The sequence below is a fragment of the Patagioenas fasciata genome, chromosome 28 (assembly GCF_037038585.1).
Source record: "Patagioenas fasciata isolate bPatFas1 chromosome 28, bPatFas1.hap1, whole genome shotgun sequence".
NCBI classification, from domain to species: Eukaryota; Metazoa; Chordata; class Aves; order Columbiformes; family Columbidae; genus Patagioenas; species Patagioenas fasciata.
In genome coordinates, this window is record NC_092547.1 from 5,909,419 (window position 1) to 5,974,715 (window position 65,297).

A 65,297-nucleotide genomic window follows, 5' to 3' on the forward strand; every position below is an offset into this window, starting at 1 on the left:
TTCCTCACAAGCATCCTGCAGGGTTGATCCCGCACCCACCTGCTCGCTCCTCCACCAGCAGCTCCCCGGGGGTCGCGATCTCCGTGTCCAGGGCCTGTTTAACGCTCATGAGCTCCCGCTACTCACGGGCCACGTTCTGCTTCAGCTTTTGCAGGGAAAGCCCCAGCTCGGGGAGCTTGCGCTCAGCATCCTCGACAACCCCGTGCTCCTCAGCCTCAGCGATACCTCTTCCATTTACATCTCTGCAGGTGGGAGCTTTTCATTCCTGCTGCTGTTCACATGTGCTTTGACTGCTTCCCAGCTCTAGAACCTGCCCGTCTGCAGGGGCCCCGGGCTGGGGGTAGATGGAGAAGGGCTGTAGGATGGCAGAGCATCTGGTGGAGCGAGGACGAGGTGTGCGCCCCGATCTCCTCTGGTACCGGGGACCAGGACGCACCTGGGGTTTGGATGGAAGTTTCTTCTGCAGCCAGAAGGAGCTGCCAGGGGCTGGCACAGCCGGGTGTCTCTGCTTCAAGGAGCGATGACTCCACCTTCGCTAAGTGCTTTGCCCAGCTTGGCACTGCGGGATGAAAAGCCTTATTTGCATTCAAATGCCTTTTGCCTTTAAAAAGTGTGTCCCTCCTTTGTTGTTGGCGCCTCAGCTTCTTCAGCAGCACCAGGTTGTTCTCTGCAGTCGTGTGCTTGTTGATCTCCTTGATCTCTTTGTTGGTGTTGGGAGGGGGAGATGAAGGCGCCGTGGCACCACAGCCCTGTCCTCCTGCATTCATCGCAGGGCGCTCATGGGGACCCTGAAGAGTTGGTTCCCAGGGGCGTTTGCCACCGATCTTTGGAGGAAACAACAAAACAGCTGCCAAACAACACACGTCTGTCCTTGCTAACTCAGTGCGTGGGTTATACGTAGTGTTATTGTATACAGATCTCAGCGCCTGTGATAGAAACACAGCCTCCCAGACTGGGTAAGGCGGAGGTGTCGAGGAGAACTGCAGAGCGCATTAGGGGCACGGTGCGTCCTCCGGCAGCTCTGGCTCTCCCGTGGGGCTTGGGGACAGCCGGGGACAATGGCCTGGGCAAGGGGGACAATGGCCTGGGCAAGGGGGACAATGGCCTGGGCAGGGGACACCCAGGGTGGGGATGAGCAGCAGCGCTCGGTCCTGCTCCTGGGAAGGGCTGAAGAGCAGCGCTGGCCGTGGAGCGATGCCCGGCTCCAGTGAAACCATTAAACGGGCAGATGAAAGGCAGGAGTTCAAAGGCAGGAGTCCGTGCAGCTAATGAAGCCTCAGCCTTTCATGGCCCTTTCATGGGGGAGGATTTCTTCACATCGGGAATATCCAACCCTGAAAATCATTTCCATTAAGTCCCAGCCCGTATATAGATTTGTGGGTCTCTAAGCTCTTAGCCACATAGAAGGGGAAAATTAATTTGGCATATGTCTGATTTCTAATTGCAGCTGCCGTGTGGATTAGCGTTTGACTCAGAAGAGCGAAGCGTTAGGAAGAAGACTTTGGGATCCCCAGCGTTCACAATGAACGAAAGTAAGAGGAACGGATTCCGAGGAGATGGGGCCCGAAGCGGCGATGGGCTCGGCGCAGGCGGCGTTGCCGCGGTGCAGCGTGGCGCTCCCTGCCCGGCAGCGTGCGCGCTGGCGTTGGCCTTGGCCCCAAATCCCCCCGTCTGGAACCAGGAGGAACATTTGCCGCTTTGTGTCAGATGCGGGTTCTCCTTCTGTTGAACATTTCTTTTCTGAAGGCACAGAGAACCACAAAAGAGCCTCAGAGCCGAGCGTGGGGGACGATTCCTCTGCCCCGCGGCCGCCCGTTCTGCTCCGGCGCCGCGGGGCTGGCGGAGGCGGCGACGCCCCGGACGGCGGGGGCAGAGGGGTCGGCAGCGCCTGTCGCGTTTGGACCTGCAGCCTGCGCCAGCCCTCAGCTCCTGTGTTTCTGGTGCCAGATGGACGGTTTCAGCTCTCTGCTTATTCTCCCCACGAAGCTGCGTCCCTCGTGGGCACGGCAGCACCCGCTGGCACTGCGCCCCTCGTGGGCACAGCAGCACCCACTGGTGCTTTGTGGCTGTTTTTCGGGAGTGAATGAGCGAGGGAGCAGCAGCTCCTAAGAGCCTGAGAGTGAGGAGCTGAGGGAACCGGCCCCTCCTTCCCCCCAGGGGCTCCATCTGCCGCCCAGCCTGGGTCTGAGGACGTTACTGATCCCAAAGAGGTTGACTTTGGGGTTTAATGGGTCTTTTCCATTTCTGGTCATGGCAGCGATGGCATTTTATTAGTCTGTGCGCGTCGTGCGTGTTCAGGGCAGTGTGAGCTGAGATTCTTGCTTTCTTGGGAAAAACCAGATTTATTTCCTGAAATGACTCGGCACGTAAAACCTTGACAGGTTACAGGGTCTGGGCGTGAAAAGGCTGAGGTGCAGTGGCGCAGGGGTTAAGACAGAGGACGTTGTCTCTAGTGCCTGCTGGGAAGAGTGGGTGTTGTGCTGTCCTGTGCAAGATGCTGGTGCCAAAATGACTTGGCTCGCACTAAAATGAGGGGAACATCCATGTTCATGTTGGGTATGAGGTGTCGGGGGTGCAGAGGGAGGAAAGGTCTCAGCTCGTCTGTGTCCGACTCCTGTTTACCTTCAGCTCTGCTCTGCTGTCCCAACCACTCCTGGAAACTGGAATTAAAAGCAGGATGCGACAGAATTAACTCCACGTGCCTTTTATTAGGTGAACCCTGGGAAGTGAGGGTTTCCGAGAGAACAAACAGGAGCATGAGATGCTTTGTATAAATAAGGACAGACAGCTCTGACTTCCACATCTTGCGCGAGTAACAGGGTGAGGACTGCACGCGACGCACGCGGAAACTCAGCGCGGTGCCGGTGTCCGGCTCTAATAGCACCGCTTGCTTGCAGAGGTGGTGGAGACGTATTTAACGCTGGAGCTGCCTCCACCGACCACGCAGGACTTGGTGGCGCCTTGTCCGCCGGTTCCTGTGCCGCAGATTCCGTCTCCAACGCCGCTGCCGCCCCCGAAGCTCAGACAGCTCCCGCCTCCATAACCGGCTCCGGCGGCCGTTCTGGTCACAGCTGCGGGAGGAGAACGCGCTGTGCAGAGCCGGCGCGGGCAGCGGGCCCTGAGCCCGGGGATGCGCGCACCAGGCACCAACGCCTCTTTACAGGTTACTTACAGATATTGACTGCGCTGGCAGCTTCTCCGGAGAGCCTGTTAGGGAGAAAATGGCACAGTAAGGATTCGAGGAGAACCCGTGCGCAGGAGCTGCTTGAAAAGGCAGGAGAGTTTCCTTGGAATGTTTTTAGTGGGAAGCTTGCGCAAAAGGTGAATTTCCCAGTTGTCTTCATGGGCGGCCGCTTGCCTGCAAGCAGGCTTTGGAACGCGGGAACCCTGGGGTCTCTTCTAAACCCACCAAGGGTCTGCGACAGCGCTGGGAACGGGGAGGGGAGGTGCCCCACCTGCTCTCCTCGCCCTCCAGCAGCTTCCTGTAGGTCGCGATCTCGATGTCCAGGGCCAGCTTGACGTTCATGAGCTCCTGGTACTCGCGCAGCTGCCGGGCCAGCTCGGCCTTGGCCTTCTGCAGCGCGGCCTCCAGCTCGGCCAGCTTGGCCCTGGCGTCCTTGACGGCCGCGTCCCCGCGCTGCTCGGCCTCGGCGATGGCCGCCTCCAAACCGGAGCACTGCGGGGAAACAGCGGTTGCATTCCCCACCTAGAGCACAGACCACTTCTGTGTGCCCTGAGGTCGTGATGCCCGGTCTACACGAGAAGAATTTGGGTTAATGTCTCTAGGCGTGATCTTAAGGACCATTGAATGGATCCAAGTCCTGGGCCAGGTCACAGCCTGCGTTTAATGGAGCTCCACACCTCTTAACATCTCCTTAGGTTTGCTGATATTGCGTGAAGTTACTCTTAGTGACCTTACTGCACTGAGATAAGTGCTGTCCTATCCATTCTTGATCCAGCAGAACTCCCTGAGATGCCCTTGTTCTCATTCCCTGGCGCTGGCTGCGCACCCAGAGCTCAGACCATGCTCAAGGTTTGTCTTGGGCGTTTCGCTGCCCTTTACCTGTTTCTTGACGCTGTCGATCTCGCAGCGCAGGCGCTGGACGTGGCGGTTGAGCTCGGAGATCTCCTGCTTGGTGCTGCGGAGGTCGTCCCCGTGCCTGCCCGCCGCAGCCTGCAGCTCCTCGTACTGTCGGGGAGGGGGAAATGCACGGGGTTTGGAGCCGGGCGGAACGGGGGATGTGGGTGTTTGCACTCGGAAACGTGCATTTATTCTCTACCCAAAACTGGTGCTTCCAAACTTTATAGGATGACTAAATCTGAATATATCCTGGGTTATAAAAGTGACGGTGGGACCTGCTTTCCCTTGGGGTTCAGGGGCGGGAATGGGGGTTCCCGTTGCAGAGCCTGCCCGGGTGCTCACCCTGGACTGGTACCAGCACTCGGCCTCAGCGCGGCTGCGCTTGGCGATGTCCTCGTACTGCGCCTTCACCTCGGCGATGACCCCGTCCAGGTCCAGGCTGCGGTTGTTGTCCATGGTCAGCACCACCGAGGTGTCCGAGATCTGCGCCTGCAGCTGCGACAGCTCCTGCAAAACAGCGCGTGGGCCGGTGGGTCCTGAGACGCGGATGTCGCTCAGAGGGAGGAAATGTCCGCGTTACGGGGTAAATCTGGGTGGATAAAGTGATTTTTCCAAGACAGATTCGGGCAGGGTTAAAACAGCAGGAGAAAAGGGGAAAGCATGGAATTACTGAGTGCAACAGAGCGGGAAATAATCAGCCCTGAGCATCCGAGGTGGGAAAGGAAGGCGCTGGAAACTGGGAGGAGGGTGCAAATGCTGGTGCTTACGGCTTCATAGAGGGCTCTGAGGAAATCGATCTCCTCCACGAGCGAGTCCAGCCCGGCCTGCAGCTCCGTCCTGTTCGTGTGCGCAGCGTCCACCTCCTGCAGGAAACACAGCACGGAAGCCAGCGGTTTACGCAGAGCAGCGCTGGCGAAGGCGCTCCTGGTGCTCCCGCCGCCGGGCACCCACCTTCTTCAGGACCACAAACTCGTTCTCGGCAGCCGTGTGCTTGTTGGTCTCCTCTTCGTACCTGCGGGGTGGAAACGCACGGTCGGTCTGGGCTTGGACAAAGTTATTTGTATTTTCAGGACCAGCTCTGATGTTTTTCTGCGTACAGTTGGGTACCTTGGTCTCAGCATTAGTTTCTCCCTGCGACTTTCAGCCATGGGGAGGTGAGGCTGAATGTGTCTCCATTAAGCTTAACCTGGGCCTTACTCAGGAGATGCTATCAGCAGGAAGGGCTTATTGCAGCAGGGCGCAGACGGACAGGCTTACTTGCTCTTGAGCTCCTCGGCCAGGCTCTGCGCCTGGCTCAGCTCCGCTCCCAGGCGGTGCCGCTCCGCCAGCAGGCTCTCCAGCTGCCTGCGCAGGTTGCCGATGTAGGTCTCAAAAAGGGGCTCGATGTTGTTCCCGACCGTTTTGCTCCCCTGTTCTTGCAGAAGGGCCCACTTGGTCTCCAGGACCTTGTTTTGTTGCTCAAGGAATCGGACCTGGATAGGGAAGGATGGTTCAGAAACAGGGATTTTAGGATGGTTTTCCTTAGAGAGGCAAAGTACAGTCCTGCGAGAGGATTCTTTACACGGGTGCTGCGCATCTGGTGTTCACATTCCTGCTCTCTTTGCAAACTCTGCTTCCTCTCCTCTCAGCACCAGCGTGAGGGGTGAATGGGCTCAAAGCTGGAACCCCTCAGGTTTTATTCCCAAGCTGCTGATGCTGTAAATTACGGGACAAGAGCAGCAAAATTGCTGAGAAAGATGTAACTTGCCCTTCGTTGTGCCAGCCCACCAAGGAATCAACACAGCATAGCCAAGAAACGTCTCACCTTGTCGATGAAAGAGGCGAATTTGTTGTTGAGGGTTTGAATCTGGTCCTTCTCCTCCTTTCGGATGCTCTGGATGGTGGGGTCGATCTCCAGGTTGAGGGGTTTCAGCAGGCTCTGGTTGACGGAGACGGCTTGGATGCCCCCGGCAGGGACAGCAGGGAACGCAGGGCCGCCCATGGCACCACCAAACCCGAAGGCGCCAGCAGCTGCAGCACCAAAGCCACCGGACGCCCCGGCGCCTCCAGCTGCAGGGCCGTAGAGGCCACCACCTCTTGCAGCCACCGCGATCCTCCTGCACCCCCCGAGGCTGTAGAGGCTCCTGCTTCCGAACCCTCCGGCAAACCTCCCGTACCCAGCCGTGCTGCAGGCTGCGCCGTGGGACACGGACCCCACGCAGAAGCCGGCGCTGCCGGCGTTCGGGGTGAAGGCAGAAGCGGCGCTGAAGCCGGTTCTGCTCTGGTTCCTCGCGGCACACAGGCGAGACATGGCAGCCGAGGGGAGCGGGGAGAGCGGCAGGAAGAGCAAAGCAGGAGGTGAAGTTGTGCTCTGCGGGCTGGGACCGGCCCCTTTATACCTCCCCGAGCCGGGGATGGGTCCGCGCTGCTCATCTCGGTGATGAGCTGGGCTCGGCGCTCCCGGCAGCGCGGCGGACGCTGAGTTCACCGTGAGCGCCGATGAAGCACTCGCAAAGTGCAGGAGTTGCATTTTTTTTTGCGACAGTCACGATCTGGCTGTCGAAATAACCTGAGAAAACCCTCAATGCTCCTGCCCACCCCTTGCCCGCTCCCTGCTTTCTCCTCTGCAGGCAGATGGTTCCCACGTTGGGCAAGCGCTCGCTCATCTCTGCTTCACGGATTAATCAATGCCCTTGCGCAAAGGCGCGTTGTTCCGCGGCGCGGGTCTTGTTCCTGCTGCTGTGGTTTGGAGCGAACCCAGCGGGGCAGCGGCGCCGCAGGCCACAGCTTGCCAGAGATTCTGGACTCTTGTTCTCATGCCCAAGCAGGAGTCGTTTAAACCGGGACTGATGGAGAAGGGAGAAAGGAGATGGAGAAGGGAGAAAGGAGATGGAGGGAAAGGCACAGGGGTGATGGGGCTGTAGTGGAACCTTTAAATCATCGGCTGTTCACAAAGCAGCTGGGGAACAGAACAGACATGGAGGGTATTTTTATGAATGGCATTTTCAGATCTTTGTCTGTGTTTCGTTCTGATTCAGGCTGACAAGGGGTGGTGAAATAGCAGAGTGACCAGGGAGGTACCGTTGGCCGTGACGACACTGAACCTGAGTTGGCGATTTCTCACAGCTTCACCTTCGCAGGTTTCGAGCTGTTTCCTGACTCACGGGTGAACCCCGTTCCCAGGCTCCCTCCCCACGCCTCTTGTTTTCCCCCCAAATCTCTTACTCACCAGAAACCCACGGCCTGGGATCTGGCCTTGGGCCGTGGGTCACAGACGGTCCCTGTGCTCCTCATCCGCACAGCACCCGGGCGAGTCCCGCGGTGCGTTCTTGGTGAAGCTTACAGCGAGCAGCACTTCTCAAGAGAGGAGCTGCTGTGGCTAAGCTGTGCAAGTAAGCTCAGGCTTACGGCTGAGTCTGTCCTAAAGAACTCTGTAAAAACGTCGCGGGTAGCAGTTAGCAATCCGTTCCCTCCGTGCATTGCAAATCCCAGCCCCTGAGTGCAAGTACCTTCTGTTTCATTGTGCCTGAGGTTTTAATCCGGGCGGTGCTGGAGTTACCGAGGACCGTCCTGTGCCCCTGCAGCACCAGCCCCCGGCCATGGCCACGGCTGTGGAACGTGGCCGTTGGGACGGGATGCAGGAGGTGACATCCGCGGTGACAGGACAGCTGTGCATTGCTCACATACGGACACATGGACCTTTGCCAGGGTGGCTTGTTGTATTTTGCTTAAAAAGCGATGCCCTGGGAGAGCAAACGCTGTGGGCTCGGCCTTTCCCGCGCCAGACGAAGGGCTTTGTAATCTCAGTTTTGTGGCCCGGGTGTTGAGGCAAGGGATGGCGTCCGTCCCGCGCTGCCCGGGGCCCTCTGTTCTCTGCCCGTCCCTGGAGCTCGGGAGGTACACGGGGCGAGGGTTGGGGCTTCGCTCCTGATCGCAGCTGCTGGTGGGGTCCATCGCTCCGGAGCTCCCAGTCTGCCTTTCCTTCTCAATTAATTTCTCCCCATTAGTCAGAACCGCATCTGAAATTGCTGCGCCTCCTGCTTCTTCTCCACCTTCCCTAAACAAGGTCTTGTCTCCGGTGTATTCTGGGCTTGTGAACAAACAATAGATCTTGAAATCTTCCCTTTTCCAACAGGTGTCCTATCCTTGGGTGTTATTTATGGCTGCTGGATGGGTGACATCGCATTCAACGGAGCGTGTGAACGCACATGGACCTGATCCTCCGCTGATAGCGAAGGAGGCGGAACATCGGCATCAGGAGCCAAGATAAACCCTGAACCGCGTGGCGGGCGCTCGGAGCGGAGCGGAGCACTCAGCCCGCCCAGGCTGCCGTTGCTGCCCGGCGCGGTGCTCAGGTGAGCCGCGCGCTCCAAGGGCTTTGGAGGTGGCTGATGCACCTGAACAAGTCGGGCGGTTGCTCCGACTCCCCCGGTAATTAGTTCCCTATTGTCAGGAGCCTGTGCAGGTACGTGGCACCTTGGCACTGCCCTCTGTGCCCCGGGAGCCCAGGCTGCTGGCTGCTGCGGAGCGAATGCATCCGAGGCCGTTTCCCCGTGCCGGCTCTTGCCTTGGCGTGCCCCGTGTTTGGCTTCGGGTGTTTTACAGTGCGGAGAACATGGGAATGATGTTCCGAGCTCCCTCGGAGCTGCGGGGTCCCCGTGTGTTCTGGCTGCGCCGGAACAGTCAGGAAATGGGAACGAGGAGCAAAGATCTGCACCTTTAACTGGGCAGGGTCCTGGCAAAAGTGCTCGTTATCTGCATTTGCATTTGTTGTTCCCCATCTTTAATTAAAAGGTCCACGCAATAGAATAAATTACATATGCATTTTTATTAGACAAACACCAGAAAGTGAAGAGAGACAAACAGTCATGGGACACGTTTTATATACAAAATCCGGCCAAAAAAATGCTGAGCTGTGACAAGCAGGTTGCAAATTTAAACCAGCGGGACTCGTGTTCGGCAGCAGAGCCCCTGCGGCACGTGCCGGCCGACACGGCGGAGAGAGCGTTCCAGGAGTGGGGTGAGGGCGGCCCCGCGCCGCTGCCCGCGCTCGGCTTGAGCAGAGGACCAGCGCTAAGGTGGTTTCTGGCGAGTGGCAGGGAGACTTTTAGCTTCTGTAACTTCTTCTGGTGGAGGAGGTGGAGACGAACTTGACGCTGGAGCTGCTGCCGCCTGCCAGGCCGGCGCTGCCCACCCCGGGGCCGCCGAAGCTGTTCCCCATGGCGCACGTGCCCCCGCCCATGCTCAGGTTGCTGCCGCCTCCGTAGCCCGTCCCCACCGTTGTCCTGGTCACGGCTGCGAGGAGGAGAAGGGAAAGCTCTCAGTTTTGTGGGCACTGGCTCCTTGGTGCACAGGTGCACTGATGTTTAAGTCAGGTAACTGCCTAGAGCTTAGTGACTTACAGATATTCACGGGGACGCCGTCTCCAGCCAGCCTGGTAGGGGACAGAAAGGGAAGAGGGTGAGAAATCACAGAATGATAGAATCATCGTCTGGGGATACCGGGGGAAAATCTAGGGGAGATTCCTTCTTGTTCTTTGGGGAGAAGAAGATAAACCTGGTGTGATTGAGGGATGCGTTGTGCCATGTGCCGTCCTTTAGCTGGGACAGCCTTCCCTCCCCTGTCCCTGGTGAGCATTTCCAAACCGCTCAGTGTTTCCAGTGCTTAACCTGGGACTCGAGGGGCCGTGTTGCCACCCACCTGCACTCCTCGCCCTCCAGCAGCTTCCTGTAGGTCGCGATCTCGATGTCCAGGGCCAGCTTGACGTTCATGAGCTCCTGGTACTCGCGCAGCTGCCGGGCCAGGTCGGCCTTGGCCTGCTGCAGCGCGTCCTCCAGCTCGGCCAGCTTGGCCTTGGCGTCCTTGAGCGCCAGCTCCCCGCGCTCCTCGGCGTCCGCGATGGCCGCTTTCATGTTGGCGCACTGCGGAGGAGAAACCGCTGCCTGGATCCCCCACACGAGACCCAGGTTTGTTCTTGGCCTGCCCTGAGACTACACGGTTTCATTCCAGCACCACCAGCGTAACCAGCGATGGTTCTGTTCTTGAGATGGAAAGGGCGAAACGGAGCAGAGCTCGCATAACTTGCCTCCGATCTTTTTCCTTCCTCTCCCTTGCGAGTCTGGGGTAAAACAGTTAAAAGTGGGCGTTTCGCTGCCCTTTACCTGTTTCTTGACGCTGTCGATTTCAGAGCGCAGGCGCTGGACGTGGCGGTTGAGCTCGGAGATCTCCTGCTTGGTGTTGCGGAGGTCGTCCCCGTGCCTGCCCGCCGTAGCCTGCAGCTCCTCGTACTGTCGGGGAGAGGAACCGTCAGCCGAGGGAAAAACCCCTCGTTTTTGGGGTAACGCGGGTGCCCGGGAGCGCGGAGCCCTCCCAGCCCAGCAGCTGCAGCGCTGCTGCGCGCGGTGCAGCGGTCGAGAAGGTTTTCTTGGAACAGTCGGTCTTGATCTGTTCAAGACAAGACATGAAGATAACAGCCCGGGAACCCCCCCGTTCCTGCACCTTGGTCTGGTACCAGGACTCGGCCTCGGCGCGGCTGCGGTTGGCGATGTCCTCGTACTGCGCCTTCACCTCGGCGATGATCCCGTCCAGGTCCAGGTTGCGGTTGTTGTCCATGGTCAGCACCACCGAGGTGTCAGAGATCTGGGTCTGCATCTGCGAGAGCTCCTGCAAAGGGCCCAGGGCCGGGTGAGCTCACCCGCCCGGGAGATGCCGTTTCATCCCCTCCATGAACGTGCAGCCCTGGGAGAGGCTGCAGATCGTTATCGCCGCAGCTCAGACGCTTGGTAGAGCTCGAAAGGGTTTAGCATCTCCCGGGGGGAGAAATTACAGGCTTTCCGAGAAACGGAGGGAGGGGAGCCCTAACCGGGGGGGCTGTGCTCACCGCTTCGTAGAGGGCTCTCAGGAAGTTGATTTCTTCAACCAGCGCGTCCGCCTTGGCTTGTAACTCCACCTTGTTCATGTAGGCAGCATCTACGTCCTGGGGGGTGAGACGTTTAGGGAACGTGTTTTAAACTCTTGTTAGCAAGTCGGGAGCGTGCAGATCTCTGCAATGACAGCCAGGGAAGGCAGCACGGAACAAAAAGCGTTTGGCCTACAAAGGGGTGGAATTGTGCGTGAAGAGGAGGTCAGAGCTCTGCAGATTGCGCTCGGGCGTTAGGCCGGGTTCGCTCTCACCTTCTTGAGTGTCACGAACTCGTTCTCCGCCACCGTGCGCCTGTTGATCTCGTCCTCGTACCTGCGGGAGGGAGCCAGCAGCAGCATTTGTTTAGGCAGGCAGCGGGCGGGGGTGATCTGAGTGTGCTGGAATGAACTTCCTTAAGAGCATTTTGCATACAATGTTCTTTTCTCCTACAGAGCATCTGAATAAGAGACCCTGAGCGTGTTCCTGGGCTAAACTAGTCAAAACAAGTACATCAAAAAGCTTTAGAGAGCCTGTTCTCTTTTTGCTATTTCGAGCCATCAGTCGTGCTCGCGTGCCCGTCTCGGGCGGATGGAGCGCGCTGTCCCGCGACTCGCAGACCTACCGTGTCATTTCTTCGTTCTCGGTAGGTAATTTAGTTAATAAGCCTTTGATCATATTCCAAATTATTCCCTGAATGTTTGTGCATTTGGAACTGTTACTTCGGTACCGTTTGTCTTGCGAAAATGTCACAGCCTTCGCTGTGGGGAATTCTGGTGTTCCGGACTCGCCCAGTTGGGGTTAAGGGTGCTGAGCGGGGAAAGCTGCGCCCGGCCAGGTAAGGGCAGTCAGTCACTTACTTCTTCTTGAAGTCCTCCACCAGGTACTGGGTGTTGAGCAGCTCTCCCTCCAGCCGGCCCTTGTCGCCCAGCAGGCTGTTGAGCTGCACCCGCAGGTTGTTGATGTAGGTCTCAAAGAGCGGCTCCAGGTTGTTCCTCACCGTTTTGAGCCCCTGCTCCTGCAGCAGGCTCCACTTGGTCTCCAGCACTTTGTTTTGCTGCTCGAGGAATCGGACCTGCAAGCAGAAACATCCTGAAGGTGTTTGGATAGGACGGGGGTTCTCGCTTTCCCTGCGAGCGGGGCACCGCGCTCCCAGCCGAGGGGGGAACTGCTCTGCCCTGCTGGTTGTGTAGCCAAATCCTCACCTGGTGCAAGAACCAAATTGGTACCTGGCTGCGGGGCCCCTGCTCAGCACTGCAGACACTCTGCAATGACCGTGGACCTTCTTGCGTGATCGCTTTGCTACATGAGGACGAGGTACCTGCGTTTTGTGAGGGGCGCCTGCACGATCAGGTGAGGAGCACAACAGCGTGTGCACTTTGCTCTCGTTTTTTCAGTAAATACAGTAAACGCCATTTCTCCCTTCCCTCAGCACAGCTCCCCCGCCCCACAAAACCCCGAACGGTGCAGCCTTTTCCTTGGAATCAGAGGAGCTGCTCGGCCAGAACAGAAACCGAGCACCTAATGAACGAGGCAGCGGAGCGGGCAGGCAGAGCCGGGCTTTGCCGTTCTGAACCAGCAGCCCGAACGCCGCGATAGCTTCACACGCCCTGGGGGAAACCTCCGGGAACCAGCAGCCGGCATCTCCCTCCTGCAGTGCGTGGGGCTCCTTTCTGCACTGCTCACACCTCACTTTAACCCTCTGAAACTTCCCAGGGCCCGGCGGAGGGAGCCGGCGTCCCCAGAGGGACGGGGTGCTGGCCGGAGCTCGCGTTCTGCGCTGCCTGCGAAGCGCCAGGCGGCCAAGGAGGAGAACCCGAGTACCGGATGATTAATTCATAGCAACCGCTACGCAGCAGGTACCGTTCCCTGGGATTTCCGGGGACCCAGCATCTTCAGTCTCATTCCTCGCGTCTTTTCCTCCTTGAGCAGCTGATGTGCTCAGAAACGGCTGAAAAAAGAGTCCCCGTCAAAAAGAGTCAGGATAAGAGGGAAGCTCAAGTCTCACCTTGTCAATGAAGGAGGCGAATTTGTTGTTGAGGGTTTTGATTTGTTCCTTCTCCTCCTTTCGGATCCTTTGGATGTTGGGGTCGATCTCCAGGTTGAGGGGTTTCAGCAGGCTCTGGTTGATGGACACTTCTTGGATGCCCCCGGCTGGGAACCCAGGGCCACCAAACGCGCCGTAGCCAAAGCCACCGCCGTACACGCTGCCGGCGCCAAAACCTCCATAGAAGCTGCCGCCCCGTCCGGCCACCGAGATCCTCTTGCATCCCCCCAAGTTGTAGAGGCTTTTGCTTCCAAAGCCACCGCCGACCCTGGCGAAGCCGCTGCCGGCGTTGCAGCTGCCGACGCGGGTGACGGAGCGGGAGCTGAAGCTGGTGCGGCAGGTGTTGGGGACGACGGCCGAGGCAGCGCTGAAGCCGCTTCTCCCCCTCTGGATGCGGACGGTGGACTGGCGAGACATGGCTGGCGCTTGGGGCCGGGTGGATGCTGCGAACAGAGGAGCGGCGGCGCTGGCCTGGAGCGAGGAGGAGGAGGAGGGAGCAGGAGGGATGAACCTGTGCTCTGCACGGGCTCCGAGAGCCCTTTTATGCATTTGTGAGACTGGGATGGGTTTGATGAGGTTGGATCATCTTTCTGATTAATTAAGCTTGGCATGTCCAACAGCATTCTGGAGGGTGAACTCACTCCGCACACACGCCCTGCTGAAATAATGCAGCCGGGTTCTGAGCAACAGGGCTATTGTTGGGGAATAACTGTCGCCTGTGCCGCCTCTGGAGCCAGGCAGACTCCGGCAGGGCGCTGGAAAGTGCCCGTGAGTCACTGGCACGGGAGGAAAACACCGCTCACAGCGCCCGGCACTGGAAACTTCATCCCTGGGGATTGGTTTTGCCCCTTTTCTGTTCGCGTTACGAGTTACGGTGCTGTAGGAAGGGGCCGTGTTTTGCAGCCAGCCCTGCACTTTATCCTGGTTGTTGTGATAGATACCGCGTGCTTCCCTCCATCCCGCACCACGGACCTGCACAAACAGCTCAGCTTCCATCCCCAGATAAGCTCAGCTCCCTGAGCTGCTTTCTTCTGAACATCCTGCTTCTGCAGACTTCTCCCATCCCTGAATGTATACATATATATATATATATGAATGAAAATGGAATGTTTTGACAGGTCTGTGTTCACCTGTGCATTTTGGCAGCTGCCGTTGAGCTCTATCACCAATACTTGTGCTGCTAACTCAGCAGTGAGGATTCGGATGTCGGTGTTTTAACAGGATGGGAACAAACAAATAAATAGGAAGAAGGATGTGGGAGCAGGAGCTGCTCCACATGCGGTGGCTCTATGGCAATGGGCACTCCGGGGTGGCTCTATGGCGATGGGCGCTCTGGGGCTGCTCCGTGTGTGGTGGCTCTATGGCAGTGGGCACTCCGGGGTGGCTCTATGGCAATGGGCGCTCCGGGGTGGCTCTATGGCGATGGGCGCTCTGGGGCTGCTCCGTGTGTGGTGGCTCTATGGCAGTGGGCACTCCGGGGTGGCTCTATGGCAATGGGCGCTCCGGGGCTGCTCCCTCGCCCCGTTCACAAGCACCCCGTAGTTTCCCAGCGATGGAATCGGCTCAGTCAGTGCTGCAGATCCAGGTCCCCGCTCACGCACACGGTGCGGCTGCGGTACCAGCGCAGCCCTTTGCCGTGCGCTCAGCACGGAGGGTGGTTTAACAAGTCAAATAGAAAAACATGGAAAACAATTGATTTTTCAGGACAGCGAGTGTTTCTGGCCCTCGTGTGCTCCGGGGTGTTCGGGAGAGGATGATTCACACCTGATTTATTTACCCAGGAGAGTGAACTTGCAGACGCAACCCCCCAAACCGCTTCCCCGGGTTGTGCGTGTGTCTGAGCGGCTGCTGCGGAGCGGGAACAGCGCGATGGTGAGCAGTGACGTGATATTGAGCAATGACATGATATTGAGCAGTAACGCAATACTGAGGAATGTCGTGATATTGAGCAATAATGCGATACTGAGGAATGTTGTGATACTGAGCAATGACATGGTACTGGGGAACGTTGTGATACTGAGCAATGACGTGGTGCTGAGGAGCGTATCTGCGCTTCCATCTCCCCTGTCTCGCAAGGTGGTCGGGTAAGGAAACTCCCAGAAATTGTCTGTCCCCTGTTTCCCCAGCACCTCGCTCCAGTGTTGCGATTGAGTTTCTAAACACAAAGGGCAGGAGCGGGGGTAAATAACAGTCGTTGGTTCATTTTGGTGGCGTTTTAAGGGCTGGATCCTGCAGGTTTTGCGCCCGTGGGAGCCGGCAGGGGGGTTGCAGCCAGCAGCTCTGCGCCCAGGCAAGGGTCCGTGTTTTCCCCTCCGATCGGCAGGCGTCACGACCCGATTCCCCCGCCCAACGCGCTGGGTTGATGGTACAGACACAGGTCTCAGGGACAAAAGCATGGGAAGGGTGCTGCAAGGTGGGAGCTTTTGAAGCTGCGGCGGCTCCGCGGGCGCGCTCCTCTCAGAATCCGTGTCCCCAGCGCTTTCCCGTGTGTTCGGGGGGATCCCCGTGTCCCCAGCGCTTTCCCGTGTGTTCGGGGGATCCCCATGTCCCCAGCAGTGTCCCGTGTTCCCATGTGTTCAGGGATCCCCATGTCCCCAGCACTGTCCCGTGTTCCCATGTGTTTGGGGGATCCCCATGTCCCCAGCACTGTCCCGTGTTCCTGTGTGTTTGGGGGGATCCCCGTGTCCCCAGCACTGTCCCATGTGTTCAAGGATCCCCATGTCCCCAGCACTGTCCCGTGTTCCCATGTGTTCAGGGATCCCCATGTCCCCAGCACTGTCCCGTGTTCCTGTGTGTTTGGGGGGATCCCCATGTCCCCAGCACTGTCCCGTGTTCCTGTGTGTTTGGGGGGATCCCCATGTCCCCAGCACTGTCCCGTGTTCCTGTGTGTTTGGGGGATCCCCATGTCCCCAGCACTGTCCCGTGTTCCTGTGTGTTTGGGGGATCCCCGTGTCCCCAGCACTGTCCCGTGTTCCCATGTGTTCAGGGATCCCCATGTCCCCAGCACTGTCCCGTGTTCCTGTGTGTTTGGGGGATCCCCATGTCCCCAGCACTGTCCCGTGTTCCTGTGTGTTCAGGGATCCCCTCCCAGTGGATCCCAGCGGATCCCCGGCCGCGCTGGGCGGGCGAAGCCCCTGCAGAGGCTCCCGGCTCCGGCGTGGGCAGAGCTGACTCAGGGTGCAGAAACCCACCCGCGCTTACGAACAGCGTGATGCGTCAGTGCTTTCCCTTTCCCCCTCGGGCTCCTTTTTTACATACGAAACTCGTCTTTTTTGGCCAAAGAATACACCAACTGCGTTGGAGCCCATGGTTAATAACAGTAATAACGCAGCTCCTCCAACCGAGGGAAAAGAAATTAATTTCTTTCCATTTCACATGTGCGCCAGGGTGGAGGTGATGCGGTTGTCACTCATCTGGAAGGAATTCAGAGGTAATTACGGAAGGCAGGACTGTGAGCAGCAGGAGCTGCAGCTACAGGTCCGGGGTATGGTGTGAAGGGGGGCCCGGCTCTGTTGGTGCAACACGGGGTTTCCAGGGAGCTCCCGGGAGCGCCTCCCCTGCACCTGCAGCTCCCGACACGCCGCGGTTCGCTGCTCCGCTGCAGATACCTCGCTCCGATACGGACGCTTCCTCCTTCGCCGCTCGCTCCGTGGTTTCTCCTCCGGATCAAACAAAAGGAGCCGCGGTCGGGCAGGTCCCCCGGGCAGAGCCCGTCCGCGAGGTCCGGCGGGTTCCCAAAGCCCTTCCCTTCCCTCTCGTCTCTTGGTCCCAGGCCGAGCAGAGGGATGCGCGTCCCCACCCGGCGGCAGGAGGTCCCTTTGCACCCTGCTGTAGCCTAGGAGTGCAGTCTTGGCCGGGTTTGGTTCTGACATCACGCTGGTGTCAAGGTGATAACTCAGAGAGCAGGAACCTGAGTTCTGGCTCTGGCGGGGCAGCTCCAGCTCCTTAGTGAGGAATCGGAGGCGTTTTCCGTGCACGCAGCCGGCGAGCGGGGTCGGAGCGGGAGGCCTTGTCGGTGCTGGTGCCCTGGGTCAGACAGGGCTGGGGTTTCACACGTGCCTCCTGTGTTTTGTTTCCAAAAAATACATTTACTTGTGAAATAAGAGCGTGACTTACTAACTCAGGTCGGTTCACCTGTGCTACCTAATCTCAGCTTAATTATCAGCAAAGTCAAGGCTGTAATTTAGGTTAATTGCTTAAATTAAAGCCTTTGGGTTAAACTTGGGCTGCTAACCTAAATTCAAACCCTACTCATTTTGACCGTAATTTACTATTTCATCCCAAGTTAATGAAGTCCCGCTGGTCACCCTGAGCCTTTTCCACGGGGACCCGCGCGACTCGGAGCGTCCCGGTGCCACGGGGGCCTCGGGGACGGTTCCCGGGGTGAACTGGGGGTCCCGGAGCCCCCGGAGCCGTTCCCAGCAGCGTCCGCGGGCCGGGCGGCTCTGCCTGCGGGACGCTTTGAAGTGGAGGCCTGACCTGCTTTCTGCAGATGATTGAGCTCTGCGCAGCGCGGGGGCACCGCTGCAGCCAGGTGCCTTCACCTTCATCTTCACCTTCACCAGTGCCGTTGATGCCAGGTGCTTGTGCGGAGCAGGGAGGCCTCGTTTCCCCTGGTGCATCTTGAAAGAGCCTCTGGCTTTAGGTGGGTATGAGCTGATGTGCCCTTTACCCTGTTTTCTATGTAGCACTGTACCCGTTGTAATACTTTGTCTTTAATTCCCGAATAGGGCTGCTGGGGCTCACGTGGAGAGCAAAGATCTCCCGCAAAGTCATCGCAGCAGCGTCGCCTCCTTTCTCGTGGCCCCAGGCTCCGTCTTCCTCCCGATACAGAAAATCCAGCCCTGGAAGGTCCCGGTGTTTCGGGTCACCGTGGCTGCTCGTGGCGCGTCCCCCAGCTCCATCGCTCCATCCTGCTCCTGCTGCCGCTCTCCTGGCAAAGAGCCGGAGCGGGAGGTTTGAGTTCTCCCCGTTGACACCAGCGGGACGTGCACAGCACCGTGCTTGGAGCCGGTAAGATAAACGGGGTTATTCGCCTGTCCTGGGGAGCGTGTCCGGCCACGCCGCGGCGATTTCAGGAGCCCCGGTGCTGATTCACGGCGCGGCCGCAGCGCCGTCCCCAGCGCCGTCCCCAGCGCCATCCCCAGCCGCTCCGGGAGCCCAGCGCGATGTCGCCGCTCGGCTTAAATAGCAAAGCTCGGAGCGGACAGGTGGCAGCTGGGAATATTGCTCCGCTGCCGGTTTTGCTGCGTTACCCCCCTGCAGCCATTTTGTGCCTCATTTCATTTGCAGGCCACGGAAACCATTTGCAAATTAAAACAAAATCATTTTCTTTGATGAAAATTCTGCTTTTGGGTCAAAAAGCTGCAAAGTTTCGTTTGGGAAATGTGGAGGGAAGATGTTTCGCATTTCGGAGACGTGGTCATTCCCATACGAAACGCCGAAGTTAAATGTTCGGTTTAGAAGAGTAATTCACCTAACGTTTGAGTTCCCAGCTGAAATCGCCGGTCGAGTTTGACTCGAGGAGGTGAGGTTCGGAGCTCTCTGCGGATCCCAAGGGAAGAGGCGTCAGGGTGGGCTCTTCAGACACCTCTGCGGAAACACGAGAGACCCAGAGCTGCTCGAGACCCTTTGGTTTTCCCTTGCAGGATCCCGAGGTCGCGGAGGGACCCGGCAGCGACGCCCGGGTACGGCGGGCGCCTCTGTTTGAGCCGATGGCGCAGCAGCCGGTTCTGTCCGCTCTGTAAAAGCCAAAACCCAATCCCTTTGTTGATAATTAAAATTACACATAGAGCTTAGCAACAGCCGCCCAGCTGGGATGCCTTTGCAAGCTTCACCCTGTTTCCTTAAAACAGTCCAAGAAACATGGTCAGATGCTTGAAAACTGACACAAACTGTTGAACGGATGCAGCCCAGCTCCTGGGGTGCCAGCGGCTGTCCCCACCGTCCAAATCCATCGCGTCTGCCCTTCCCCGGGTGCTGGAGGGGCAGTCCCGGCTGTGCCCCCCACCCAGCCCCACAGTGGGTCCTGGGGCTCCCACTCCTCGCAAGGTGGGTCCTGGGGCTCCCACTCCTCGCAGGGCAGGTCCTGGGGCTCCTACTCCTCACAGGGCGGGTCCTGGGGCTCCCACTCCTCGCAGGTGGGTCCTGGGGCTCCCACTCCTCGCAGGGTGGGTCCTGGGGCTCCCACTCCTCGCAGGGTGGGTCCTGGGGCTCCCACTCCTCACAGGGTGGGTCCTGGGGCTCCCACTCCTCGCAGGTGGGTCCTGGGGCTCCCACTCCTCGCAGGGTGGGTCCTGGGGCTCCCACTCCTCGCAGGGTGACACGGGGCTGTTCTCTTGCTCTGGGCCCCCACCTGCTGGAGACACCCGCTGGGCTCCCGGGTGCACGGGGCAGCTGGCTCGGGCTCCCACCTCCCGCCCTGCTTCCCCGTCCCCGCTGCCAGGATTCCCAGCAGGACCGGGGACCAGGAGCCGGGGAACGGCTTCATGTTCATTCAGAACGAAGCTGAGGCCCCGAACGGCCCTTCAGAGCCGCCGCTCTGTGTGGGGTTTGTGTGCGGTGGGGAAAACCCCACGTGCAAACGCTGCACATGCAGATTTTGGGCGCTTCGCCCCATGTCCACCCCTCTTTGCTGGTTCTGCCCCCGTTTCTGGGGGGTTCGGCTGCTCCGTTCCCCTCCCGCTCCGACGTGGTGTCCTCGCTGTGGCTGATCCCGGTTCCTCCTGTTCGTGTGAACTGAGCCGTGCCCCCCTCTGCGAGTCAGGAATCGCAGCTGAACCCCTTGGCTGGGCCCTGGGGCAGCTCTGCCCCCCGTGCCCCGGTTCTCCGTGCATCCCGCCCTCCTTTCCCCCCTCCGCACCCCATCCCAGAGCCCGAGTGCTAAATCCCAGTTGTCTTTCCACCCATCCACACCCAGCGCAGCGGAGAGGAAAAGCCGAAGAAGCAGCAGATTTTTAAAAATGAGAAATGCTCTTTATTGGACCGTACAGTGCGGTGGGCCGGGAGGCGAGGAGGCTGTAGCCACGAGGACGGGGATTTAGAGATCAAGGTGGCGATTGATGCGCACAGAAAGCGGTAACCGTTCCCGCGGGTGCCCGAGCAAACAGAAGGGGCTGGGAGAAATCTTGACTTGCAGGCAGGAGATGCGAAGGTTGTAACACAGGTTGCAGGCAGAGGCTTTTAGAGCATCGTGGAGCTTTTTTCCTTACTGGGGACCTGGGCCTGTGGTTTCACGAGGCCATCACCCTGGTTTTAGGACGAATGACACAGGACCGTGGCCAAGCGCCGCTGTTTCCCTCAGCAAAGCGCATCCACGTGGCTTTAAAGGACAAGGACTGTGCTGGAAAAGGGCCAGCGCGGGGTCCAGGCGGCTTCCAAACCCTGCCGGCGACCTGCTGCAACCTCTGCTTTGGCCAGAGGTGCTCCGGACAATCACGACGGGGTCCTGCTCGTCCTCCCCTGCCCCGGAGGCGGAGGGAGACGGCCGGAGGAGGAGAGAGGGTCTAGCGCAGCTATTTACACCGTTGATTCGTAGGGCAGCACTTGCTTTCGGAAGGAGGGAGGCCGCGTCGTCGTCGTCCGCGCGGGCGGCCCCGTGCTCGCCGTCCTTATCTGACGGTCTTTTTGCTGGTGGTGGTCTTGGAAACGATCCTGACGCTGCCGCCCGCGCTGGAGCCCACGCCTCGGCTGCTCCCGGAGCTGAAGCTGCTGCCGCCGCCATAGCCGAGCGCCCCGCCGAAGCCTCCGCTCCCGCCGCCGAAGCCGCCGCCGCTGCTGCTGATGCTGTAGCCGCCGCTGCTGTAGCCACCGCTGCTGTAGCCGCCGCCGCTGTAGCCGCCACCACCGCCCATGCCCAGGGAGCCGCCGCCGCTGCCGTAGCCCATCCCGCTGGAGGTGCTGACCACGGCTGCAGGGACACGACACCCGCGTCAGGTCCCAGAGCTGCCCCAGGTGAGGGGACCTCCTGGCAGCGGGTTGGGCTAAATGGCCTCAAAAAGGTCCTTTCCAACCCGAATTGCTCCATGGCCTGCGCCATCACCCCTGCGGTGAGGGGGAGCGAGCAGGGGTGGAATCGGGGAGATACTTACAGACGCTCACGGCTCCGACTCCCTCTCCAGCGAGCCTGTAGGGAAAGGGGAACGTAAGAGTAACGCCAAAGTACAGCCGAGATCTAACCTTAGCCACTGGAGCACCTGGTTGGGCCTCTGTGGCCATCAGTAGGGACTGGCCTCAGCTGGGCTCTGTCTGTATCACAGATAAAAACGCTCGCTTTTATCTGCATCAGGTGCCAGGAACTGGAGAAACTGATCTTTGCCTATAAAACTCCCTTTCTCTACCCTCGTTTTCCATCGCTCGGTGCTGCAGCCGCGGGGCTGAGCTGCTGTTCGCGCCCCAGGAGACGCCCCCGGCTCCGCGGAGCAGCGCCCAGGGCCCGTGTCCTCGTCCCCACCTGCTCTCCTCGCCCTCCAGCAGCTTCCTGTAGGTCGCGATCTCGATGTCCAGGGCCAGCTTGACGTTCATGAGCTCCTGGTACTCGCGCAGCTGCCGGGCCAGGTCGGCCTTGGCCTTCTGCAGCGCGTCCTCCAGCTCGGCCAGCTTGGCCTTGGCGTCCTTGAGCGCCAGCTCCCCGCGCTCCTCGGCCTCCGCGATGGCCGCTTGCAGGTTTGCACACTAAAAGCAAGGAAAATGGGTTGTCGTTTCACTTTGGCCACCCAAAACTCTTCCCTGAGTATCGCTCTGGGATTGCAGGTACTGGCTGGTGGCTCCTGGGATTGCACCGAGAGGTCACGATGGGCCATTAAGAAGGTGTCGTAGGGTGGGTGACATAATCCTGTCCCCCACGAAAAGGAGAGACCTCTGCATGTCTCCGCTTTGCTCCACACCTTTTCGGGGCAGCTTAGTAGCTCGCAACTTGCTTCCCCAGCAAGAAAGCGGCTCTCACAGCGCATCCCTGCCCGGAAGGACCTTCTCTGGTGGGCAGAGACGAGGTGGCCGCGTCCTCCTGTGCCAGGACCTGGCTCTTTCTGGCCACCGTCACCTCCCGCCGCCCGGCAGCTGCTCTGCGGGAGCGTCCCCCTCCTACCTGTTTCTTCACGCTCTCGATCTCGTTGCGCAGCCTCTGGACCATGCGGTTGATCTCCGAGATCTCGATCTTGGTGTTCCGCAGGTCGTCGCCGTGCCGGCCCGCAGAGACCTGCAGCTCCTCGTACTGGAGTGCGGGAGGGAGGAGAGCGCGGTGAGGCCAGCGCAGGGGACTTGGGCACAAAGCGCAGCTTAAGGGGTGGGGGACAAAGTTCCTCTGGGCAACCTGCCCATGGAATGGCAGCGTTTGCCCTCAGTTATCGGTACATGCTAAGACTGGATTGCACAGAGCACCTCTGGGTTGTCACCCGCTCTTAGGGACCTGGAAGGAGAGGAAGCTCTCTGTGTCTAAGGCCAGATCTGCCGGTGGCTCTTTGTGAGCCCAGGCTTAAGACGTTAAAGCGCCCTTCTCTTGGTTCCACTGCAAGGACTCTGAGGCTGGCCCAGCGCAGGGGTCCCCAGGCTCGCAGTGGGGGTCTGAACGGGATTGCAACACGTGCAGAAAGGTGAATTCATCCGTTGGCGATGCTGGAACCTTCCCGGCAGCTGCTGGGGCCCGGCTCTGCGCCTCGTCACCCACCTTGGTCTGGTACCAGGCCTCGGCCTCGGCGCGGCTGCGGTTGGCGATGTCCTCGTACTGCGCCTTCACCTCCGCGATGATGCTGTTGAGGTCCAGGCTGCGGTTGTTGTCCATGGACAGCACCACCGAGGTGTCGGACACCTGCTGTTGCATCTGGGATAGTTCCTGCAGGAGGTGCAATGGATGCAGTTAGTGCTCAGGGATCTGGAGCAGAACCTGCGCACACGGGGGCGGCTGGGGAGCCCCCTCTGCCCAACGCTCTTCTTGCATTTTCCCTGCTCTATTTCCCCTTTTCTATCTGATGCCTGTGTTACAGTTTCCAGACGGTGATGACCCTGCTCTCCATGACCGCTCACAGCACGGAGCGCGGTGGCCGGAGCCCTGGGGAGCGCGGTGGCCGGAGCCCCGGGGAGCGCGGTGGCCGGAGCCCTGGGGAGCGCGGCCGGCCCCGTCTCCGCTTACCGCCTCGTAGAGAGCGCGCAGGAAGTTGATCTCGTCCACCAGCCCGTCTGCCTTGGCCTGCAGCTCCACCTTGTTCATGTAAGCGCCGTCCACATCCTAAGGAGCAGAGAACCAAAGACTTCTGGTGAAGCCGCGAGCTGGAGGGACAGGGGACGCCAGCGGGACCGTCTCTCTGCGTCCAGGTGGGTCACTCCGTAGGCTTGTTTTTATATTGTTGTGATCAAGGCTTTATTATTTCAATATTGGACATTTCCTGTGAGCGGGACCAGGGGTGTGACCTGGGAGTTAAACTGAGTCACACGAGGCCAAAGGGTTTGTAGCTGCAGGCGCTTTCTTCAGAAACCAGGGCAGCTCCGTGGAGGCTTTTGCTGTTGGTGCCTCGGAGACCCCACTGCCCACCCCATAACTCACCTTCTTGAGCACCACGAACTCGTTCTCTGCGCCAGTGCGCCGGTTGATCTCATCTTCATACCTGTTTGGATAACAGAGCGAGAGGGTTTGGGTGGAGAGCAGAGATGGAGCCGCTCGCTCCCACATCAGTGCTTGTGGCTCACGGGTGTATCCGTACTCCCACCCGCTCACCGGCCGAGCAGACGCAGAGCGCACAGCTCCTCGGTCTGAACCCGCAGGACTCCCAGCTAAGAGGAAAGGTTTGGATCCTCGCCCTTAGAGTGGAGCTCGTAGGTGAGCGTGTGCGGATCAGGGCCCGCGCCAGTGGGAGCAGGAGCGGGAATGCCCGGTCGCCTTCGCCCAGCACCAAGTGATGCAAAGGGCTTTCAACAAAGCTGCGTCTGCTAACGTATCATAACGTAACAATTTGATGTTTGATATTCTCATGATTCTAATGGCTCTGAATAACCCGCTGCAGCATTTAATCTAAAGAAAATCTGTGATTCTTTAGCCGTGGTTGCGCAAGAGCAGATCACGATGCCTCAAGACTTCTGTGGAAGTTTTTGTGGCTCTGAGCAATATCCTCTCATCAGATAATCAGGGCAGGGCTCAGCTAGAAAGGAGACGGGACGTGCAGGCTCTTGAGGCAAAGCCCTGGCTTTTCCAGGCAGGTTCGTGCCAGTCCCCCAGCTCACGTTGCCAGCATCATCCCCGCAGCCACAGCCGCGAGCGGACACGGGAGGAAACGCGAGCTCTGGACTGGGAACCAGCTCTGGACTTGGAGTAAGAGCCGTTCTCTATCCCAGCCCGTAGCTCCAAAACCCAGCGGCATCATTTGTCAGTTTTGGCCTGATCAGTAGTTCTCAGAGCCTATAATCCGTATCTAGACCCGAAGTGCACCCAAGCACAACGCGCCAGAAGCCGTGTCCGTCCCCCCCGTCTGCTCCAAGCCCTGTCTCCCCGTCCCTGCCAAAACAATCTGTCTCTTCACACACTAAACGGTGACGTTTGAGTACAGGTCGGCGCCGCAGGGCGTTTTCTCAAGTGGGACTTGGCCAGATCTGGTTGAATCAGGGCGAGATTGTTCTCGCCAGGCTGCGGCAGCTGCAGGCGAAACGCCACACCTGGAAAACCACCTGGATGTCCCTTAGAGGTGGCAGACGCTGCGTGACGTGCTGGGAACAACGCGGCCGCCCCCGCTGCCGGGGACCCGTCCCCTCCCCAGGGAGTTTCCCCTGCCCAGAGCCGGAGCCGAGCGTGGCCGCCCGGGCTCTCGAAAGGCTGCGGTTGCCTTTGCAAAGACAGAAATGGGGGTTTTGGAGCTGGCGCTTTATCATGTGTCTCATTCCCTTTTGTGCGTCTGTTAGGCTCCCGAGTGACACCTTTTTCTGTCCCCAGGTGTGTTATTTGGGAGGCTCAAGGGACCAGACTGTGACCTCGGGGACACCGTGAGTTCTGTGCCGAACACTGATCCTGCCCCCAAGGTAATTCTGAGACCAGGCTTTACTCTCACACCCTGGTGCTGCAAACTGGCAGAGGAGCCCGGTGCAAACGCGGGGCGTGCGCCAGCGAGCGTGAGCCGCCTGCCCCGATTTCCACGGGTTTTGATCATTTCTACTACGGAGCGCGGTTTCTTACTTGTTCTTAAAGTCTTCCACCATGTCCTGCATGTTCCTGAGCTCGGTGTCCAGCCGGCTCCGCTCGCCCATGAGGCTGTCGAGCTGCCGGCGCATGTTGTTGATGTAGGACTCGAAAAGGGGCTCCAGGGACTTCTTGGTGACGGTGTGACCCTGCTCCTGCAGGAGGGTCCACTTGGTCTCCAGCACCTTGTTCTGCTGCTCCAAAAAGCGCACCTGGGGAGAAAGGAGAGGCAGACGCGCTCAGGCGCCGCGCGGGAAAGGTGCAACCGGTCACCACGGAAAGCAAAGGGCGGGAGACGCTGGGACAGTTTGGGGGAATCATTAAGATCTGCCTAATTTAGGGCACCAGGTTCTAGAAAGTATCGAAAGCATCTAAGATGTTTAGAGGGATTATTTTCAAGAGCTGTTACGCAGGCCGGACATCTGTGTTTGCAGCTCTGGGTGTTTCTCCCACAGCCGATGCTCAGCCCACCTTACTGGTTTAAACTGGTGTTGTCCCATTGAGTTGTGTAGAGCTTTGCCGTTTTACGGCCAGTAAATCCGCCCAGCCCCGGGGTGTTTCTCACAGGGAGGAGGGGGATTTACTGCCTCGGGAAAACGAAGCCCTGAAGCCTCCTCCGTGCGAAGGGGCAGCGCCAGCCAGTTGTGCGTTTCGGCCAAGCCCTCGCTGTGTGCCCGGATCGGTTCGGGCAAGCCCCGAAATCCAAAGGAAGTTTCTTCCTCTTGTTTCTCCCCGAGGCAACCGATGCCACGCAGGGCGTGATGCTAAGGATCAAACTCTCACCTTGTCGATGAAAGAGGCGAATTTGTTGTTGAGGGTCTTGATCTGCTCCCGCTCCTGCGTTCGCACCTTCTGGATTTCGGGGTCGATGTCCAGCTTGAGAGGCGCCAGCAGGCTCTGGTTGACGGTCACTTCTTGGATGCCCCCAGGCGGGCAGACGGGGAACCCGGGGCCACCTCGGCCACCAAATCCGGGACCTCCCAGCCCAAATCCACTGCCCAGCCCGTAGCCGCCACCACCACCAGCTCCTCCTAAGCCAAAACCAGCGCCTGCTCCACCACCATAGCCAAGAGCAAAGCCGGCTCCTCCACCGAAGCCGTATCCAGCACCGGCTCCGCTCCGCAGACCTCCGCCGACCGAGCCGAAGGAAATTCTTTTGCTTCCACCTAGGTTATAGAGACTTCTGCTGCCGAAGCCAGCGCCGGCTCCGAAACCTGCTCCTCCTCCAGCTCTTCCTCCTCCAACTCTGGAGACAGAGACGGAGCTAAAACTGCTCCTGCTGCCACCACCACCTCCGACGATAGCAGACCCCGAGCTGAAGCCCCTCACACCCCCTCCGGTGGATGATCTGAAAGAGACCCGGCTCATGGCGGCTCGTTCGGCAGAGAGCAGGAGAAGGGAGAAAACACAAAAGGCTGCTGCGGAAAAGCTGCGTGGCAGGAAAAGAGCAGAGGGCAAGGGAGCCAGAAACCCCTGTGATGGGAGAGCTTGGGAGCCTCCTCTTTTATCTGCTTGGAAAACTTGGCACGGGGGTTCAGAACTTGACGTGCCTTGCAGCGACTTGCCTTGTCAAACACACCGCGGCTGCGGCGCCGCGCCGAAAAATGCATTGTTTGCAGGCAGGGAAGTAACGGAGCGCGGGAGCTGCCCCGGCAGCCGCTCTGAGTCACCGAACCAGAGGCGAACCGGCCAGGGCGCCGGGACAGGACCCAACACGATCCCCAGGACCCCAGCAGCCGCCGCTTGAGCAACGTCCCCTGCGCCCCAGCTCTGCAAGGGGAGCGTTGGGGTTTCACACGTGGCAAGGGGGCAGCACCAGCAGGGGCTTTCCAGCGGGGCCGAGGGCGCTTTCGCTTCTCAGCGCCGCTCCCGTGATTGATTTCTCTGGAAAAGGGACCTGAGCGATGGTGGGCATGCGGAGACGAGCTGAGCGGCGCTCGTCTGCGGTCTTCCCAAAATCCTGTCTCATTGCAGGGAAACGGAGCAGTTAGGTAACGCGGCTTCCAAAGGCAGCAAGTAAACCCCTTTTCCTAAATAACTCCAGATCACATTGAATAGTTCTGCGAGACTTATAAAAGATTTATTAAAGAGGTGCTTGAAGTGATTGTTGGTTTGAATCTCCTGTCAGCTCAGGGTTCAAAGGCTGCCTGTGAAGTGGGATTTTTAGCCCTTTTTTCTGCCCCCCCGTGTTTCAGCAGCAGTTTCCACGTCATTGCTGTTCCGAGCTATCCCGTGGAGGGGAATGCACCCGGTTTCTTGCAGCTCCCTCCCTCCCCTTCACCCACTGAGATCCTTCCGTCGGGGGTTTATTCTGAAATGGCCTTTTCCCTTTAATCTCGGGCGAACCCTCGCCCAGGAGCTCCCACCGAGGGGGTTTGTGCTTCAGGTGTGGAGGTGGGAGGGCTGGGGACCATGTCCCCCGTGTCCCCCGTGTCCCCCGTGTCCCCCGTGTCCCCCGTGTCCATGGGACCGGACACAGGTTACAAGAGCAAATCCCCTCCCTCCCGCCCCAAGCCTGCAGGTTTCTGCCCCCCTGGCTCAGCTGAGGCTGCAGCGCGGGGTGAGGAACCGAGTCAAACGGTTCCCCAAATCAGCTCCGTGAGCAATAAGCGGCAGAGCTCGATCCAGATCGAGCGGCTCAAGGGGATCTGCGGCGTCCCGGGGCTTGTTCCTGTTGATGCGTTTCCAGCTGCCGCTCGCTGTCTGGGAACCTGAAAGAGCCTGAGCGCAAGGGGGCAGTTTTTTGTTGTTTGGTGTTGCTTTTTTTGTTGTTTTTCCTTTTTCTGGTTGCAATCAGCAGGAGGCAGCGCTCTCAGCCATCGGCCCCCGCGGCAGTGCCATCGCTGCCCGGTGCCAGCGCCTGAGTCACCGGCGCCCGCGGCGCTGCGGCCGAGCCTGGGAGCCCATCCCTGCGCACTCCTGCCAAAGCGCCGTTCTTGTCTCTTCTGGAAGGGCGGTAGCAGGGGGTGCTCAAGGGGGTGCTCTCACCTCAGCAGTGGAGACCGGGAACCTCCCGGCGCTGGAAACGCGGAGTTCAGCAGGAAAACCCACACCACAGCCAGCGAGCCCGCGCCGGGGCGACACGGGGACAGGTACCCCCGGCACAGCCCCGTGGGGTGGTGTGGTATCCTAAATCCATCGGATCTCTGACACGGGGACAGGTACCCCCAACACAGCCCTAGGGGGTGATGTGGTATCCGAAATCAATCAGATCTCTGACACAGGGGCAGGTACCCCCAACACAGCCCCGTGGGGTGGGGTGTATTGGAGATCACTGGGTTCTCTGACGCACAGAGCAGGGGGGAGCTCTGCGTTCCTGAGCTGCAGATGCAAATTGGCGCCGGGGCGCTGGCTCCTGCCCCTACCTTCCAAAGAACTATGCAAAGTCACACCTGGGAGCCGGAGCTGCAAGCGTTTAATTAAAGCGAAGAAAGGATTCGTGTTGGAGGTGCTCATTACCTGCCCAGCTCTTCTAGGAAGGCCTGTTGCTGCAGACAACAGTAATTAAGTGGAGTATTACAAAGGGTTTGGAGGAGTAAAGCGAGTGATGGTTTAGGCACCAAAACAAGGGAAATTCAGCAGCGTCTCTGGTCCCGGGCGGTTTCCTTGTGTCGCTCGGGGCCCCGGAGCTGCCGGGGGTCGCGGGGGGACGCCTGTGTCCCCATGGAGGGGGGGACGGTGATTCGGGGGCAGGATGAGGGTGTCGCTGGGGCTGCAAAGGGAGGGGGAGCGGGGCCGGGCAACATGTTGGTTTATTTTTTATTTATTTTCAGCACAGGCTGGAGGAAAAAAATCCCGGAGGTTTCAGGTTAGTTGAGGTTAGATCGTCGTCAGCTGCGTTAACTCGTTAGCTGCGTTAACTCAGCTCCTCACAGCTGAGCTCTGTAATTCACAGCGGTGAGCACAGACATGGAGGTGGCTCAGAGCCCATTTGAAACCTTCACTGATCTTTGGCCCCTCTGTCTGTGGCCTCCCCCGGACAGGGACCGAGCAGTCGGGCTTTGGCCCTGGTTTTGGTCCTTCTGGCTGCGGTTCCTTCGATTTGGGGCCTCCAGGAGCTCTGCTGCTCCACGTTCTGGTGCACGGGGCTCCGGGAGCTCTGCTGCTCCACATTCTGGGGCACAGGGGCTCCAGGAGCTCTGCTGGTCTGCATTCTGGTGCACGGGGGGACGGGAGCTCTGCTGCTCCACGTTCCAGTGCACGGGGGCTCCGGGAGCTCTGCTGCTCCATGTTCTGGGGCACGGGGGCTCCAGGAGCTCTGCTGGTCTGCATTCTGGTGCACGGGGCTCCGGGAGCTCTGCTGCTCCACGTTCTGGTGCTTGGGGGCTCCGGGAGCTCTGCTGCTCCACGTTCTGGTGCTTGGGGGCTCCGGGAGCTCTGCTGCTCCACGTTCTGGTGCTTGGGGGCTCCGGGAGCTCTGCTGCTCCATGTTCTGGTGCTTGGGGGCTCCGGGAGCTCTGCTGCTCCATGTTCTGGTGCTTGGGGGCTCCGGGAGCTCTGCTGCTCCATGTTCTGGTGCTTGGGGGCTCCGGGAGCTCTGCTCCTGCTGCTGATGGTTGGGAATAGTTTGTGCTACTCGTTCTGTTTTAGAATAAAAAGATGGAGGGACAAATAATTACAATCTGGTTTTATTAGACACGTTCCAAAAAGAGAGAGGAAGGGAAACACAGCGTCGCATCGCTGTCGCTGAAGTACAAAAAGCGGTGGTTTTATCTCTTGATGGTGCTTTCCCAGAAATAGACGCGGGAGGCAGCAACACTTGGGCTGTTGGCTGATTTTGGTGTTTTTCAACCATTGTAGGAACCCTCGGTGGACCCGGACGGCAAACCCGCTCAGCCGCGCACGCCCCACAGCCGCGCACACCCGCCTTGGACCCTCTCCCCAGCCGATATTTAGAATTCACGCTCTAGAACGCGAGTGGGAAGGGCGGGTGTTCCGTGGCGGACGCTGCTCCCCCGTGGTGAGGGGTGGTTGTTTCCAGGAGGGGCCTCACGCTCACAAAGCACTGCCCGGGGTCTCTCAGCGACCCCCCGGGAGAAAAGCAACCACGTTTCTGATCCAGACGAGCTGCGCAGCTCGACGGAGCGAGCTCAGGGCACCACGCGGCGCAGGAGCTGGCGCGAGTTCCGGGCATCCCTGGGCTTCCGTGGGCCAGAACTGAACTAAAACCCGAGCTGTTGCGTCTGTGCTGCGGTGTGATCGGTGCCGACGGTGACAGACACTGCTCAGCCTCTGTGTGATCAGTGACAATGGTGACAAACGCTGCTCAGCCTCTGTGATCGGTGACAATGGTGACAAACGCTGCTCAGCCTCGCCCAGAGCACACAAACGAAAATGAAAATCAAAGATCAATTCCCCGTTCAGAAAATCCCTGAGGCGCGTGTTTTCTCTCTAATCCCGTTTCAGGTGCTGCGGGAGATGCGGCTGCCACGTGTTGCGCTGCTTTTCCGGAGCGGTGATGCGACGCTGGAGACGTGCGGTCGAGGAGCCGGGGGCGAGGTGGGTGCGGGAGGGGCGCGGGGCGGTGGGTCTGGGGAGGGTCTGCTCTCGCTTTTACTCGGGCGGTGCCGCGTTCTTCAGGCTTTGGCTTTTGATGCTCTTTTTGCTGGAGGAGGTTTTGGAGACGATCTTCACGCCCGGGTTGCTGCCTTTTGCGCTTCCGGAGCTGAAATTCCCCCCGCTGGTGCTCAGGCCGCTGCCGCCTCCGTAGCCGAGAGCACTCGCGGTGCCGAGAGCGCTGCCCCCTCCGGACCCCCCGCCCAGGCCCCCGCCGGCCCCGAGTCCCAGTCCAGCTCCGCTTCCAAAGCCGTAGCCTCCACCACCTCCTCCGAGACCAAAGCCGCTTCCACCACCTCCTCCGAGACCAAAACCGCTTCCACCACCTCCTCCGAGACCAAAACCGCTTCCGCCGCCTCCTCCAAGGCTGAAGCTGCTTCCACCACCTCCTCCGCTTAGGCTCAGTCCACCAAATCCTCCTCCTAAGCCAGCTCCGCCAGCCACGCTGGAGCTGGAGCTGATGACAGCTGCAAGAAAAAGGAATCAGAGGGTTGACATCGTGGTCCGTCACCATGGTCAGGATCTTGCACCCAGCTTGTGTCCCCTGTGGAAGCCACCGGTGCTGGTGGAGGGCTCAGAACATCTCATATTGGGCAAAACCTCCCTTTTCCTGAGGTTGCTCGCAGCCCAAAGCAAGACCAGCACCGGGGTACTTACAGTAGCTGATGGGGTTGAGTCCCTCGCCGCTCAGCCTGTCGGGGGGCAGAAAATGCAGAGGTTGGAGCAAAATGAAGGAGGGGGGCAGGGAACCAGCTGCTGGCAGCGACAAGGTGATGATCGCTGTTACTCCTGCGTGGGTCTTGCCCCCACCTGCTCTCCTCGCCCTCCAGCAGCTTCCTGTAGGTCGCGATCTCGATGTCCAGGGCCAGCTTGACGTTCATGAGCTCCTGGTACTCGCGCAGCTGCCGGGCCATGTCAGCCTTGGCCTTCTGCAGCGCGTCCTCCAGCTCGGCCAGCTTGGCCTTGGCGTCCTTGAGCGCCAGCTCCCCGCGCTCCTCGGCGTCCCCGATGGCCGTCTGCAGGGTGGCGCACTGCAAGAAGGGATGGGGAGCCTGAGTGCTGCTTCGCTTTTGGGGTAAGAGAATGGTTCTGCTCGGGGTGTTAATGAAGAGCGTGGTGACTGAGGTCGTTCACCCACAGCTGAAATTTCTGGAGTGGAAAGAATTATTTAGTACATGTTGCAGTGTGGTGCCCTTTGCAGGAGGGAATTCGGTGTTTAGTGAGGTACATGGTGCTCTGTGGCTGCTAAAGCAGCACGACCAGCAAGGCAGGGCTGCAGTGGAAGGAGCCAGGGAAGGGGGCTCCGCCGGCTCCTTGGGCCGTTCCTACCTGGTTCCTGGTGTTCTCGATCTCCGAGCGGATCCTTTGGATCAGCCGATTGAGCTCCGAGATCTCCCCCTTGGTGTTGCGCAGGTCGTCCCCGTGCTTCCCGGCCGTGGCCTGCAGCTCCTCGAACTGCGGGCACAGGGAGCAGTGAGCCCTCCGAGGCGGCCGGGCGGACAAGACGTGACTCGGGTGCATTTCTGGGGACGTTTACTGCTGTTTGTGACACCTCTGGGTCTGTTCACCTTGGTTTGGTACCAGGCCTCGGCCTCGGCGCGGCTGCGGTTGGCGATGTCCTCGTACTGCGCTTTGACCTCGGCGATGATGCTGCTGAGGTCCAAGTTGCGGTTGTTGTCCATGGACAGAACGACGGCCGTGTCGGACACCTGCGCGCTGAGCTGAGCCAGCTCCTGCGGGGAGGCACACGGCACCCGGGGCTGCACTCACCTTTCCAATGGGGTGGGGACGGTCACTGTCCGGGGGCGAGGACAGGGCAGGAGCGGGAGGACGGCGTCCGTACCGCGTCATAGAGGGCTCGCAGGAAGCTGAGCTCGTCGGTCAGCGCATCCACCTTGGCCTCCAGCTCCACCTTGCTCATGTACGCGGCGTCCACGTCCTGGAAAAGAGCAACGCGGGGACACCTGCAGAACCTGGGGCCTCTTGGGCTCGGCCAAGAACCGGCCCAGCCTGGCGCTGGAGCAGCCGCGGTCGCCGTGCGCTTGACGTCCATCACGCTTCGTCTCACCCACCTTCTTCAGCACCACGAACTCGTTCTCCGCTGCGGTGCGGCGGTTGATTTCCTCCTCGTATCTGCAGGGAAAAGGACAAACGCGCTGGGCCGGACCTTGGTAAGCGGAAAGTTGTGCGAGTAGGACCGTGAGGTTATCTGGGCTGGGTACAGCCGTTCCAAATCAACCTCAGCACCGCCCGCTCAAATCTGCGAGAATTCCGTTCCCCAAAGGGCTGAAATGACGCGCACAGAGCGCGGGTGGAACAAGGAGGGTGAAGCTGCTTTAGATGCTTTTCCTTTGCAAGGATCATCACAATTTGTGACTAATCGAGCTTAATCCTACCGCCTAAGGCTGAACCGAACCGTTTGCGCCCCGTTTCGCCCGGGTGCCCGGCCGTGCTGCCAGCGGGCGCTCACTTGTTCTTGAAGTCCTCGACCAGGTCCTGCATGTTCTTGAGCTCCCCGTCCATGCGGCCCCTCTCGCTGAGCAGGTTGCCGAGCTGCCGCCGCAGGTTGCCGACGTACGCCTCGAACAGCGGCTCCAGGCTGCTCTTGCCCGAGTTGTTCTTCTGCCCCTGGTCTTGCAGGAGGGTCCATTTGGTCTCCAGCACCTTGTTCTGCTGCTCCAGGAAGCGAACCTGAGCGGTGGGAGGCGCGAGGGTTGGTCATTGGCGACTGGGACCAATGTGCAGCACAGAGCAAGGGAACCCCAGAGCAGGAGTGAATCCAGCTGTGAGGATCCCCCGGATTATCCAGGGCTGCCTGAGCCGACCCACTCTGCCCTCAGCGGATGGTTCTCTTTTAGAGCCGATTTAATTTAGCACGCTAACGAGCCATCATTAGAAAAGGTGAGTTCGGCTCTTTGATCGCTTCCTTTCTTTAACATCCTTCAGGTTTTCTTTCTTTGTGATATTAATCTTCCTTCATTAAGGCCAAGATCTGAGTACTACAGGTTGAAAGACAAGGGCTTAATTGCCTTTCCTTGTGCTCGTATACACCAGATACTCACCCAGGTAAAAGCCAAGGAAGGACTTAAGTTGAGGCAACATGAAAAGGACTTTAGTTCGCAGGCAGTAAAGCAATTGGGACTAACAGGTCTGCTGTGATTCCCCGCAGCTCGGGCTGGCTTACTCCATTTGAGCTAAAATATCTCATTTCTCAGGCACAAAGCCTGGATCTGATCCCCTTTTACCAGGTTCTAGTCTGGTTTTCTGCCTTGTACCTGTTGAGCAGAATGTTCTTTTTGGTTACTTTCCTGAGCACGTGCAGGTAAGAAACACGCGCTAGTCTGTAGGTGTCTGGAGCTGCACTGTTGGAGCTGCAGGACTGTCCCGCTCCCACCTCGGTCCCACGGCGCTTGGCGGAGTCTCACCTTGTCAATGAAAGAGGCGAACTTGTTGTTGAGGGTCTTGATTTGCTCCCTCTCGTCTTTCCGCACCTGGTGGATGTTCGGGTCTATCTCCAGGTTCAGTGGTGCCAGCAAACTCTGGTTGACGGTCACTTCTTGGATTGTCCCGGCTCCGAGGGGGACGGCGCCAAACCCCGCGGGGTTCCTGCCGCCCCCCAGCCCCACGCCGAACCCTCCTGGCGCCCCTGCCCCGCCAAAGCCAAACCCTCCACTGCCAAAGCCAAGCCCACCGGCACCTCCACCAGCACCAAATCCGCCACCACCGAGCCCAAGAGCTCCACCACCACCAAGACCAAGAGCTCCGCCACCACCGAGACCAAGAGCTCCAGCACCGAGTCCGTAGCCACCGCCACCTCCCAGGCCAGAACCACCGCCAGCTCCGCTCCCAAAAGCAGCTCGGTAGCTGCTCCCAACACCGATGGAGATCCTCTTGCTACCGCCAAGGTTGTAGAGGCTCCTGCTGCCAAAGCCACATCCCCCACCTCCACCACCGCCTCCGATGAGCCTCCCAAAGCCACCTCCACCTCCTCCCGCTCGCGCCACCGACACGGAGCTGAATCCGGCCCTGGTGCCGCTGGGAAGGACGGCGGAGGCCGCGCTGTAGGACCGGCCTCCCCCTCCCGCTCTCACGCTGAACGTTTGCCGGCTCATGGCGGCAGGACCCGGCACCGCTGGGCAGCCGCGATGGGGAGCGCGGCTCTGCTGGAGGGAGCGCGCTGCCCCTTTTATGCCCCGCGGATCTGGGCTTGGTTGCGTGGAAGTCCAGCGATCAACCCGCTGCCTTCATGGTTTTGACGTGCGGGGCGGCCGGCTGTCTGCTCGCGGCTCGTTAACCGCCGATCGCGCCCGAACGCGCCCCCGGGCTGGGCCGATCTGCTCAGCCAGAAGAGTTACCTAACTCCCCGATTTTCGGCTCAGCTTAGTGCAAAGCCTCCGTGTGCCCGCTGAGCTGTGATATTTTATTACCTTGCTGCGAAGCAAAAGAAAACACATCTTAAAAGGTGGGAAAAAGAGACCTAGCACCCGGCTGGCGCTGCGCTGCCGGTGAGGTGTGGCCGCTCAGTGCAGGGCTCAGGCGAGAGGCCCCGGTTCACCTGAGTGGGAACAAAACGGCTCAATCTGAACAAAACGTTTCACGGGGCTCCAGCCAATTAATGGTGAGATCAGCACAATTTCATCTGAATCCAAAAAGCATTTCAATGAGAGAAGCAGACTTTCTGGAAGTCTGGGAGTGGTGTTATTTGCACGTCACCATCGGGATGTAATAATCCTGAGTTTCCAGCTCTGTACAGCTGCCGTTTCTCTCAAAGACCTTTGAACCTTGCTGCTCAAAAGGCAAAGATTCAACCAGCTTGAAAAGTCCTCCCACAAATTGTCCTTATTCTACTTCCTGGAGCTCCTGGGGAAAAAGAAGAAAGAGCAGATTGGATGGGGTGTGGTGGCGTTTTTGGCTTTGTGGAACTGGGATGGTTGGCGCCTTTCATTGCTGGTGTGGGAGCGTTTTTGGTGCTGCGCCGTGCGCGTGCTGGAGCTCAAACGCGTGTGCAGGACAGGACCCGCACGCCCGTCAGAGCGCACTCGCGTGCCCCGGCGCTGCAGAACCACGGAGTGTGAGCCGAGACCCCACCTCTGCAAAAAAACGAAACCGATGCTTTGTGTTCTACAAAAGACCAAATATCTGATTATCCCTGGAAAAAGTGCTGCCAGGCAAGCGCGGACCCGGAGAGCTGGGTCACTCAATGGGGTTCGCCATGCGGTGCGGAATTCTGGGTTGGGACCGGTCGTCCTGCTTCTCTTTGGCGAATGTTGGTCTGAATCCGCCCAGATGTCACTGGAAATTCATGAACGTCTCCTGCCCCGATTATTTGCATAGAATTCAAAGCGCGGGCGCGATGGGAGAACGAGGTTGTCTTCATGCCTTCCTGACCCCAGCAAAGGCGGATTGTCCTGAAGCTGACAAACGGGTTCCATCACACATTCGAGCTGAACACATAATGGGATTAAAGGTGGGGCTGCCAAAAGAGAGAGGGATCGGCCTTTGCGGCCGCGCACGCTGGTTCCCCAGCCCGGTGCACGCGGCGCGAGCGGCGCCGAGGCCGGAACCACCACCGTTACCGGGCCGTTTGTCGGTGGGGGAGCTGAGGTTGGTGTGCTCCGCACCCAGAGGCACGCGTGGATTTGGCGTCTGTCGGGTTGGATCAGCTCTGCTGATTCTGTCCCTCCACCAAAGGGCACGTCCGCAGTGACACCGAGCAGGATTTGGCCCCCAAACTGCCCCAAAAAACATGATGCTGGCCTTTTCTCCTCTCCAAAATAGCCCGGTCTACATGAAAGTCCTGAAGCAAACGCGGGTTTGGCAACAGTGGGGCTGAGAAGGGCAGGATGATCAAAGGTTTCTCCCGGAGCTGCCGGGCGGCTTTGGTCCCCGGGGCTTGGGGCAGGTTTGGCTTTGCAGGAAACTGATCACCATAAATTATGAGCTGTTGGGGCTCTGGGAGCTTCTCGTTTGGGTGTTTCTGCTCCTGATTTGCATACAAACGAGCTGGAGTCGCAGTCGTAGCATTGAGACAGAAGAGATGAAGATAACCCGTTCGAAAACATCCTCTTGAGGTGGGTGGGTTTTGCCTTCACAGCCTTCACCGCCAGCCCGGGCAGCGTTGCTACGGCACGTCAGCTATTGAACGTTATTAACGATCTGCTCCCTGCTGATCGCATCCAATAACGCATCCTGTTTTCCACCAGAAAAGCACGGCACGCTGGCGTGGACAGACGGAGCCCGGCGGGACGGATGGACGCGTCCTGCAGCCACCCAGAGCTTGGGGCGGACAAGCCGTGAGTCAGCAGGGCAGCCCACGAAGGCCAAGGATTAATAATTAATAATAATAAATTACAGCACCTGGTCCTCATGGACATTTCGTGGGATCGTGAGCTCATGCTGCTCCCAGACAGGGTGAGGACGGAGCCGTTTCTCCGAAGGGCAATTCAGAGCGGAGTTGTCTCAGGGACTTTTGGCTTTTGGAACACCAGCTGGTGTTCCTGGCAACCAGATGTGCATCCAGATGTGCACCCAGCTGCACATCCAGCTGTGGTGGTGCCACCTTGACAAGCCCTTCCCAGCCACATGATAGGGACCTTGCAGTGGGTCATTGTCCCTTGGAAACCTGGGCCCCTTGCAGAGAAAAAGGAGGGGACAACCTGATTTCACCAAATTCGGGTCTCCTCAAATGAGGGGAGAGGTTTCCCCCCTGCGGGGGCTGCGTGGGGCGGACGTGCAGGCCCAGCCTCTGCTTTTCTGTAAGTTCCTGGGTTTTAGGGAACGCTGGGCGTTTGAGGACGAGAGGCCCCGGTGCTGCGTGTTAGCACAGCGCGGTTTTCTGCTGCTCTTTTACAATGAGTCTGGAGTTTCGGGGGTGGATGTGGGGCTCTGTTCCTGGTTCGTTGTTACCACCTGCGCTGGTTCTCACCGATTTCCTCAACCACGGGCCCTGGCTGCCCCTGTGCTGCTGTTCTGCCTGCAGAGATGCCGAGCGAGGGACGCATCCCATGAGTGGTTGACCATCCCCATTTACCCCACGTCCAGACTCCCTGGGACCGCGCTCGTCTCCGCTGCGATCAAGGTATGCATGTATGCATGTATGTATGTATGTATGTATGTATGTATGCAAAGGTGTGTCGGGACGGGGAGCAGGCAGAGGCTCCAAAAGCTTTGTTTAAAGCTCCACTTCTTGCGAGCTGCCCACCCCGCCCATGCGAACGTTCGCGCTGGGGAAACATCCGCACTTTGTGATATCAGCCAGGGAAATAAAACCCGCGGAGCAAAGCCTGAATTATGCGTGTAGTTTATTGAAGGCACAGCTGCAAGTCTGGAGTAAGCGAAGCGTAATCGACTCTGCTCACTTACACATTAGAAGCGTTAAATCCGTCTATCTGGTACACACACAGGAAAAACAACGCATGCATTTAACTACAGAAATATAAGGTGCTCGTCGGTGTGTAATTAAATCTGCTCTACCAAACCTTGTGTAGCAACTTGGGCCGATTTACATGAGCATTACCAACCCTCTCGTAAACAGGAAAAATTGGATTTTCTGGTGTCATTAAAGAAGTTAAATAATAGCTGAGCTCCGTCCCAGACAATTAAAATGTGGTTTCTCTTTCTGAAGTCGGGATGACCAAGCATTCATCCTTTTGCAATAGCTGCGCTCGGGAAGGCGAATCCCGGCTGGGCAGGGCCAGGCGGAGCGGGGCAGGAGCGCGGGGGCTGCGGGGACGGGTCCGGGCTGTCCAGAACGGGGATCTCGCCCGCTCACAGCGTGGGGGGGTCCCCAAAAGGGACGTGCGGGAGAAGGTGGGTTCTGGTCATGCAAAGAGTTTTCGGCAGAGCGAGCAGCCGAATCGCGTGGGCATGGTTGTGTGATCCCTAGAGCTCTCAGAAGGAAGGGGAATACTGGTTTTTCTTATTGCAGAAATGCTGATTGTTTTAAAAGGGGAGGCGTCGCCGCCCCTCGGCTCTACCGGGTTGTTCTGACCACGCGCACGGCTGTGCCGAACCTGCTGCCCGTGCTGCACACCCCGGCGCCGGGGATGATGACGGTCCCCGGGCTGCACTGCTCCACGCCGGCGCACACCACGTTGCCCAGCGTGGCCACCCCCGGCGCGCACTGCACCCCCTCGGCGCCCGAGATCACCTCCCGGCCCACGCAGCTCACCGCGCTCCTCGCCCCGAAGCCGGCGCCCACCCTGGGGAGGCAATCCACGCTGCGGGTGCTAAAGCCGGCGCCGCCGAAGGAGGAGACCACCCCCAAACCCGCGCCGGCCGCCCCGGTCTTGATGGTGCATTTGCCGCCCAGTCCGGACAGGGATCGGCACTCGCCGACGGTGCCGCCGCCGCTCACCACAGCTGCGGGAGGAAGAACAGGCTCGGTCATTCCCAAAGCAGCTGAAACCCAGCTTATAAGGACACTTATGAGCTTAAAAGACTCGTAAGGAAATGAAGGGAATGCGGCGTTCCTTACCTACGCTCACGGGGTTGCCGGTACATATCCTGTTGAGAAAAGCAAATCAGAAGGATGGATTTAGGGAAGTTTTGCCCAAATACACACGCAAATAGAAGTGCTGCCAGACACTGGGAGCCCTGCGGGTCCATCAGCTGCTCCGTGCACCCAGGTGGCGGGTGCTGGGCCAGATTGGCTTCGTATCCCATCAGTGTCTTAATATCCCATCGATGTCTTAATATCCCATTGATGTCTTTATATCCCACCCTCTGCACCCATGGGGAGAAAAAAGGGGTGATGCTCCCTTTTGCAGCCATAGGGAGGAAAACAAGAGGTGCTGCTCCCCTCTGCACCCCTGGACCTGCTTTCACCCGCAGTTTCTCTGCTCGCAGGATTTCCCCGCGGTGGGCGTGCGGCGCAGCGGCTGCTCCCACCTGCTCTCCTCTCCCTCCAGCAGCGTGCGGTACGTGGCGATCTCGATGTCCAGGGCCAGCTTGACGTTGAGCAGCTCCTGGTAGTCGCGCAGCAGACAGGCCATCTTGTCCTTGGCCTGCTGCAGCGCGGTCTGCAGGTCGATCAGCTTCTGCCGGGCGTCCTTGAGCGCGCAGTCGCCGCGCTGCTCCGCGTCGCAGATGGCCGTCTGCAGAGCCGCGATCTGCGGGCGCGACGGGCGAGAGGGCGGTCAGCGGGACACGGGGACGGCTCCCTGGGCTCGCTCGTAGACCCGCTTGTTCCTGAGCTGGGCTTGGGCTGCGCTCAGGATGGCCCAGCCGGGTGGGGATGAGGGGAGGGACCCGGTGGCTGCACCCCGGTGGGAAGCAGACGGCAAGTGCTGTTTGGTCTACAGAGCAACTGGCCCCTGCTTGCTAGCGAGAGAAATCTTTGGGTATCACAGCAGCTGAGAAGCTGCAAACACAGACAGGGGCGTCCCTGCTCACGGCACGGGTTGCACTGGGTGACCTTCGAAGGTCCCTTCCAACCCGAGCTATTCTACGATTCCATGTAGATGAGGTTTAGAGGTGACTTGACAGTGTGATGTTAACAGGTGGACTCAATGATCTTAAAGGTCTTTTCCACCCAAAAGGATTCAATTATTCTATGATTAAGCTGGGGTGGGGTTCTTTGCAGCTGTGAGTGGTGAGGATGAGGCCCCAGAGGCTCCACGCAGCATGAGGCCCTTGGTCCTACCTGCTTCTTCACGTTGTCTGACTCGCACTGCAGCTTCTGGATCATCCGGTTCAGCTCGGCTATCTCACTCTGGTTGTTCCTCAGGTCGTCGCAGAACTTGCCCCGGCTGCTGTGGAGCTCCTCCAGCTGTCGTGGGGGAGACGATGACGTTAACGCGCCCAAATCGTCCCTTCCAGGGCCCGTGGTGACACCGGGGCTCCCGGGAAACACCCAGAGGTCACCTCAGCCCAGACAAGGCGACAGACCCAGGTGGGTCCCGAGCACCTGCCCTTTGGGAAGGGGACGGTGTTCTGGTGTGCGCAGGGGACCCCTCTGAACCAGCGCTGTGAGTTTGGTTTTACTGAAAATGCTTAAACACAGTTTTAAGTGGGTTTGGGTTGTTTGGGTTATTTTGGCGTGACTTTCTCTAGCAACCTATGGTGCCTGTGTGCTGTGGGGTGGGTTGTAAGTTGCATCATTGAGAATAGAAATGGTCCTCAGGGTTCTGTTGGCCAGGGGCTCTCCCTGGTGCCTGTGCGGGCGCTGCCAGTACTCACCCTGGTCTGGTAGAAAGCCTCCACTTCAGCCTTGCTCTTCTGGGCGATCTCCTCGTAGCAGCACTCGACGCTCTTGATGATGCCCTCCATGTCCAGGTCGCGGCTGTTGTCCATTTGCACGATGACCGAGGTGTCGCACAGCTGGCAATCCAGCTGCGCTCTCTCCTGCAAGAGCCACCGCGTGTCAGGCCCCGTCCCCCCACCACGAGGCTGCTTGAGCCCCTCGAGAAGGCGGGGGGTCGGGGTGGGTTCTCCCCCCAGCACCCCAGGGGCTCCCCGGCGGTGACCGGGCTCCAGCACGAGCAGGCGCTGGACCCGTGGGGCACACAGCACGGGGCTGCTGCACAGTCCCCTAAGGGAGGGCGGGGAATGCTGGAACTCGGCGTTTCTGGCCGCGTCAGCAGTTTCTGGGCTGGGAATCCCGCGGGGCGGCAGCTCCGGGCCCCGGCGCCTCCGGCCTGGGAGGTGCTGGGCTGGAAAAGGTGCAAGTGCCGCGGGTCCCCTGGGTCGTTTTGGTAAAACTTGCTGTGTTTTAGACAGAAGTGCTACTTTCACCAAAATATTTTGACCGGTGTAGCTCACAGAGTGGAGCGTTAAAATATTGAGGTTTTGAAGAGTGAGATGTTTCAGGGGCTCCCAGGGACGGTTTGGATCAGAGTTTGAGGGGTTTTTCCTGCAGAAGAAGAGAACGCTCCTCGTCCTCTCTGCAGCCAGGCAATGGGATAGCGCCCGTCGCCTTCCTAACGTGTGTGCAGTGGCGTTGCTATCAAAGGAATACAAAGAGAGGCAGATTTTTGGGGCGCGGTTTGAGGAGCTCCTACCTCGGCGTAGATGCACTTGAGGAACTCGAGCTGCTGCCGCAGGAGCCCCACGCGAACCTCCAGCTCCTCCTTGGTCAGGTACAGACAGTCCACGTCCTGCGGACACAGCGCGGCTCCGTGAGAAGGGGCAGAGAACGGGGACCGCGGTACAGCCCGCGTTCTCTGTCCCTTCGGGAGAGGCCTCTGGGTTGGTGTTGGATGCGCTTATGCTCTCCCAGCTCATTGTGTCGCCCCTGTTCTGGGGCTCCCCGCCCAGCGCTCGGGCAGGGTGGCGGTGCCAGGACGCCCCGTTTCCGCGGTTTCGCTCGCCGGACTCACCTTCTTGAGCACCACGAACTCGTTCTCCGCGGCCGTGCGCTTGTTGATCTCATCTTCGTACCTGAGAGGAAGGATTGGGGTGGGATGCTGAGCCCCGCGGGTCCGTCCCAGCGCCCGAGCAGCTGGCGCCCGACACGAGCAGCGTGATCAACACCTCTCTCTCTTCTCCTTGTACCTCCCTTTTCATTTTTGCTCTCATTCTGCTCTCACATTTATTTTCTCTCTCATTCCTCCCCGCTGGGCTTGTTCGGCTGTTTCAACCCGTCCACACCAGTATCGGTGAGCGAGACGGCGGTGAATTGGGCCAAACCACCAGCAAGGCCGAGCCCTGTGCCCGGCTGCAGGACGTGTTTGCTTTTCCCAGCTCTGCTGCCTCGCCTCGTGTTTTTCTGCAGCATCCAGGACTCTGCTGAGTGTTTATGGGGAAACCGTGGCCAAAGTGCCCCAGGGGAGGTCAGGAGCTTGAGCAACCTCTGAAACTCGCGGGTGCAATGGGCAGGAAAGTCAGTGCGTAATGACCGAGCTAATTGGGACCTGGAAGAACTTTCACAATATGGTTCTGTGAGTCTGACCTGGGTGGTGAAACAACACCTGAGCTGCTCGACTGCAGGAGCTCTGCAGAAGGGATGGCTCTGTCATCCTGTGCCCTGTACCGCCAACCCAGTACCCTCGTCCGTGGCTCAGCTGAGCACGCGGGGATCTGTTAAGGAGTATCTGCAGCTCAGACTAAGGAAAACCATTCCCACCTTCCCTCTGGGAAGAGAATGAGCCCCAGGGGAGGCGATGTGGGTAAAGCGTGGGCTGGAGACAAATAGGCTGCGGGTTTTGTGGGAGTGGGCGGCAGCGGGGATGGGGTTCGGGGCAGCAAAGATGGGAGGTGCGATGTGGCAAACCAGGGTGGTGTGGGGAGCACTCGGGAGAGGAAACGTGGTTCCTGGTCCCTGTTCCTACAGAAACACGGAGGCTGGAGAGCCCTCCCAGTCCCTCCCCGGCGCCTGAGCCACAGCACTGGGACCCCAGGACTGGAACCCAGTCTGCGGCTTCTCCCCGCGTCCCACTTACTTGCACTTGAACTCCTGCACCAGGTCGCGGAGGCAGCGCTCCTCGTTCTCCAGCCGCTCGCGCTCGCCCAGCACGCACTCCAGCTGCTTGCGCAGGTTGCAGATGAAGTTCTCGAACACGGGCTCCAGGTTCCGCCGCGAGGCCGGCAGCACGTACTGCTGCAGCAGCTCCCACTTGGTGGTCAGCACCTTGTTCTGCTGCTCCAGCAGCCGCACCTGGGGAGGCAAGAGACGCCAGAGTCACTCAACACCCCCCTCGTCCCGGGCACCTCGGCTCCTCCGCTGAAAGGAAGAACAAGAGCAGAGTTCGCACCTGGGTAGGTGCTGCTTTCTCGGCAGCTCCTCTGCGCTGAGCCCGGTCCTACCCGGGACCAACCGCGTCGCCGTGCGTTTGCTCTGTGCCGAGGCCCATCGGCTGTTGGGCCCAAGCGCGGTTCAGCCCAGCGCCACCCCATCCCACCAGCTCGCTGGTGCAGGATCCGCTGCCTGCTTCGCTCAGCTAATTACAATAATGAGGCGTTTGCGGCACTGAAAGCTCCATCCAGGATCTCATTTGAATGTGTCTGATCTAGAGTCTAACCACGGGTATTTATCATGCCTTTCACTTCTAGATTAAAGAGCTCTCCAGTACTTGAGAACCTTTATGGATCATGAATAAGTCATTTTCCAAACAGGAGGAAGCGGAGTGGCTGCTCTGACCTGGGTTTGGTTTTTCCAGCTGCACAACAGCTCACAAAGAAAACCAAGATCAGACAGAGCAAAGGTTCCTCTGCTGTTTGAAAACCATTTCCTAGACTAATCCGTCTCTAGAGAGCAATGACGACCCTGAGGCCCAGCTAAGATAACAGGGATAAGTAAGGTCTGTTCAGGAGATCACTGGATCGTCTGTTCAGGAGATCCCTGGATCGTTTCATTGACAGCGCAGAGGGACAAAGAGGTTGAATCTCTCTGTCTCATTCTGACTAGACAAACACACTGTAACATCTCTTTGCTGAAGCACACGAGCTGTTTTAAACATGCCGGAGTCCTTCGGAGTTCAGAGAGGGCTGGTGGCCATGTCACATTATACGTTGAATACAAGTTCCTACTTTGCCTTTTCACACGTCCGTGTGTCCGTCCCTTCTCTGCATCCCTGCAGCCGCTCCTGATTTAGCTCTTGAGCAGACTGGCGAGCACCAAAAGCTCAGACACCGGGCGGATCCGAAGTCTCCGGGTCTGGAGCTCCGGGGGCCCCCAGAGCCCACCCCAAGACAGAGGAGCCGGCGGGAGCAGCGCCGGCGCTGTCCTAGAGACAACGCAGCGCCGGGGCCGGGCCGGACGCCGGCGCGGGGCCGCGGGTCTCACCTTGTCGATGAAGCAGGCGAACTGGTTGTTGAGGTTCTTGATCTGCTCCTTCTCGTGGGTCCGCACTTGGCACTCCTCGGGGTCCACCCCCACGCACAGGGGCTTCAGGAGCTCGGGGTGGATGCTGACCCCCCGAATCCCTTCCGACCGCCCTCCGCTGACGCTGATGCCGCTGCCGATGCCGCCGCCGATGCCGCCGCCGTACCCTCCGATGGCCACGCCGTCCCCGAGACCTCTGTAGCTGCCCAGGCCCCCGTAGCTTCCGCAGTTACCAAAGCCCACGACCGTGCCCACGCCGAAGCGGCCGCCGCCGTAAGTGACGCCGCAACGTCCCACGCCGGCTCCGCCGTAGACGCCGACCCCACTGCGGCAGCTCCCGCCGAAGGAAATCCGCTGGCCCCGGCCCAGGTCGCAGACGCTGCGGCTGCTGAAGCCGCCGATGCCGCAGCGCCGGCCCACGGGCTGGCACACGGAGGCCGAGCTGCTGCCGGCCCTGCCGAGCCCGCAGACGGCGGACGCCGAGGAGAAGCCGCGCCGGCCCAGCAGGGAGCTGGACGTGTAGCACTGCCGACTCATGGCGGGTTGCGCGGCGGCGGCGAAGCGGAGGAGCGAGAGGAGCGGGGAGGGAGAGCAGAGCTCCTGTGGCTGCTCTGAGGCGCAGCGCTGCTCCTTATATACATTGCAGGAGGTGCCTGAGATGCAAAAATTTAATTTATCCCTGGGTTTGGCCTGCCTGGCAGCAAGGAATGGCTTCCAACATTCTAAACCCACAGCAAACACTTGTATCTCATACGAAATAATGTGGAAATTAAAATAAACTGCTTTGCTTGCAAGCTTCAGTTTCAGGACTTATATTTTACTTAATTAATCTGCTTCCTTATTGTGTAATTATAGTTTAGCAAAATAATTCAAGGGGTTTTTATTCATGGCTTGTTTACGGTTCGGTTTCACCACAGCGTTTAATTATGTTTCAGGACCTCCCGCGAAAATGTCGCGGCGATGCCGCCTCTTCCAGGGGCTCGGGGCCGGCGCTTGAGCAATGACCGCTGGCCGGCGGGAGGCGGATCCGCCGGGACACGGCGCTGACGGCGTCGGGAGCGTCCTCATGAGCACTCGTCTCTTCCTCTCCGGGGTATGACGGTGGCGGTTCGGTTGCAGCCGCGTTTGCCGGGACGGGTCGCTGGTTTCCGTACCGCGGGGTGTGAGCCGGCGCCGCGGGGGCCGCTCTGGCTGATCGGGGTTCACGCACGTGGGTCGAGGCGCAGGCTTCGCGCGCCCCGAGAATCTAAGTTAAGGCGTTTTTGGGACAGCTTTGCTGCCGATGGTTTCTTTGCTGAGTTCCGCGCCCGGGGACGGCGATAACGGTGTTTGGTGTCTGGGATGTGACCGGCGCGTTCACGCGGGCGACAGCGGGGGATGCAGCGCAGTGTCACAAACAGGTTGAGAAGCGCCAGCTGCCGTGCGCTTTTCCTCCCGTTCCTGCGACACACCTATTCGAAATTAAATTATTCTCGTAATATCTGCTAATGAGAAGGTGCCTACCGTCTTAATTAAAATTCTTAAAAAGATTTTTGAATTTGCTTGGAAACAAATAAGGTCCCTTTTTTGCCTTAACAAAGGGGTCTGATCACAGAATCGCGGGCGATGGCGCGGTTTGCCCTCGGAATCCTTTGCATCTTTGCTGGGGCGAAATGAGCAGGTTCTGGGAGGATTCCCAGTCCCTGCCGCTGCAAACCCGAAAGAGCTTGTCCTGGATTAAAAATCATGCAAATGAATTAGGGTTGTTTAGAATATTTGTGGAGTCTCTCCAGGTAAAGATCTTTTTATTCTTCTTAACTCGGTCTCGTAGCGGGGTGGGATGAACCGCAAAGCACTCTGTACATGTGCGGTGGTGCAGTCGTTCCGTTGCAGCGGTGTCGGTGTGCGATGAATGATTGAGATAGGTGGTGGAGCGGCCGAGCCTGGGGCTGCATCCCCCCAGATCCCGGCGCCGGTGCCTCCCACGTGGGTGGGAAATGGGGAAATCTTTGGCAATTGAGCTGGCGCGAGCGCTGGAGGGGACGGGGACAGCTGGCGCGTGGGCTGGGGCCAAGCCAAGGACACTCCCGGGTGGGCTAAGGCATCACTCGAGCTTTAGGGAGGTCCACACAACGCGACTTTTTGAGCTATTCTAGATGGAGATAACGATGGGCAAGCTGAGAGAGCGGCCGGTTCCTGGCGCAAATCCTGCTCCGCGCTGCGGTGGCGCGGGGCCGCGCGCCGGGGCTGCTGATGGGCCGTTTCCCGCGGGTGGGAAGCACCAACCCTGTGCCTCACCCTCCTGGGGAGCGGCTCCTTCAGCCGCCCAGCCCGGACGGTCAGAGGGAGCCGGCTCGGGGCCGCGCTGTGGTTTCCATCGGCTGCGCTCTCGCAGAGCCGGTTCGCGCTCACGTCGGGGCGCCCCGAGCGCCGGTTACGGCGACTCCAAAGGGGGCAGTGAGCGCCGCGGTGCGATTTGGGCTCCTGGAGAGAAGGATTGCAATGGCATTTATACTGTTTTGTAATACCGGCTGCATGCACGGCACCGGCTCGAGTCTGGCGCAAACGCCTTCTCCATAGAGACCTTTTTGTGTCTCTGTGCCTTGCCCTGGTTGACTGCAGGTCAGACAGTGCTCCAAGAGCTGCAGGAAAGGATCAACCTTCCTATTGCAAGGACAAGATAAACCCGCTGTGTTCCGGCCGGCGGGATTACACGCAGCTTTAGAGCAGCCCCTCGCACACGGATTTACCAGCAGAACCCCAAGGTCCTTGGCCCTGCGTGTGCCTGGAACTGCGGTGGCTTCCGTGAGACTTTGAGATTTACATGTACCCAGCTGCATTAGCATCAATTAATTCTGCCTGAGCACCTCACTAAATTGGGACCTGTTGAGCCATCCATGCAGATAGAGAGAGCCCGGGGGCTTTTCCGCCCTCCTGTTAGGATTCCTGTAACAACCCAGCCACCCAAACCTGCTGCTCCCAGAGGCAAAACTGCTCCGCGAGACCCCTTGGAGAAGCCGCGCTCGGCCGCGCTCCCTCCCCGCAGGCCGGGCCTTCTTGTGGCTCCTTGCGAAAGGGACCGCGCAGTCACCATCCAAACGGGCTCTAGTGAGGCCCCCGGGACGTCTCCCGCCGGTTTTGTGGGTCCAGAGGTTCCTGTTCCCGCTCTCAACTGCAACCTGATTCTGCTCCCACATCAAAGCAGGCGGCGGGTTCGTGTGGAGCGGGGTAGAGATGGTGGTCTGGGCTCCTTCCATCCCCACCGGGCACCTTTTCCTCCCCACAGCCTGTTCACCCTCAGCCCGTCCCTGGCCGTTAAAGGGTTTTTGTGCTGCTTTGGGGCAAAAAGATGGACAAGATCATTCCCGAGGTTGCTTCCAGGCTGTTGGGGACCATCAGTGGTTGCACCGTCTGCACCATCTGCGTTTGCTTCCAGATGAGACCTTGCCAAAGCCTTTGCCCTCCTGCGGGACAGTGACAAAACGTGGGTGACAAATGAGGAGGTGCTGGTTTGGGATGTTTGGCAGCCACAGCCTGCTTGGACTCCTAAAACCTCTGTTCTTATGGCGTTACCAGGTGACCTCAGCCGAGAAACTCTCCTTCGTAGTTCTGTTTACTGTCCTATTTTGCAAAAGCCAAATAGGTGTCGTACCCACCGCCACGGGTGCCTTTGCAACGTTCCTCCCTTTTGCATAGGAATTTGTAAGGCGCTTTTGCATCATCTGCCCAGCCTTGTGCTGACACTGGGGCCCGATGGGCCATTAGGGCTCTGAGTAATGGGCTGGAATGGGTCCAGCGGGTGGAAGCGGAGCCAGGACGGAGCGCTGGGAATCGCCTCTGCACGGCCAGAGCGGCCGCCTGGGGTTTGCACCGGGAAGCGGGGTTTTCCGCTGCCGAAAGGTGGGCAATCCCGGCCAAAGCAGCCGCGAGACCCGCGCTGGATGCCGCGGCCGGGAGCTGCGGCGTTGGTTCAGGGGCGGTGTCTTCCCCGGTTCAACCAGCGCGGTGTTCGCGCGCGGAGCCGAGCGGGGGCTCCGAGCGCCTCCGGCACAGCGTGGCAGGGAAATCAGCCACAAATGTCAACCGGTTCCCCTCGACAGGTCTGCGGATCCACCGCTGCGTGCACACGGCTGTGTGTAACACCAGCCGCAGAAAGCTGCTGCTCGGCGTGTGTGGTTCAGGTAACAGAGCTAATTTTGCTAAATTATAAGCAGGTTTCTTAAGAAAAGAAGTGAACTGGAGACAGTGCACGGGCAGCTTGAGGTTTATTGGCGGCAGAGCAGAGAACACGGAGCGTTTACCAGCGATTCCGTCCCCATGCGCGTGGTGATTCGGAAGCGTCACTGCAGAGGGGACGGGGAGCGATGGTCGGCGGAGACCAAACCCCGTTGCTGCCTCGTGAAGGTGACTCGGCAGGTGAGGTGACGTGAGGAACAAAACCACCTGTGGCGCGGGACTCCTCTCACGTGAGCTCAGCTTCCTACAAACAAGCCACGGAGCTGAAGCTGGAGCCACAGGCTCCATGAGCAGCCAACGGGAGAGCTCGGTATTACCAAGCAAAACGTTTTCTGAAGTCACCGGTGCAAGAAAACCCGTGGACGAGGAGTCACCCTGGGCAGGGCCACGGTGCGAGAGCCGCGGTGGTTTCCGTGTGTTGCTACCGACCTCAGCAGAATCAAAGGCCAAGTACGACCCAGGAGAGATGACAACGCTGTGCTGCTGAGCAGCTATTCATTACGCTTCCCAGCTGGCCACTCGGATTAAGGAGGTTACGGAAGGCAGAGCTCCTGCAGGATGTATCTATTACCCTAATGAATGGTTGGAGTCACTTTTGTGATTCATTTTGCCACCAACACGCAAAAAACCCTCGCGCTGCGTCACTCCCGAGGTGGCAGCTTGGAGCGTAAGCTCTGTATCAGGGCTGACTCGAGATAAAGAGCAGGATTTGCCCTGGAGGAGTTTGCAACCGACTTCTGTTCTCGCAGCCCTAATACTCAAAGACCTGCTCCATGTTCCCCGGAGCCCCAGTGCCACCTGCCCTGGAGACATTGGCCACCGTAGCCCTCACTTCCCCAGCCTGGCCAGCCCGCGGGGCCATGACCTCCGTGTCCAGAGATTAACCCTGCGAATTGCTGGCGAACCACGCATCTGGGGAGATACAGGCGAGCGAGCAACGGTCGTGATTGCTGCTCCGGTCCGGGAGTCCCTCCTGCCGCGCCACGACACTTCCGAGGCCAAAATTCACACTTCGATTTCACGGTGTTTCTGATTCCTTCGCTTCTTGGCCTGAATCTGCCAAAGGAAGCTGCTGCTTCCATGCCCGGAACTGCCCGGGCTGTTTGGGATCAGCGGGGCTGGGGATCTGTGGAAACCAGCGCTCGGTAACCAGGAAGGGAAGGCAGGACCAGCACGGAGAAGAGACAACCTGCCCGTGGACCACGTTCCGTGGCTGTGCCAGCGGGACCCCGTGCCCCGGGGAGGATGAGGGGGAATATTGTACGTTCATAGGCGAATCTGCTGCTTTCAGGAGAAATGCACTGAGATCTTAGAAACTGCAGAATTCAACAGCTGCTCGTCCTCCTCCTCCTGCGCTCGCCGGGGGTGCCCATGCTGGTTCCTTTGGGGAAGCCGGTGTCGTTTCTTGAAGCAACATCCGCGCATCGGTGTGTGGCCTCGTTATTCTCTTTGTTCTGGTTATTATGTGGTTCCCTTTTCTCCTCGAACACCCCATGGGGCGCTGTGCCCGTGGGTGACACCGGGAGTGCTGAGCACCCGCCTCTCCTGTTCTGCAGCCGGAAACGCCGTGCGTGTGGCAACCGCAGTGAGCAGGAGGCAGCGTGGCGCTGGGGACACCGCGGTGACTGCGCCCGGCCCGCCAGCTCCTCCCCGGCCAGCGGGACCGGCGTTCCGTGGGCCTCGCTCCCGGGCGTTCCTGCAGACGTCACCCGCTGCCCGCGCGGCTGATCCTGCGGACGGGCCGCCCGGCAAGGGACACAGCGCTGCCTTTACTTTCCTTTAATCACCGAGCACGGCAGCCGCGGCCTCGTTGTCCTCATTCTGACGCAGGGCTGACGAGCGCCCAGGGCTCAGTGTCCCCAGAGCGTCACTCCCCGTGTGGCGGCTTCTTTCAAGTTGCTCCAAGAGCAGGTGATGAAGGGAACCAGGTGCGTCTGAGATCGCCCACGGGGGTCCAGAGCCCTGGAAAAGGGCAGAGCAGGAAGGGAAGAGCCCGTCCAGGGGCAGCAGAGCATCCCATAGCTCGGGCACGGTGGGAGCAGAGCATCCCGTATCTCGGGCACGGTGGGAGCAGAGCATCCCGTATCTCGGGCACGGTGGGAGCAGAGCATCCCGTATCTCGGACACGGTGGCAGCAGAGCATCCCGTATCTCAGGCACGGTGGCAGCAGAGCATCCCGTAGCTCGGGCACGGTGGCAGCAGAGCATCCCGTATCTCGGGCACGGTGGGAGCAGAGCATCCCGTAGCTCGGACACGGTGGGAGCAGAGCATCCCGTATCTCGGGCACGGTGGGAGCAGAGCATCCCGTATCTCGGGCACGGTGGCAGCAGAGCATCCCGTAGCTCGGACACGGTGGCAGCAGAGCATCCCGTAGCTCGGGCACGGTGGGAGCAGAGCATCCCGTATCTCGGGCACGGTGGGAGCAGAGCATCCCGTATCTCGGGCACGGTGGCAGCAGAGCATCCCGTATCTCGGGCACGGTGGGAGCAGAGCATCCCGTAGCTTGGGCGCAGCGGGAGGAGACAAACGCCTTTCAAGGCTGCGTGGGGTTGCTTGGCTGGTGGCGATTGGCATCTGCTTTGGATGTGAAAAACATGGTGGTAATTGTCACACACACACACACGGAACAATGAGCAGGTGAAAAAGCTTAAGTGACAATCTCGTCCTCAAGAGCATTTCCTTATTTAATGTAATCCACCCGGGTTAATTACCAGGTCAAATCTTCACTGCGAGGTGTTTTCTTCCAGTTGATGCTGTGGTCGCGCCATCTCTGCTGCCTCGTGCTGCAGGGACGGCTCTTGGGGTGACTCTTGGGGTGACTCTTGGGGTGGCTCCCTCAGAGGTGACTTTCTCTCTGTTCTCCCTGTCCCAGCTCTTCCTTCTCTTCCCACATTCTCATCTCAGTGTAAAACAGTAAAACCAGTAGGCACTGGGAAAAGTTCCCGAGCTGGAATTACAAGCATTAATGAATGGTTTGCAAACCATTTGAGATGGACCTTTTCCTCTTGCTGCTGTGACAAGCTCCGAGGAGCCAGCCCATCCGGCTGTAGAGAAAATAATAACAGTAATGCAGCCCTCATTTTCCTCTTTGGTTTGTAAAATTACAGCTAAGAATATTTGGGTGTTGGCTCCGACATGAGGAGGAAAGGAGCTGCCCTTGTTTTGAGAGAAGTCGTATCATCTTCCTTTCTTCTCTCTGTTATTCATCCCACTAGAAGATCATTATTCTCCCACTGCAATTAGGGAGCCGCCTGCTGCCTCCTCGGCTGCGACAGGAGAAGTCGCCCCTGCTGATGTTCGCGAGGGTTCTGGGTTCCTGCCTGCGGTTCATCCCTGCAGCGAGAGACACGGCGGCCACAGCCAGGTGAGCGTTTCCTCTCCTCTGGGACACCGTGGTGTCCTCAATTCAATGGTCAGGAGGGGAAAGTTCTGGAAAACCCGGGGCTTGCTGGGCTTTCACCCCCGGGGGCTGGGAACGTCATGCAAACCAGGTCCTGCCTCACCGCGCCGAGGGGTGGGAACGAGGGCAGGACCGACTGGTTGGGTCAACCAGCAGCTGGAGAGGACGAACCTGGGCCCCAGCGCCGTGGCCGCTTCCCCTCCGCTTGCTCAGGAACCGCCTTTTTCAGCAACAGCAAAACCACTGAAAAGCCTCTGCAACGAAGCCAGGTCGCTCCGGTGCGATTGCGGAGGGGCCTCCACGGGGCCATGAGGGGACCCAGATGTGGTGGTTCCTGCCCAGAGCGATGGGTCAGACCAGGAGGGGACCAGTGGCGCTCAGACCTGGGTGCGGGTGTCGCAGCAGGGCCTCCAGACCTCAGGCTCGCCTGCTTTCCAAACCGCGTTTGCAAGTGGTGAGCGTGTGAGGTTCATGCACAGATTTCCCAGCTCGGTGGGCTCCATCTCAGCCAAGTGCAGCCGCTGCAAAGGCAGAGAAACTGCTGAACTGGGGTTCCTCACCTTTCCACCCCACCTGCCCAGAGTCCGACACGCGGTGGTCAACGTTAGATGAGGCACTTCCTGCTCTTAGCATAGAAACAGCATCTCATGACCCCCCGCAAAGGTGCTTGTCCTCTTCCGTGCATCAGTCTTTAACATTCGCTGGTTTTTTGAGGTGGTGATTAGAACCGTGCCCCGTGAGAGCGGGGATGCGCGGTGCCGTGTGACCCGTGTTTCTTGTGTGCTGGAGACAGGAGAAATTGGCTGTGGTGATGACGTCTGTGAATCCGGCGGGTGACGGGCCGGGCGGATTCGGCCGAGCGGATGCCGGCGTCTCCGGCGCTGTCTCCATCGGCACCGCTGTCCCTGCCCCGGGCTGCGGCAGAGCCGGAGACGTCCCCTGGATGCAGGTGGAGTCCAGAGCTTGACGCATCTCGCGCTGAATGAGGCACCCGTGTTTGTCGGGATGAACCCCCCCATGGAAATGAGTTCTGTGAAATGAGCCCCTCTCAACCAGCTCTCGTTGGGCTCTGCGTGGGAGGCTTCAAAATTGAGACCAAGCTGATCCCACCCCAAGGGGTCTCGTAGCTTATCCCTTTGCCTCTGAGCCGGACGGGGTAGGTGCCACATTTGCCAGCCCCGATGCCACTCGGGCGGAGGTTTTGTGTCTGAAATGTGGGTCACTGTGCAGAGCACGAGCCCGTTGAGCCCGGAGGTCAGTGCTGGCGCCTGTCTGCGCTCAGCTGCCGACGGATCAGACAAACAGGTTGTTCTGAGGTTCTCCGGGCGGGCAGACTTGTAGACAACATCCTGCAGCACTCAGAGCTGCTCTGGGGGTTTCTGGCAATCCTTGACATCAGTTGTTAATTGGGCCATAAAATATCTTACAGGTTGTGATATAAGGAGGGAAATAAACCCATGTGTTCCGTGGAAAAATTCAAAGGCAAACCCCGTACGTTCAAAGCAGTTTATTGAAGGCGCAGTGAGAAGCTGGGACGCTTGAGCAGTCAGCGAAGCTCCGTTCACGTGAGTACAAGGTGTCACTGGAAGATTTACCCACCAATAACTTCCCTTGGTGCTTTGGGGGGGACGGGGGGGCCGAGCTCTTCTAAAAATCAGCGCACTTTGAACAAGCCACCCCTAACATGCAAAGCGAGTGAAAATACTACATATTCATCTGTAAGCAAATGGCTGCAGCGTAACTAGCAGGTGCTCTGCAGGTTGGGCATTTCAGCTCAGACTTGCAGCTCAGGGTTTTCCTTTGACAAAAACAGGAAGGAAGAGAAAGAAAGCAGAGGGAGCCGAGCGTGCTCTTTGCAGGGAAACCGTCACTCTCTTTTCTGAAATGCTCTGGGAAGAGAAAGAGGGGTCTCGCGGGGAAGGACGTTGTTCATGGATCTGCCGGGTATGGGAAAGGCCGGAGAGCGCGGTGCGACAAGCAAACCCTGAACGCTGCGATAGTCTGGACAGGAGGGTTCTAGAACACTGTGCTGAGCACCTGCTGGAGAAGCTTGCTGGATGTGTCCTTAGGGTGGGGACTCTGAAAACAGAACTTTTCGGGGTACGTATCTGACGCTAACAAATGTGGGAGTGGGCTTGGTGACCAACGTTGCTACTAGTGGGCAGGAAACTATCCTGCATCATGGCGGCCGTAGGAAGCGCGCGTCTAAGCGTTGTCCTCCGACGCTGCTGGCTGTGCCACCTCCCCAGCTGATGGCCCTAGGGAACAACACACGGGTCTCTGACAACGCCGTAGTTCCCCACCACGCCGCCGTTGCACCCCAGCGCCTCGGGGCTGTTGGCAACCACGACGGGAGAGCCCCCCAGCTGCCTGACCACGCAGCCCTGGTTTCCGAAGCTGACCACCCCACCGGCTGGGCAAGCCCCCATCCTACCATTCAAGCCCCCGTTGCCCGTGCTGACGACGGTGCGGGCCGGGAACCCCCCGCTCTGGGAGCTGAATCCCCCAGTTTTGCAGCTGACCCCTCCGGCTTGGCAATAGACCTCTGGGACGCACTGCTTGGCCACCGAGCTAATGACTCTTTTGGGGTGGATCCCCGCGCTCCGGGAGCTGAATCCTCCGTTCTGGGAGCCGTGTCTTCCCGACCGCCTCCCCAGGGAGCCGTAGCCGCACGCGGCTGCGTTGGCAGCCAGCATCCCGCAGTCGTCGGGGATGTTGTAGCCGCTGCTGACCACAGCTGCAAGACAGCCCACAGGGTTCGTTAGTTAGCGAGGAAGACTCTCACCAGCCAAGTTGTTTCATGAGCGACAGAACTGACCCAACCTGACTTCCTCTGGGTTTGTCCAACGTATGGGAGCCCCCTCTCCTTCCAGCTCCTGCTGTCCCAACACATCCCCTCCCGGCTCCCACGCTGATGCTCTGGGGATGTTGTTCCCCAGGTTCAGTGCCTGCTGAGTTTGCCAGGATGGCTCACTATTGCCTCCAAGAGCATAAAAGGGTCACGAATTCCACCTTCCCCCCGCCATCTAAAACCTGATTTGTTTTTGAAACTCAGAGGTGTTTGAGATTTCTGGGTCTGAACTTTCAGCATCGACCTGGGCAGAAGTGGCAAAGGGGCAGGCAGAGGGTGCTGCTCTGTAAACCGGAGTGAATTTCCTAAAATGCCAACCCCTCACGTCTGAAAATCTTCGGGTTACTTACACACGCTCACTGGGTTCCCCACACATATCCTGTTAGGGGAGAGAAGAGAAACGTGCGTTATCGTATTAACCAGCTGTTAGCACATCTGGAAAGCCAACATTACTCATCCCTTCAGCCGCACATCCACCCCGCTTAATCCCCTGTCGTAACACGTCTGTCTGTCCCTAGGACAGGAACGGTTTTGCTGGCACAAGGGTGGCCCATGTGGCCTCCGGCCGTCTCTCCAGCCCCAGTTCCTGACAGCCCGGGAGGATCCTGGAGCTGCAAAACCCACTTGGGAGCTGGAACCGTTCTGGCCGCTGATGTTCAGGAGAAAAGGGCCAAGGTCTGTGTCACCTACCTGCTCTCTTCACCCTCCAGGAGCGTCTTGTACGTGGCGATCTCGATGTCCAGGGCCAGCTTGACGTTGAGCAGCTCCTGGTAGTCCCGCAGCATGCAGGCCAGCTCGTCCTTGGCCTTCTGGAGGGCGTTCTGCAGCTCCACGTGCTTCTCCCGAGCGTCTTTCAGGGCACAGTCGCCGCGCTGCTCCACGTCGCAGATGGAGGTTTGCAGGCAGGAGACCTGTCAGCGGACAATGAAAGTGCACGTGTCTTCCAGGCTTCGTTTCCTAATTCCTGGACATCCTGGTTCCAGATTAACCCGCTATTCCGATTGCAGGCAGAGAAAACAACCACAACCGTCCCTTCTCTCTGTCCACTTCTCAACTGTACAGCCCAGAGCAGGTCTTAGGGACACGAACGACCGATCTCATCTTCCCCCATACCCGAGTTGTCCTCCCAGACGCTGCCCTCCCTGATCATCACCTCTCCTACCTGCTTCTTCGCGTTCTCCAGCTCACACTGCAGCTTCTGTATCATCCGGGTGAGCTCGGAAATCTCGCACTTGTTGCTTTGCAGATCGTCGCAGTATTTGCCTCTCTTGTCCTGAAGCTCCTGAAACTGGAACCAAGGAAAGAGTCGTTGCTCTTACCCGGTAAGCTGCCGGGCAGACACCCGGGTCCTCCTCACTCACCCTGGTTTGGTAGAAAGCATCCACTTCTTCTTTGCTCTTCTGAGCTATTTCTTGGTACCAGCACTCGACGTTCTTGATGATGCTCTCCATGTCCAGGTCGCGGTTGTTGTCCATTTTGACGATGACCGAGGTGTCGCACAGCTGCCGATCCACCTGAGCGCGTTCCTGCGGGTTGGGGAATGGCTTAGTCAGCCGTTAGCAAGTCTCAAGGCTTTTGAGTGAAGGAAGGGCTGGGACACAGAGCCACACAAGTCGAGAAATGTCCCTCGGTCGGCTCAGCAGAAAACGCTCGTGTCGGATGAGTTGCCACCCGTCGGCTGCTGACCGACATGCTGACCTGCAGCAATTCTGTCCACATCAAGGGCAGGGAATTCGAGTGATGAACCCCTGCTATCCTGTCATCTTCAGCTGCTTTGCTGATGCTAATGACAGGATTGAGCTGAGAGTTTCTAGAGCTCTAATCAGACAACTGCAATCCGGAGGAACGAGACGGACGCATCTCTGTTCTCGGGGTAGAGTTAGGACGCAGCCAATTCATCCCTGCAGCTGCGTTAACGAAGGGGGAAACACCCTATTTCCAGCCTAATCATGTTAATTTTCTACCAGCCTTGTAGTTCCATGGTTTCAACCACTCAGGGCTTGGGGTGGGAGATGTCCCAGGGGGATTTCAGGGAACTGGGAGCACCTGAGGGGTGAGGCAGCGCCACCGAGCAGAGGAACCCACCTCCTCAAAGACGCATTTCAGCAGCTCCAGCTGCCTCCTCAGCAGATCCACCTTCACCTCCAGCTCCTCCTTGTTCAGGAAGATGCAGTCTGCGTCCTGCAAGAGAGGAGACGCGTCCAGCCCCGGCGCCGGGAGCGCGGAGCCGTGGAGGAGACGGGGGCAGCGCCAGGAGCGCGGGAACGCGCCTCAACAGGAGTGCGGGAGCGGGGAGGCGTGAGAGGGTGAGTCAGGGTGCCCCGGTGGCTCCTGGAGGAGAGCGGAACGTCCCACTGGGCCTTACTGGGATGAGTTTATTTCTTACTTGGGACGTAGCTCCAAACTCAGAACTGACTAATGAGCATTCCAGTTCTTTTTTTCTAATATTGTTCAAACGATTTCTGCTTTTCTGATGTCTAAGTGTGAAGGATGTGAATAAATCAGTGTCTGAGACGGCAGGTATTGCAGTGGGACCCTGCGCACTGTCCCCTCCCACAAATACACCCTCCCAGTGCAATTCAACGTGCAAGTTTTGCTGTAGCGACGTAAGCTTTGGGGATACATTCTTTTTTACTTTCTACTTGCATTTGCATCTTTTTCTGGCCCTCTTTGCAGGCATTTGCTAATAATGCACGATTTCAGCCGAGCTCTACCCCAGACAAACCTGTTACAGGTGTAGTGGTTGGTGTGTTCGAGCCTCTCACCTTTTTGAGTGCCACGAACTCGTTCTCCACCGTCGTCCGCCTGTTGATTTCCTCCTCATACCTGTGGGAAGGCAAAAGGCTGAGCCGGGCGGTGCCATCAGCCCCGCGGGCGCTGAGCACCGAGGAGATGACAGCCCTGGCTCGCTCGAGGCTGCCAGACCGCAGACATGGGACCATCCCCGGAGCAGGAGCCTCTCATGAGCAACAACATTAACAATGCAAAGAGCTTGCGAGCGAGACGGGAGGACGCGACGTCCCCGAAGGGGCCGCACGCCTGGGAGCGCGGGCCGGGACGAGCCCGGGGGAGGCGAAGCCCCGAGGTCCTTACTTGCACTTGAACTCCTCCACCAGCTGGCTGGTGGCGCACTCCTCGCTGCCCAGCTTCTGCTTCTCGCAGAGCAGGCAGTCCAGGCGCTTCCGCAGGTCGCAGATGTAGTTCTCGAAGTACAGCTCCAGGTTTTTCCCTTTCTTGGGCAGGACGTATTGCTGCAGGAGGCCCCATTTGGTCTCCAGCACTTTGTTCTGCTGCTCCAGGAACCGGACCTGCGGGCCAGAAAACAGCAGCCCTTCCAATAAATAGGGGAGCGCAGTGAGTCCGCCCCTGGTTTGACCGTCGTTGTGAAACTGCAGGTGTGCTAATGGGATTTTGGGAAGCCAGCGGTGCTGTGCCACAATCGTCGTAGAATTGTCCTCCCTTCTTTGGAAATCTAAAAGCTACATGTCTGAATTATTTAGACGTGTAAAAGTCACATGTCTAAATAATTTAGAAATTTAAAATTCACATATCTAAATAATTTAGAACTTGAAAATTGACATATCTAAATTATTTAGAGATTTAAAAGTCACATGCCTAAATCTGCCAGATGATAGAAATAAAGCTCCTCTGGAAGGTGCCTCTGGTGTTTCAGGAGGAGATGGAGTCCCGATGGTGGGACCTGGTAGTGTTTTTCCCACCAAGGTGGCGGCTCAGACTGGGATCTCTAGCGCTGAGGTGCGGTAATCGGGATGAAGCTCCTCTGCTTCAGGAGTGGGTTTGGAACAGCCGCGATATTTAAAGACCAAGTGGGGAAAGGGGCCTAAGGGCAGAAAGATGAGCCCACCAGAGCCTGCACGAGAAACCCAGAGAGGAGGCGCCTGCAGGAAGGGCCAGGGCTGCCGTGGCCACGGCGCAAGCACCCGCGAGGGGTGGGCGTTCAGGGGTTCTCTGCGCAGCGATGGGGACTCAGTGGTCCTGTGGGTCCGTTCTGTGAAACACTGGGGCTGGCTGGAAGGAGCCCTGGCCCAGCGTGGCTGTGTGGGGTCCGGAGCTTTGCGCGGCGCGCGCAGGCTGATCCGGCACGAGCGGGGCCGGGTGCGGAGGAGCTCGCTCGCGACCGATCTCTCACAGGTTCGCACTCACCTTGTCGATGAAGCAGGCGAACTGGGTGTTGAGGGTCTTGATCTGTTCCTTCTCCTGGCAGCGGATCTCGTGTTCCAGCGGGTCCACCCCGACGCACAGCGGCTTCAGCAGCCGCTCGTCGATGCAGATGCCCTGGATGCCGTCGGCCTTGCGCTCGGGGTAACCCCTCACGATGCTAAATCCGCGGGGGCCGCAGAGGCCGACCCTTCCTCCCACGTTGCCGTAGCCCGCGCCTCCGAAGCCGAACTCTCCGAAGCACCCCGTCCCGCAGCCCCCGTTCACGTAGGAAATCCTCCTGCTTGCCCCCAGGTTGCAGACGCTCCGGCTGCTGTAGGCGCCGCAGCGCGCGGGCGGGCAGGCGGCGGCGGCGAAGCTGCGCCCGCAGATCTCGGAAGCCGAGCTGAAGCCTCTTCGTCCCAGGACGGACCTCACCGTGGGCGCCTGTCTGCTCATCCTGGCTCCTTTGGAGGCGGATCTGGAGGTCTGGGGAAGCTCTTCGGCAGGAGCGGGAGCGGAGGTGCCGCTGAAGTGACACGGTGATGCCGCTGCCCCTTATATACATTTGGGAAGCTGGCCTTGATAGGATCAGGACATTAATTTAAAGCGCTTAAGGGTTTGGTTTGCCTGGCAGCAGTAAATGCTCCTCAGAATGCAAAACAGCCCGGCAAACACTAACTACTGAGGAAATAAAAAGGAATCTAAAAGTGCTCTGTTTGCAAGTTGGCTTAGAATATATTACGGTTTGAAGTGTTCCCCTAACTTACACTAATTATAGTTTAGCAACCATTTTTGAAGAAAGCCTTTGTGATCTGTTTGCAGCGTGTCGTTTGGGGTTTTGTGTCTCATGGGCCCTGTGTGTGATGGCATGTTTTGCAGACTTGCACTTTGTGGGGCTCGTTTCACAATCTCCTTTTTTCTCTCACCAGGCTTGTTTTGGGTGCGGAAAATAACCAAAAGAAAAAAGGCAACTACGGAAAAGCGCCGTGGAAGTCGTGGTGTGATGGATGGATCCTTATGTACCTGGAACATCAGCAGATTCGCTGAGTTGTGGGTCTGGATTCACCTGCAAGGACTCAAAGTGCCCCCACAAACGCTCCGGTGCGGCATCTCACGCTGACCTTCCCCGAACAGCCGGTCGCACCCCGGAGCCGCCGCACAGCTCAGTTTTCTCACTCGGTTTTTGTTCTTGGCGGTCAGTGACATTTCACCGGGGTAATGCTGCAGATTCTTCACCCGAAGTCCCTTTGACGCAGTCAGATCTTTGCCCCTCGGAGTTTCTACCCAGCTGATGTCAGAGACTCTTGGATTCATCCCGGTAGCTCTGGAGGGAGCAAGGAACAGTAGCACATTGGGCCGGTGAGATCCGCCTCGTTCAGACAGCGGCAGCCGAGCGGGGGTGACTTTGCCAGACACGTCCTTGACACTCGCGGGGCTGCATCTCCAAGAGAAACAGCCCCTGGTGCCGCCGGAGGGAAGCGGTGATTCACCCGGCGCCCGCGCTCGTCCTCCCCACCAGCAGAGGAAGCCGTAATGAGCGGATGAGACTGGACACCAGATGGCTTTGACTCACGCTGGCCAGATGAATCCCATCACCAGCCCGAGGTGAGGACCTGCACCCATCTCCGGGCCTTGTCCAGCGGGCGCTGGGAAAGAGAACAATGGGGCTCCTGCGGCTCTTTGTGTTTGGGAGGAAAAAGGAGACGTTGGGGTGCGAACAGCTCGATGCCCTCTGCCCTTCCCGAGCAAAGGGGAGCCATGCTTGGAGAAGCCTGTGTAGTTTATTATACATACAGCTGTGGTACACGGAGACACCGTGATCCCTCATCCTCATTAACCCCCTCCAAGAACACCGTACAGGAGTTAGGGTCAATGCAAACCGTAAAACCAGCACTAAACTTCCTTGAAACGTTAAACCTTCTAATGCCAAGTGCTTAAAAAGATGCGCACACCGACACCATAGGACGTGACTCCGGCACCGAGCTTCGCCAGCCTATTAATTGAACGCGTAATTGCAGCGTGCGTGAGTTTGAGGGGCTGCTGGTTATGAATTAGTTGCGTAAACTGGTACTTTTGCCCTGTACGGATGGGATAATTCACCATATTTACAGCGTGACTCTCAGATTACACCTTGGTTGTAGTGTTTGAGGCTGGCAGTTTACACCGGGTGCCGGAGCCGTTGCCAATATCAGGTAAAGCAAATATTAGAGGCTTCAAGCTGAAGCTCGTGACTCCGAGGAACCACGCGTGTTGTGCCCGTTGGTACCCACGGTGTCGGGACCCCGCGGTTCGCTGTGAGTGTGGATGTGGGAAATGGGGGAGCGCACTGAAAAAATCCCGTCTTTTCGACACAAGGAAAAAGGAAAGGGGAAGGACTGAGGAAGCAAAAGGCAAATATCCTGATGAGGGGCTGCATGGAGCCACAGTCGCTCCTTTGTCAGCGTTCTCCTGAATGTGCTGCTGAAAATAGCATCCATTATAACCATGTGAAGTTCCCTCATTTGCCTGTTGCCTCTGGAGGTGAACCCGAAGCAGCTCTTTCCAAACGCCTTGTGCGCGATAGTCCCGAGGAGGTTCCCTCTCTGTCATTACCCGCAGCCCTAGGAAACTCGTTGCACGCGGATGGGGCTACGGCAAGAACCCACCTGCGCTGGGACCACGTGCTGGCTGTAAAACCAGGTTGTAACGTGTATTTTTACACACACTGTTTCATGGACGGTATAGACTTTTGTCTCTGAGACGTTAACGACTTTATTTGATTACTGCAGCCGTGTTTCCCTTGTGTCTACAGCCAAAGTTGTCCAAGGAACTCAATCTGGTGTTTTTCCTCTCGTTACCCCACGTCTGCTCTGTGTGCCGGGATTTTCAAAGGATGTTCCTCGTAACATCCGTCGAACACCGGGCCCGGGTGCACCTTCCTCCCAGCTCCAGCCATCAAACCGCCCAGGACTCTCATTCCGGCGCTGGAGCGGGCTGGGCGGGAGATCGGCATCTCCAGACGGTGACTCACCGCGCCCACACGGGCGGAATCCGGCTCCGGAGGGACCTTCTCGCTCCTGCCGGACGGCACAGCCCGTCTAGACAGACAGACAGACACCGGCCGGGCGCCCCGGCCGCTCCGAACCTGGGCTGGAACGGGTCCCGCCCTTTGGGCGCCAAATTTCTGCAGCGCCTTTGAAGTCCTAATGAGAGCGCTCGGCATCACGCGCTGCCCCTCGCCAGGCGCGCGGCCGATCTCCTGCTAAGCCCGGCTTTGCGGCGAAGCAGGGGGCCGTGTTCGTCCTCCTCGCGCCGGTGTCTTCCTCCCGCGCAGAGGTGAAGGTGGGGCGATGGGCGGTGAAGCGAAAAGAGCCGAAAGGGGACAGATATCGATGCGGCCGCTGTGACCAGGTCGCAGGCACTGTCTGTAAAGCCACAGGCAGAGGTGGGGTTGGGCAGAGCTGGTTTTCCGAGCCACGCAGAGGAGCCGCCCCTGCAAAGTCACAGATTTAAAGCTCTGAATTAAGGTATCGGACCCCGCAGTGCGAGGAAGCGGCACCAGCTCTGGGCCATTGCCCCGATTTACCCTTTTCCTGCGTAAAAAGTGACGAGATTGTCTGTTTTCAGTGGGAACGCCATAAGCTTTATGAGATACATGAACCCCTCCGAATGAATATTTATGGCTCCTCAATCGTTCTTTTCTTGTCAAATCTTTCTCGTGGTTTTTCCATTAAAGATCGTGGCTGTTTATTTCCGTGCTCCTCGTATTTTATTGGGAAATAGCGTCTTCCCACGGGCAGGGAAAGCTCTTCCGGTTCGGAGTCACAACGACCGATCTGATGGGAAAGTCCTTCCCTCTGGATCCCTTTTGAGATCCCGAATTTCTGAAATGAGGCTGACAAACCCAACAAATCACATTCCTGAGGTTTTTCCCGCGGTGACCCTGTCGCGGCGGGTTTGGAGGAGGTGTGAAGCGTTTTACCGTCACACCTCTGCGGTCAGCACGCTGCGGAGATGCAAAGAGGCCGAGGTGGCTCCGCTATGAATCTTTGAACACCCATTGAACAGCATGGAGCCAAATTTAGTGCAAATCAGCATAAACGAGATGAGTTTTAAAGGTTTCATGATTTAAACAGCAGCGGCGGGATCTCCAGGACACTCCGGGCAGCCCCGCCGCCCCTGCCCAGTCCTTGGCGCTTCTGATCAGCAGATCCGTCCTGTCTGATGTGGGAATAAGGGAATTTCTGCTTTCCTGGGGAAAACCAAGTGACAACGCGTTGTTTGTTCTCGGTGCAGTTTATCGGGAAAAGAGCAAAAACGTTTAAAGCTCTTGAGTCATCAAGATGCAAGTGAAGGTGCAGTGATTTATGCGTATGTCAGGACACTGTGCGGAGCTAATAGGAGCATAAGCGTCGTAATTACTCTTTGCTGACTCCAGAAGGGGAAATGTGTTTTGTTTTCTTTTAATTGAGGTTTTCTTTCTGATGTGCCTGACCAAACAGCTCCGAGACGGTGCCCGAAGAGCCTCCCGGCGTCCGGCCCGCCCCGGGTGACCCTGCGCATCCCACCGGTCACCCCGAATTCCCTTGGAGTTGGATGAAACGGCGGGTCCTCAGCACTGCCTTCCAGAAACGCTTCCCGGGGTGCTCCGAATTAAACACCCCGACTTGTGCCATAGATAGAAAAGGCTTAATGGGGAAAAGCAGCCGGCAGGCCGGTGGGACCGGGAAGGAGTGGCGAGACGTGCTCCAGCGCACCCGCCCTTCAAAGCAGCAGAAATCAAAAGGAGCGTGTTCCGTGTGTTCTGAGTGCCCCTTTTTTGATGTGATCTGGCGGGGTTTCTCTGATGTGGGTTCGTGTCGCTGCTTTCATGATGTTCCTGCACCCGTTTTGCCTTCTCCTTGCGTGTCGCTTGGGTGTCACCCGCTCGGTGTCGCGGGGGGACACAGATGGGGACACTGGGAGCCCTGCTGTCCCTGCCCTTCTTCTGAATGTCCCCAGCTGGAAGTTTTGTGGTTTGGTTGTTCGGGGTTTTTTGGTGTTTTTTAGGAAAGCAAATTTCTAAACTCAGAGTTCTGAAATCTAACCTAAATTCTAAATTCTGAAATCAGATATCAGCTCTGAACCAGCACGGGAAAGCTGGACCTGGCCCCGGCCTGCCCAGCCGTGCTCAAGTCTTGTTTCGAGGATACCAATACTTTGTTCTAATTAGAGCTAATAATTAAGGTTTTCCATTACTTCCCGTTATAAACTATATAATGAATTAGATGGTCTGGAAATCCTACCAGTTTCTACGGGTGCCGAATTACTGGTGAGTCATAATTCTACCCTATGTATTGGATGCTTTGAACCTGTGTCGGGTGCTTTGTCTCCTGCCAGGATTCTCGCTGGAGCAATTTTGGTGACTTTGCGAGCGGCCGTAGCTAATCCAGCAACCTCATTTGGTGCAATTAGTTCTGTGCAGTAATCAGAATGATCAGCAGGGAACAGGCGGGCAGAGGATCCCCCGTCCCCACCGGCACCGGGAAGATCTCCAGACCAAGGGGACCGTGACGTGGCGTCACATCTGGGGTCCGTCACTGCTCCATCACGTCTCCTGCTGCTGTACACGAGCGCAAAGTGATTATTTGTGATTAATAACCCTCCGCAGACCATCGTCGGTTAATGACGGTGACTGGCCGGGCAGGACTTGCCTCCTCCAAACCTCAGTGCCGGCTCTGCTGAGAGACAAATGCATCTGAGAACCTTCTGTCCTTCCTCATCGAGTCCAGAAAGTTCTGGAATCACCAGCTCAGACTTGGCTGCCCAACGTTTAGAAGAACAAATAAGTAGCTGCATCTGCTCATTAAGTTTTCTGCTCTGATTGTGTAGAATGCACCAAAAAACGAGGCTTGGGTGGAGCAGGCAATAAATAACCTTGGAAAGAGGAAGCTCAGCCACAGCTTAGTGCTCGTTAATGGTTTAACTGGGAACAGCTGTAGGCTGGGCCTTGGTGGGCCCAGCAACCAGGATCTTGTAGAACCCTGGTGGTCGGGGCTGCTCTCTGGTTCCGTCCTTTGTATCTCAGCCTGGAACTAAAATCCCCGGGGACGCCTGCAGGCTGATAAAGGATTCATGAGGGCTGCTTGGCAGAGGAGGCCGGTGAGCTGGACTACGTTGGACATATTTGACCGCCGAGGTGGGGCCAGGATTGCGTCTCTGTCCTCGGGGC

At 58.5% G+C, this 65,297-nt stretch overlaps 6 protein-coding genes and 1 long non-coding RNA gene across 7 annotated transcripts; 1 reads left to right on the plus strand and 6 right to left on the minus strand.

Annotated features, from left to right (window-relative positions):
• Positions 1 to 2,874: 2,874 nt before the first annotated feature.
• Positions 2,875 to 6,371, minus strand: LOC136113765 (keratin, type II cytoskeletal 6A-like). The gene is made up of 9 exons (XM_065858981.1): positions 5,886 to 6,371; positions 5,339 to 5,553; positions 5,033 to 5,093; positions 4,849 to 4,944; positions 4,424 to 4,588; positions 4,064 to 4,189; positions 3,456 to 3,676; positions 3,173 to 3,207; positions 2,875 to 3,071 (listed from the first exon to the last, which is right to left on the minus strand). The coding sequence occupies exons 1-9, from the start codon at positions 6,369 to 6,371 to the stop codon at positions 2,875 to 2,877; spliced, it is 1,602 nt and encodes a 533-aa protein (XP_065715053.1).
• Positions 6,372 to 8,893: 2,522 nt separating this feature from the next.
• On the minus strand, positions 8,894 to 13,531 carry LOC136113766 (keratin, type II cytoskeletal 75-like). Its single transcript, XM_065858982.2, has 9 exons — positions 12,967 to 13,531; positions 11,819 to 12,033; positions 11,234 to 11,294; positions 10,941 to 11,036; positions 10,559 to 10,723; positions 10,222 to 10,347; positions 9,761 to 9,981; positions 9,463 to 9,494; positions 8,894 to 9,355 (listed from the first exon to the last, which is right to left on the minus strand). Exons 1-9 carry the CDS (start codon positions 13,420 to 13,422, stop codon positions 9,168 to 9,170), a joined length of 1,560 nt encoding a protein of 519 aa, XP_065715054.1. The 5' UTR covers positions 13,423 to 13,531; the 3' UTR covers positions 8,894 to 9,167.
• Positions 13,532 to 19,958: 6,427 nt separating this feature from the next.
• LOC136113754 (keratin, type II cytoskeletal cochleal-like) lies at positions 19,959 to 26,674 on the minus strand. Its single transcript, XM_065858968.2, has 9 exons — positions 25,946 to 26,674; positions 25,160 to 25,374; positions 23,543 to 23,603; positions 23,132 to 23,227; positions 22,670 to 22,834; positions 22,091 to 22,216; positions 21,458 to 21,678; positions 21,096 to 21,130; positions 19,959 to 20,914 (listed from the first exon to the last, which is right to left on the minus strand). The coding sequence occupies exons 1-9, from the start codon at positions 26,528 to 26,530 to the stop codon at positions 20,616 to 20,618; spliced, it is 1,803 nt and encodes a 600-aa protein (XP_065715040.1). The 5' UTR covers positions 26,531 to 26,674; the 3' UTR covers positions 19,959 to 20,615.
• On the plus strand, positions 23,085 to 30,661 carry LOC139825768 (uncharacterized). Its single transcript, XR_011735972.1, has 3 exons — positions 23,085 to 23,313; positions 24,920 to 25,005; positions 30,569 to 30,661. It is a non-coding gene; the product is annotated as an uncharacterized lncRNA (long non-coding RNA).
• Positions 29,794 to 34,860, minus strand: LOC136113749 (keratin, type II cytoskeletal cochleal-like). The gene is made up of 9 exons (XM_065858960.2): positions 34,144 to 34,860; positions 33,189 to 33,409; positions 32,791 to 32,851; positions 32,562 to 32,657; positions 32,287 to 32,451; positions 32,048 to 32,173; positions 31,529 to 31,749; positions 31,376 to 31,410; positions 29,794 to 31,185 (listed from the first exon to the last, which is right to left on the minus strand). The coding sequence occupies exons 1-9, from the start codon at positions 34,828 to 34,830 to the stop codon at positions 30,716 to 30,718; spliced, it is 2,082 nt and encodes a 693-aa protein (XP_065715032.1). The 5' UTR covers positions 34,831 to 34,860; the 3' UTR covers positions 29,794 to 30,715.
• A 3,142-nt stretch (positions 34,861 to 38,002) lies between these two features.
• LOC136113756 (keratin, type II cytoskeletal 71-like) lies at positions 38,003 to 45,049 on the minus strand. The gene is made up of 9 exons (XM_065858970.2): positions 44,442 to 45,049; positions 43,099 to 43,313; positions 42,037 to 42,097; positions 41,719 to 41,814; positions 40,898 to 41,062; positions 40,362 to 40,487; positions 39,608 to 39,828; positions 39,195 to 39,223; positions 38,003 to 39,079 (listed from the first exon to the last, which is right to left on the minus strand). Exons 1-9 carry the CDS (start codon positions 45,015 to 45,017, stop codon positions 38,691 to 38,693), a joined length of 1,878 nt encoding a protein of 625 aa, XP_065715042.1. The 5' UTR covers positions 45,018 to 45,049; the 3' UTR covers positions 38,003 to 38,690.
• Positions 45,050 to 53,759: 8,710 nt separating this feature from the next.
• On the minus strand, positions 53,760 to 59,563 carry LOC136113757 (keratin, type II cytoskeletal 4-like). Its single transcript, XM_065858971.2, has 9 exons — positions 59,111 to 59,563; positions 58,040 to 58,254; positions 57,712 to 57,772; positions 57,032 to 57,127; positions 56,308 to 56,472; positions 56,109 to 56,234; positions 55,637 to 55,857; positions 55,297 to 55,325; positions 53,760 to 54,832 (listed from the first exon to the last, which is right to left on the minus strand). Exons 1-9 carry the CDS (start codon positions 59,561 to 59,563, stop codon positions 54,354 to 54,356), a joined length of 1,845 nt encoding a protein of 614 aa, XP_065715043.1. The 3' UTR covers positions 53,760 to 54,353.
• Positions 59,564 to 65,297: the final 5,734 nt, after the last annotated feature.

What these genes read in the sequence shown, in the direction of transcription:
- LOC136113765 (XM_065858981.1), bottom strand. Translation starts at nt 6,371, where the DNA reads ATGTCTCGCCTGTGTGCCGCGAGGAACCAGAGCAGAACCGGCTTCAGC. An exon ending in GCCGAGGAGCTCAAGAGCAA is followed by an intron (nt 5,094 to 5,338) that starts GTAAGCCTGTCC and finishes TCCACCCCGCAG; the next exon opens with GTACGAAGAGGAGACCAACA. An exon ending in TGCCAGCGCAGTCAATATCT is followed by an intron (nt 3,072 to 3,172) that starts GTAAGTAACCTG and finishes CTCCTCCCGCAG; the next exon opens with CTGTGACCAGAACGGCCGCC.
- LOC136113766 (XM_065858982.2), bottom strand. Translation starts at nt 13,422, where the DNA reads ATGTCTCGCCAGTCCACCGTCCGCATCCAGAGGGGGAGAAGCGGCTTC. An exon ending in TGAGAGCCCTCTACGAAGCG is followed by an intron (nt 10,724 to 10,940) that starts GTGAGCACAGCC and finishes GGCCCTTTGCAG; the next exon opens with GAGCTCTCGCAGATGCAGAC. An exon ending in AGTCCTGGTACCAGACCAAG is followed by an intron (nt 10,348 to 10,558) that starts GTGCAGGAACGG and finishes TCTCCCCGACAG; the next exon opens with TACGAGGAGCTGCAGGCTAC.
- LOC136113754 (XM_065858968.2), bottom strand. Translation starts at nt 26,530, where the DNA reads ATGAGCCGGGTCTCTTTCAGATCATCCACCGGAGGGGGTGTGAGGGGC. An exon ending in GTGGAAGACTTTAAGAACAA is followed by an intron (nt 23,604 to 25,159) that starts GTAAGAAACCGC and finishes TTATCCAAACAG; the next exon opens with GTATGAAGATGAGATCAACC. An exon ending in AGGCCTGGTACCAGACCAAG is followed by an intron (nt 22,217 to 22,669) that starts GTGGGTGACGAG and finishes CCCGCACTCCAG; the next exon opens with TACGAGGAGCTGCAGGTCTC.
- LOC136113749 (XM_065858960.2), bottom strand. Translation starts at nt 34,830, where the DNA reads ATGAGCCGGCAAACGTTCAGCGTGAGAGCGGGAGGGGGAGGCCGGTCC. An exon ending in TGCGAGCCCTCTATGACGCG is followed by an intron (nt 32,452 to 32,561) that starts GTACGGACGCCG and finishes GCCTCCCCGCAG; the next exon opens with GAGCTGGCTCAGCTCAGCGC. An exon ending in AGGCCTGGTACCAAACCAAG is followed by an intron (nt 32,174 to 32,286) that starts GTGAACAGACCC and finishes CTGTGCCCGCAG; the next exon opens with TTCGAGGAGCTGCAGGCCAC.
- LOC136113756 (XM_065858970.2), bottom strand. Translation starts at nt 45,017, where the DNA reads ATGAGTCGGCAGTGCTACACGTCCAGCTCCCTGCTGGGCCGGCGCGGC. An exon ending in TCGCCTGCTTCATCGACAAG is followed by an intron (nt 43,314 to 44,441) that starts GTGAGACCCGCG and finishes TTGCCTCCCCAG; the next exon opens with GTGCGGCTGCTGGAGCAGCA. An exon ending in TCAAGTGCATCTACGCCGAG is followed by an intron (nt 41,063 to 41,718) that starts GTAGGAGCTCCT and finishes TGGCTCTTGCAG; the next exon opens with GAGAGAGCGCAGCTGGATTG.
- LOC136113757 (XM_065858971.2), bottom strand. Translation starts at nt 59,563, where the DNA reads ATGAGCAGACAGGCGCCCACGGTGAGGTCCGTCCTGGGACGAAGAGGC. An exon ending in AGTTCGTGGCACTCAAAAAG is followed by an intron (nt 57,128 to 57,711) that starts GTGAGAGGCTCG and finishes CCTCTCTTGCAG; the next exon opens with GACGCAGACTGCATCTTCCT. An exon ending in ATGCTTTCTACCAAACCAGG is followed by an intron (nt 56,235 to 56,307) that starts GTGAGTGAGGAG and finishes CCTTGGTTCCAG; the next exon opens with TTTCAGGAGCTTCAGGACAA.